At 45.1% G+C, this 70,412-nt stretch overlaps 5 protein-coding genes across 6 annotated transcripts in view; 2 read left to right on the top strand and 3 right to left on the bottom strand.

The window, feature by feature from the left end:
- The window catches only part of LOC137893889 (zinc finger homeobox protein 3-like), an 11,250-nt gene extending 10,533 nt beyond the window's left edge, over positions 1-717 (top strand). The window contains exons 9-10 of the mRNA XM_068739342.1: positions 1-513; positions 601-717. The exon at positions 1-513 is cut by the window's left edge and continues 138 nt beyond it. Coding sequence (XP_068595443.1) covers positions 1-513; positions 601-717 — 630 coding nt within the window. The remainder of the gene's footprint in view (positions 514-600) is intronic.
- Positions 718-11,981: 11,264 nt separating this feature from the next.
- On the bottom strand, positions 11,982-13,952 carry LOC137893997 (glycine cleavage system H protein, mitochondrial-like). Its single transcript, XM_068739453.1, has 5 exons — positions 13,802-13,952; positions 13,508-13,590; positions 13,351-13,414; positions 12,644-12,775; positions 11,982-12,468 (listed from the first exon to the last, which is right to left on the bottom strand). The coding sequence occupies exons 1-5, from the start codon at positions 13,950-13,952 to the stop codon at positions 12,371-12,373; spliced, it is 528 nt and encodes a 175-aa protein (XP_068595554.1). The 3' UTR covers positions 11,982-12,370.
- Positions 13,953-14,530: 578 nt separating this feature from the next.
- Positions 14,531-29,684, bottom strand: fam107b (family with sequence similarity 107 member B). Of its 2 annotated transcripts, none has more exons than XM_068738972.1 (4): positions 29,611-29,684; positions 17,408-17,546; positions 15,956-16,112; positions 14,531-15,806 (listed from the first exon to the last, which is right to left on the bottom strand). In XM_068738972.1, exons 2-4 carry the CDS (start codon positions 17,533-17,535, stop codon positions 15,687-15,689), a joined length of 405 nt encoding a protein of 134 aa, XP_068595073.1. In that variant the 5' UTR covers positions 17,536-17,546; positions 29,611-29,684; the 3' UTR covers positions 14,531-15,686. The 2 variants fall into 2 exon arrangements, with proteins under 2 accessions (XP_068595073.1, XP_068595071.1); XM_068738970.1 differs by lacking the exon at positions 29,611-29,684 and adding an exon at positions 27,658-27,796.
- An 8,109-nt stretch (positions 29,685-37,793) lies between these two features.
- On the top strand, positions 37,794-45,195 carry elapor2a (endosome-lysosome associated apoptosis and autophagy regulator family member 2a). Its single transcript, XM_068738969.1, has 22 exons — positions 37,794-37,880; positions 38,571-38,691; positions 39,235-39,424; positions 39,505-39,652; positions 40,050-40,139; positions 40,240-40,345; positions 40,432-40,584; positions 41,538-41,626; positions 41,711-41,891; positions 41,971-42,099; positions 42,225-42,315; positions 42,388-42,490; positions 42,571-42,708; positions 42,865-43,128; positions 43,218-43,391; positions 43,471-43,657; positions 43,814-43,910; positions 44,001-44,102; positions 44,188-44,314; positions 44,379-44,557; positions 44,868-45,036; positions 45,127-45,195. The coding sequence occupies exons 1-22, from the start codon at positions 37,794-37,796 to the stop codon at positions 45,193-45,195; spliced, it is 2,994 nt and encodes a 997-aa protein (XP_068595070.1).
- A 5,372-nt stretch (positions 45,196-50,567) lies between these two features.
- Positions 50,568-66,090, bottom strand: grm3 (glutamate receptor, metabotropic 3). The gene is made up of 11 exons (XM_068739831.1): positions 65,773-66,090; positions 65,282-65,425; positions 61,966-62,235; positions 60,957-61,563; positions 54,769-55,011; positions 54,483-54,672; positions 53,549-53,858; positions 53,263-53,456; positions 52,924-53,056; positions 51,536-51,713; positions 50,568-50,644 (listed from the first exon to the last, which is right to left on the bottom strand). Exons 1-11 carry the CDS (start codon positions 66,088-66,090, stop codon positions 50,568-50,570), a joined length of 2,664 nt encoding a protein of 887 aa, XP_068595932.1.
- Between the last annotated feature and the right edge of the window lie 4,322 nt (positions 66,091-70,412).

The following is a 70,412-nucleotide window of genomic DNA, read 5'->3' as shown; positions in this document are numbered from 1 at the left end:
GATACCCATATGAGGTCACGGCATTGGGCAGAGGCTGAAAGAACAGGCTACAGCTTGTCCAGTGGACAGATTGGCATTGCGATGTCTTGTGCCAGTCACCATCCAGGCCCATCGATCTCCTCCAATGATATTCCAACCCATGGCTCTGTCAACAGATCCAAAGAGTTAAATGCGAAGTCATCTGTGACTTTGTCTTCAACCAGTGACGTGAACAACCCTGAGGAGGATGATGACTATGATGTAGATGATGAAGACTACACATGTGACGAAGGTCCCAATATGGCTGACCAAGCTTCTCCTAGTCCTGAAGGATCGGGAGGTCCAAGCTCAGATTGGGGTGAGACACAAACGCTGCAGCAGCAACACCAGCAGCAGCAGCAGCGGCAAAGGACACAGATGAGTCACTTCCAGGTTCTCCAGCTCAGAGACTTCTACAGAAGCCACCGTACCCCAAACCGTCACGAGTGTGAGGCGCTGGGCCAGGAGTTGGGACTGCCTCACCGTGTGGTGCAGGTACGCTTTTCAAATAATCACGACTGAGAATGGTGTAAAAAAAAAAAAGTAATAGTTTATACCTATTCCCATGAATCTTGTTTGCAGGTGTGGTTCCAGAATGCCCGAGCTAAGGAGAAGAGGACGAGGAGCCTGAGTTCTGATTCTGCAGAGAGAGAGCAGGCCGAGCTGTCTGCAGGGGCAGGGGAGAGAGATAGAGCATAGAGAGGCAGACTGTGAGCCCTTTTATTCTATTAACTACATTTCCCCCCCAAAAAAACTCTTCCTGCACCTTCTGTCAGCATCAGAACAAACACCATCTCTGCTTTTTCTGCCAAACCTGTAACTTGAACACCCCAAAGATGCAGAGCCACAGTGGCCCAAAGACAAACTCTCTCAACTGAAGGATAGAGAGATCCCAAAACCAAGTCCTCTTTGGTGCACAGCTTTCTCCTTGTCACATCGTGCTGGTCTGAACTTTCTTCTTGGGGGGGAAAAGAGCTCATCTCCCTATTCTGCCAGACAACTTCCTTCAACCAAACACCACCTTGTTAAAACCAACTAGATGCCACAGAGGCCAAAGAGCATTCTCCAAGTTTGTGACCTCACTGCCCAGCTAGACCTGCAGTCTACCTCTAAGTCTGCATGACAGACTCACAGTGGGCCCGCCACCAGACAGTTCTAGATAACCAACTGTGTAGCATGTAGTGCCAGCCTGCAAGAGGCTGGAGAGAAATGGTCAAAGAGATTTTAGTGTAAATAGAGAGTTCCGAAAAACAAAGTGGGTAACAGTGAAAATTATTGAAAAAGAAAAAAAAAAAAATCCTTGAAATAGACGGAGGTATTCGCATAGAGCTTTTGTAAAGACTGACTCAGATTCTAAAGCTCGTAACCAAAATTTTCCATGTCTGTGAATTTAGTTTCAACATTTCTGTTTTCAATAACAAATCGTGTCTGTACAGTGAATGGGTGAGATCTGCAGCTGGCGTAGGAAAAGCAAGTACCAATAGAATGGACTAATCCGGCGCAGTTCACCCCCCCCCCCCACAAGCCAATGATGAGTCTTCTGTTGTACATGTACACCTTCTATGTTCCTTTAATGGATAACGGTCCAAATAGCACAGAACGTAAAGGCCAGTGTCCTATTTTTTTTATAGCGCTCAACCATTATTCTGTATATGAAGACTTTAACCAAACTCAAACTTACATTGTGTGTGTTTAGTAATAGTTTCTTTACACAAATCCTATGAATTGAGATAACGGTCTTGCTTCAATATTATAGTGTCATGATTATGACAGCTTTGATATGTCCAGGCAAGGTGACTCACTGCCTTCCCTTTCTATTTGAATCTACCAATGGCTGACCAATGTTATGTGATTAATGTAAAGCTTTCTATGCTCAGGGCAACAGCTCAATATGCCCCCCCCCTCTTCAAATGTGATCTTAATATTGTGATTTTTCTGTTTTAAAAACAGAAAAGGCATGGTTTAACCTTGGGGTGATATTAAAAGACAATAACAAAAAACAGCTCTGTATTTCAAAGATCTGAGCTTCTCACCTTGGAGTAAAAGTGCTTAATTGTGAGAGGGGTAAATGTACAGTATTTAGCTTTTGTATGGTTGACTCAAAACTTCATTGGATGATTGAGACCTAGCTTCATTTTCCATGTAGAGAAAAGGAGCTACTTCGCAAAGCTGAGAAAAACTTGGGATGTTATTGATGTTATTTTTGTACACTAATTTATTTCCCCTCGTTCTCCCTCCCCACCTACTTTCCTCTTTACCTTTTTATTCCTGTGTTCATTTTCAACCAGTCCTTATTCTGGCTGTACTAATGATGATATAACAATAAATAACGAAACAATAATTAATGCTTTAAGACAAAAATCCAAAGACGTGATAATACTTTAACCATATGACCTACAAAATAAGCGCTACTGTTTACTTGACGATGTATTGCTGTTTGTAAAGAAGGAAGGAGTCCCTGTTTTCTGCCTCTCATAAGCACACTGGAGACTGTAACCAAAACCCCAAAATAGAGCCATGGCAGTCTGTAATATAGCGGTTAAAGAGTTTTACTTCTTCTTTTGAACCATAGTGTTGAACTCCAGTCCTTAAGGATGTCCAGTTTGCTGCTAATGTACTGTAGTTTCTAACGATACTGTAGAAAGATGCATGCTCCGATCGCTTTACCACTAGGCTTTAATGACTCCAAACTGTACTGATACCTGTGATGCTGTTGATTAACTGCTCCTCTCTTATTCTATTAAACCAATGGATATGTGGGGCTCAATTCCATCACATTTGTTTTTCAGTATCCTATTAATTATCCTACTCTGGAGAGAGAAAAAAAAAAAAAAAGGCTTTCGTAATACTATAAATATTTTTTCAAGCTTCCACTTTCACTGAAACCTGCCTGAGGCATTAACTTCTCAGTACTTGTGGAGGTACTGCATAGCATTTTGAAGGAGTTCAGCCCCAAACGTGTCTCTGATGTTGTTAGTCTCAGTGTGTTTCAATGTCTCTCGTCCATTTGTCGAGGTCAAACAACTTTGCTGAACTCAAACCGACATCACAGCCAACTTTCCAAAGGATGCAGACTGACGAACTCTGTCATGCTTTGTCCTTAAACTAACCGATGTTTACGACAATACCAATGAGCTTTCTCCCGTGCAGAAATGTGTATTCCAAATACCACAAAGGCAGTTTTTCTTTTGTACTCTGATTATTTTACATTTCATTTCTCTTGTATTCTCTTGATCTTAGTGACTGTACGATGTACATATTGGGGTCCTTTATGGTGAAGGGCCTCAGTCATATTTGCTGTAGGTAAAATCATTCTTGATTTTTTTTTTTTCTTCTCCTGGATATGTTGTTGCCATAGTGATGACCAAAAAGATACCTGTGATGTGCGCCTGTCCTTATGTCCTGCTCCAGTGGATTAGCGTGTCTCTATACTATCCTTCCCCTGGTCTTCCCCCACTGGTGTGTGTTTCTCTTCCTTTCCCCTCCCATACTCCACTGAGCTAAATAAAGTCTGCTTTGGTGCATGCTCTGGTCTCATCCCTCTGGTCTAACTGAGAGAAGCCATTTTGTGAATGTGGTGGTATGGGAGGGTGTCTTCCTGTTGTGCGTTTCATATTCCAGGGTGTATGTTTGGAGTGTGTGTGGCCAATAGAGCCATGACCTCTGGGGTCACTTCATTAATTACATCTGCGACTTTCAGCCAGATGAGTTTCCTTTGTGACTAAATGATATGATGAATATTAACGACCTCGGATGAATTACGCTGCTGCTGCTTCTGATAATGTGTTTTATGACTGGGAGAGGGAGCGGGGAGGAAAATTGCACACTACAGCACATTACGGACACAAATTTTCACATGCAACCTTTTACAAAGTGGAGATTGTTAAAGCAGATTTTATTTTGGAGGAAAACCTTTGTGTGGTTCGATGAGAAAACTTACCGGTGAGGAGAAGCTACAAGAGAAGAAAGTGATCAAGAGTTGTTCTCCAGAAGCAAGACATTACTTTAGGCATTACAATAAAAGCAGGTGTAAGAGATCTCTGCGAAAGCATTCTGAGGTTGCAGGGAACAGACACATAAGTACATGGGGAGAACAATAGCAACCCCCCCCCCCCCGAAGAATTCTCGAGCTGGCTTCGTAGCTGATAAGACCCATCTCAGAAAGTCATCCTGATAAAGTGATTCCCCACCATTTCTCCTTTTCCTTGTCCTCCCCCTCTTAATCAAATGAGTGCTGTGCAGCTGGTGGGGTTGCAGCAAAAAGGGGTACGAGTGTGTGCAGAGGAGGTAGAGGGGGGGGGGGGGGGGGCTTTGAGGGATAGCGTGAAATTATTGCCTGCTGGTGTATATGTGTCACTGGGGGTAGCAGGGCAGAGTAGGGGGTTGGGTTGGGCTGGGGCTCGGAAGGGGGGGGGGGTAATGTCATTGCCTGCTGGTGTATCAGTAGTGGGGGCTCATTTAGATTTAGATTGGCTATGTGAGGAGGGAGCTGAAAGGCCAGCTCATGTTTATGCATGAATCCCAAAGCATGCTGCTGTGGCAGAGCTCAGAGTTAAAGAGACAGCGGTGAAATACGCTCGTACATTCAGCTCGGCTTCTTCAACCAAGCAGCACCGAGTCATCAGATACATTTCAATCTGTGTGTGTGTGTGTGTGTGTGTGTGTGTGTGTGTGTGTGTGTGGCATTGCGTTCACACCGATAAATTGCATCTCTCACCAAATGAAGATGCTGCTGCTTTTATGTTAAAAAAACTGTGAGATAATTTGAGTTTCTAAAATGTGCCCAGCGGTAGTCGCTGCTTGTTGGTTCCCATGCAGAGCCTCACACGGCACACAGGGGCTTCCCCACACCGCGCTCAGCCACACACCGAGAGTAATGCGCAAATGTCTAAGAAGGAGAGTTTATTCAGCACTTCATCAGGTATAAAGTGGTTTTTATTTGGAAATGTGGTCCCGATCCATCTTATAAATGACTTTTTAATGGTCGTCACACCATCCTAATCAATCATGTGGCAGAGCTACCTTGCAAGCGCAAACACGCGCTATTTATAACTCCTACGATCTGCCGTAAAAGCTGACACTCGGTATGTTCTTAGTGCCGCAAACAAACGGAAAACGGAGTGAAATCCTCTCTGATGTTGCGGAGACGTTAGAAAGACTTCCGGCACGGCGCCTCGGCGGCGCCCTATTCACGGGGCTCTCTGTGAAAACTGTATTTTACATCATCTCTCTTTAAACCTATATAAAACATTTTTTTTTTAAAGTGCTGTTTATTGTCATTTTTTTGGTGTGTCTAAATGCCCGCCCTTTTGTGAGTCATTACCATCCCCCATCCACACCGGCACCCCCTTGTCAGCCCCCCCCCCCCCCCCTTTAATACTTTACACCCATAATAAGATACAAATATGCATCAGCAGGACAGTGTCTACGCCACGCGTCACTGTGTGAATATTACTCACACTTATTAGCTGGATTATGTTAATCCCTACACTCTCTGCTCACAGACAACAGACTCCCCGGGATGTGGCGTTGGTCACGGCGGCATGCGTGCGTCTGTGTGTCGGACTGATTGCCATGTTGTCAAACTGATCTGCATGTGAAAGGGTGGTCTAATTACAACACTTATGGAAATGAGAAACGTGTGCGTGCACCCACGTACACACACACACACACGTACATACACACTGACAGCTTACTAGTGAGGTCAGAAAGACAATGCCAACCGTCCTTTTTCGGGCGTCATCGCCACCTGTCAGGGATGGAGACGGCTTGGCACAAGTTGCAGTGAATGTTTTCAAAAACGCTCCGGACAGAGGAAGATGAGTGAGTGAAGCACTTAGACTGATATTGGAAAATGTCTGACCACATATCAGACTAAAACATTGATAGCGTCCCCGTTGGAGTGATTGATTGCGTCTGACACATTTTAATTACGCTCAAATTAAATGAATCGGCTGGCGGGCTATAAAACATTGCTGTTTAATAACGAGCTCCTCCGTTTGCCTTTCTCTCCCCTCTTCCTTCATTCAATCCCATTTCGGCTGCCCGCACCAAATAACCTCTCTCCCTTTAATGATATGCAAATGAATTTTCATGAACCCCATGATCCCCTGCGATGATTAAACCGGGATGACGTTCGCTGCCATGCTGCTGCCACTGTCACCGTTTCTGTCTGCCTCCTTATCTCGACCATCTTTCTTCATATCGCCAGTTTGCCATTGTCATGGATATCAAAGCGTTCGCCGTCGCAGCTTCCTTATGAGTTTGCTTTTGTTAGTGTTATTGCAGAAGTTTTCCATTGGCAGCAGAGCTAGAGCATTAAAGCATGAACCGGTAGTTCTTCTTCTACTACTTGTAGTAGTACACGGACGACGTACACGGTACAGCAACACACTGTAATTGTAATCCCGTAGACATCAGACAGATCATTTTAGTAACCTTCCACATCGCTTCCCTTTCCACTTCGAGTAGCGTCCCACCGTTCGCTTTCAGTCTGGCGATAACTCCACCTCTGCTGTCGTCTATTGTACTCCATTTGCATAATGAAGCCCAGGCTTAATTAAGATCCCACTGGAGCCAAGGATGAAGGGAAGAAGGACGAGGTGGTTGGGAGGGAGGGGCGATCCAGCGTTCCTTTAGCTTATCCGCACGTGTCCAAATAGGAGGCGCAGTTTGGGGGGGGGGGGGGGGAGAAAAGCGTTGACGAGCGATTAAATCGCTAATTATGATCGGCTGTTAGAATTAGTGTGTGGCTGTTAATTAGCTGCATCGAGATGCCCAGACAGTTCCCCCCCCCCCCCCCCCAATGACTGCAGCACCCTCCCGCTCGACACCCAGAGAGATGATGCCAACACATCCCTCCCTTTGACACGCAGCGGTCCGAGGGTATATCCCTTTAAGAACTTCTCCAGGTGTCCACGTGCAGGAGAGAGGCTCTTCATCTTCATCTCCATCGTCCTCGTCCTCCCACTGTTCTCCGTTAAGCCAAACATTCCCGGTTCAGCTCTTCTCCTACATCCTTTATTCATTTGGCTCGTTATTCCTCTTCTCTTCCTCCCCATAATGGAATGGTACGGTCCCGAGTCTGAGTCCATTGGACTGGGAATGCAGCTTCTTTCCTGTGCAGCGGTTTCAACCAAAGTTTCATTTTGGACTCTGGTTCCAACCGTCTGCTTCGCCAGATTCCACCCTTTAGCATAGCTCCTGGTGGTAGCCTTCAAGTTAGCGTCTGGCATGGTGCCATCTCTGTTTCGCTTCTCTCCCTTGAGGGCGATGCCATCGCCAAGACATTTAAGGCTTCCGAAAGCTTCCGTTCAGGGCATGGAGGTTTCTGTCTGCAGGTTTGCATCCGTTTGGCAGCGTGCCATCTTCACTTCTTCGCCCTTATCGCCCCTGAAGAGTTGCCATCACAGAATTAGAGGCAACCGTTGCCCGGGCAGCTCCTATTAGCTTTGTCCAAGCAAACAAACGGTGATTAGCAGTAAATCCTCGCATGCGAGTCTCCTTGTCGTCGATTAAAGACGCTTCACCGCCGACCGCTTTGTTCGCTTCGGTTCCGCCATGACTGCAGACTGGCACGGTGCCCGCAGGCTGGCACGCGGTGGCTGGCAGGGAAAGAAAGACATTTTGGGAAATGAAGAGAAGTCAAAAGGTTTCCCTCGTCTGGCTAATGTTCATCAAAGAGTCCGACTTTGCGCTTTCCTCCATGTCGCTCTTCTGCCTCCTTCCGTGCTTTCCTTCGTTCCTCGCCGTCCGAGTCATCCCGTGTCTGCTGGCATCGAACTCACGCCGATGCTCCGCTCTCCTGCTATCGTCTCCTTTTCTCTGCCCACGCTCCCGCTGGCGACTCGCCCCGCTGTTCCTGTTCCTGTGCCAAGGTGGCACCATGGTTGTGGTATCAGGTCTGCTTTCCCTCCACCTCCATTCTTATTCTCTTCGCCCGTTCGCCCATGCCCGCGCCCGCCCCCGCTCAAGCCCTGACTGGATGGCACTGTGCCAACCTGCCACCGCCATCGCTCTCATTTGTAGCTCATCCCTCGGTCGCCCTTCCCCCTGTCGCTACATTGTCTTCCTTCTCTCTTCTTCTCATTCCATTCAACCACTTTCTACATCATTTACACTCTGTGTGTATGAATGAGTTTTGTGTAAATACACGTTACTTTTTGTCTACACAGACACACACACACACACATCATCCATCTCTGGTGTCATCGTGGAGACTTTGATGGCACCTGAAGGAATGCCCTGAGTGACTGGCCGCTAGTTAATTACTGCAGCAGTTATTCCACCGAGACGAGAGGAAAAAGAATGAGAGCCCCGAGTTTGGAGAAAGCTTGTTTTGTTTTAATTTAGTTTCAACCCCCCCCCCCCCCATTGTGTGTGTGCTTTGATTCACGCTACTTGTTCACGTAAACGATGAAGACATAAGATTGAGGTACATTTCAGTAGATTCGATTATGACTTTAACCACTTTACTAGGATGAACCTGGTTCCCTTGTTTTTATTCTCTCCATTCTCCTCTTTAAAAACTTGCATGCCACACAAAAGCTGCCAGTAGTGTAGGAGGCATTAAGCAAACACTCATTAGAACGCAAAACATAACGAATATGTAAATGAGGTGTGTAATTTATGCATGTGCTGAGAGGCTTGTTCTCTTTTTAGTCCTCCATTGTATTCACTCTATTTATAAAACTTCACATTTATTTTCCTCTTTTTTTTAGGCCACATCCACTGAATGAATTAAAGGGGGACTTCTTTGGGTCTCCCAATGGCCGCTTTTATTCTGTGCTTTTAACACATTTCTCCCGGCCTTCAGCCGCAGTTTATCGTTTCTAAGCCTCTCAGCATCCCCTCACTTCATTCATCACAGTCTGTTCTCTCCCAAAACAAACCCTGCATTAAACCAACAGCTGGGTGTTTGAACAAGCTCTTTCTTCCAGGAATATAAATAATGGACAACCTTACATCCACACTTGACTATTTCACTTGCTGTGTTGTCCCTTTGTCCCCCCAGTGTCCAAACCGTGTGGTAGATTGAAGCGTGTCCTGATAGACAGAGAACAGCCTCGCTCCTGTCTAGAATAAACACCTATAATACTCCAGCACCCTTGGCAATCACCATAGCAACAAACCACGGTACCCACGTGAGTTGCATAATAAGATGTTCCCCAAGACCATGGATCATAAAGCAGCGACAAACCAGAGTTCCGGACTGTTCCTTTTGCTTTTTGCTTTGATCAACAGGCTTGCGTCACACAAGAGGCACCTTCCCTCTGTCTCTCCGGACTTTAACAGGTGCTGATGAGCCACAGTCAATGACTGTAATGAGCTATCGATCACCGTGGGAAAACGTAGGGACAGAGAGGGGTGAGGCAGGTAGAGGGAAGCAGAGGACACACACACACACACACACAAGCAGCAGCAGAATGTGGACCGCCGGGGGAAAAAAAAGAAAAAACTTCCGATGAACTAAATGGAGACGAGCAAGAAGAGACAGAGTATCAATACTTGCTTTAATCAAGTCCTTATCTCCTATTGTCCTGCTTAAAGTGGGGTTTACGGGGGAGCCGTTTGGGCCAGTGCAGATAGAAGGGAAGCGGCTCCGGACTGGCCGGTCGGCTCCGGATGACCGTGCAGACGTGCTCGTCATGACCGAACCCAGATGAACAGTGAATGGCACCGACGCAGCGGCTCCATGTTCCTCTCTTTTTGTGCTGTGTGCATGAGGCAGACAGCTTTAGGGAAGGGGGAGGTGCATTCTCTGTGTGTGTGTGTGCGTGTGCACGTTGGCTGCCGTTTCAGATAATGAAATGCAGCAGGGAACAAAGAGCTGGGGGCCCCTATTCTCTGTGCTGCAGCTTCATTTTCACTCCCGTCAGTCTATGATTCCTCCACACCCTCTTTCTTGTGTTTATGTTTGTATGAGCGGTTTGTTGTGTGCCCCCCCCCCCCGTTAGTATTCTGCATGGCAGATCCCCCTAATGTAATAACTGTGTCTGCATGTCTAATTTACAGCAGGAGAAAGTAAATAGCCTGTGGTTAATTACAGTGTGTGTGTGTGTGCGTGCATCTGTGCATGTGTCTACATACGCGTGGGTGTGTCAGAATGATTTATGAGTTGCAAATAGCTACACCAGTGGCCCGTTTCTCCTCACTTAGTTTTTAATCTGTCGTTCCATTAATTTTCCTAGAGACGTTACTCTGGTTTTAGAACAGTCAGCACGAGGATGCACGTGTGAGCGCACGTGAGCGCACGTGAGTGCATGTGTGCGTTAATGAGACAGACGCGTGGGCATTCTGGGACACCTGAGCAACACTTTGCTTCTCCTCCTTTCTCTCCGTCTGTCTCTCTTCCTTTTCCCTTTCCTTTTTCAGGTGCTTCCTTCCCTTGCTTTCCTTGAGAAGCGCATTGAACACAGATCTTTATTGACAATACACGGCAGAACATGGAAGCAGCAGGTCAATCCATTTAGCCCAAGGGCCGATACACCAATTCACCAATTTGTCAGCGTTAGTTTGAGAGAGAAAAGCAGCTAATCTCTCCGCTCTGCTCTCTATTGATCACACACTTAGACTCCACTTCTCTGTCTAAACACTATTGATTCTCTCCTCTCTCTCTCTCAATCGCTGTCTCTCGCTCCCTCTTTCTGTATTGCTCTCGCCACATACCACAGCTCTTAACACATCTTCCCTCCATACTGACGAGCACTCCGATAAAAGACAGTTTAATTGAGCCTGAGTGGAGCCTCAAGTTGCATTTTGGATGAATTCTTAGAATGGACTTACAATTCGTTTAAACAACACACTATTACGCATGGAGATTATCAGATTGTAGAGTTTGATCCACATGTTTCACAAACCATTGTTCCCTGCAGGATACATTGGAATGCATATGCACGGCCCCAAAAACAATCCCCACAAAATGCACTGTTTTCTAGTTTTGTCTCGCATCAAAGCGTGCACTGGAAACGTGCATCACGTATGCCACGTAAAAACCTTAAAGAGAGATGAATATAGAGAGCAAGAACTGGTCACATCAGTTCAATTTGAAAGAATGAGCTCTTTGGATTTACTTTTTGAAGTACATGATGTCGTTTTTTATATGCACGTTGGCAGAGGAAAAGTAAAATAAATTACAACAGAAATTATATAAATATTTTTCAACCTTAATTGTAATCTAAACAGATTATTCCGATTGTTACTCGTGCTGTGACGGGAAGACCGCCCCCCCCCCCGCGCAGATTTCACAAACTTCCCCCGTCTTTATTAGGCAGGCAGCGCCCCCTAGTGGTGATACTAGGCCATTACAAACGTGCTCGCTGAAACACATGGCTTGAATAGCCCGCCACTGCAGATTAACATGTTGCAGCGCTTCACCGGTGGTAATTACATATATGTATACTGTAATACAAAAAACCCAGGCGGAATATTTAGAATAAAATACATGAACAAGATACAATTACATTTCAATGCTAATGCTAATGCTAGTTATTGAACACGAGTGTTGAAAATGACTCAGAACTTTGTTTTTTATATATATATAATTAAATATTGGTGGTTTGTTATGGCGACTTACCCTTTTAAGATGCGTATATTGATGTTTTTTTCTTTTGTCATTAATGCAAAGTATTAGCACTCACAAAATACTAAAAACTGTCAGGAACAAACTTGACAGTCAATAATAGTTTTTGCACCCCAGCCTTATAGTTTTGTCTTTGGCAAAACAGCATGTTCTCATGCTTTTTATGCTCTTTTGAACATTATCTACCCCAAAATCAGTTATTTTTACAGCAATAAAACTTAAGATTGTTTGTCCTGATCAAATATGAAACAGAAGATGATGAACTGCAGCTTGCATTGTCTATTTCTCAACTCAAAATGAAAGCTACAGCAGCCAATTACCAGCCAAGAATATCCGCTGCAGCAAAACATTGTCTTTATAATTTAAAAATCAGGGCAAAATATTGTTTCAGGAAATGTTTATTTTCTCATTTACAGGTCCCATGCCTACAGTGTTGCTGACAAACACGCAGTGTAGACCAAAGTGCTTCTTTAATACTAACAATGTTCTTGAAAAAGAACAAATTTCAACTGAAAAATCTCTATTGACCCTCTTTGTCTCTTCAGTTTGAAGATTTGAGGCTCAAACAACTCATAATTGGAAGCTAAAGATGTGCAGACTGGTCCCCCTACAGGAGATAAAGAAAATTGTTCTCAACGCTCCGACCCTGACAGGCCTGGAATCTGGACCTCCTGAAAATCCTTGTGGATTCTAAGTGTAGCGGCGTAACTGACACAGGCACAACTCGTGGATCTCCCTGCCAGTGGTGTTCGGAGAGGAGATGACGTCGGGTCAGTCCTCAATGGCGTGAATGTATCTCTCATAGGCCGCTTCATCCATCAGGGCATCCAGTTCTGCAGGGTTGGCAATGGTCATCTTCATCAACCAACCTATAAAAAAAAAAAGCCAGATATAAGATATAAACAGATATTATAATATACCGGTCGGCCATGGGAAATATTTTTATGAGTTTTGCCAGGAAGAATTGGCTCAGGCATATAAAATCATTTGGAGGGGTTAAAAAGTGAACATGGCTCACTTTTAAGCTACGAGAGGAGAGCTTACCGTCTTTGTAGCAGGACTTATTGACCAGGCCAGGCTTATCTTCCAGAAGTGCATTGACCTCTACAACTTCTCCAGTCAATGGAGAATAGAGCTCACTGGCTGCTTTGACACTTTCCAGCGCTCCAAACTCATCTGACGGTAAGAAAAGTGCGTTTACTCCGAGATCATTTCATTTGCAGCAACTACAGAGAAAGACAGAATAGCTACGATGCATCTCATTTTTATGTCGATTGAACTACTGTACATTAAAAGCTGTCGTCTTATTGGTATAGTCACATTGGTGGTTTCTTATGAAGTCAGGTTTATTGATCAAGCAAGTACAGGCATCATTGTGATTACCGCTCCTGCTGTATTTGACCCGATCCAATAGATGAATCTAATAGTGAAAAATCCTCAACACTAAACTCAATGTTCAAACAGCTTCCACGTCAGCAGGAATCTGATACATATCTGATTTTAGACCACATATGAAAGTGGATAAAATTAGATTTACAAAGAACAGATTCAAAGTCATTTGCGTCGTTCACACTGTCATGGAAAGACCTGTTGTGTCACAAGTAGGAAAAAAAAGAGCTTGTACTAGTATCAGTTAAAATGAAATAAATTAAACATTTGACACATGAAACATCCCTTTCCTGCTGTGGCAAAAACTAATCAGGCCATTACACTGTCTATTCCTGTGTGCTGTAACAGACTGAACTTCGTACCTTGTTGAGCCAGCTGCGTCCCCACTTCCGGCAGTCCACAGTAAACTACGTCTCCCAGAGCCTCCTGCGAGTTGCCAAAAAAAAAAAAAAATGTATAAAAGGTACAGGAGTAGCAAAAGAGGGACTGTTGTGTAAGATGTTAAGACGAAGGCTTTACTTGCGCGAAGTTGCTAATCCCGACAGTCCCAATGCCGCCATCTTCTACTCGAATCCATTCATGCTTATCTGTATATTTAAGTTCTGTAAAGTAACATAACATACTCAGAATATAAAAACCTCCAACTACAAGAACTTAAATAGTTTTAAATCCCGAACAATATGAAGACGAAGAGATGACAGCCAAGTTCGCACTACGCAGCCATTTGCCCTTTCCTCGAGCTTTCATTACCTCACAGCTAAGAAAGTTAGCTAATATGCTAAAATAAAATAAAAAACATTCACACAGGAATACCTGCAGTTGTTCGACTAGAGGAGGCTAGTGTTCTTCCAAAATAAGGGTTAGATGCTAGCCGCAACGGAGAAAGTGTTGCGGAGCGAGAAAGTAAAGGCAAAACTGTGAAAAAGTTGGAAGACAGGGAACGGAATATCCCACAGGCGGCCATGTTTGTCGCGTAGTGATGAGATCATAAGCAGCGCTTCTCCTTCGTGGGCAATAGAGAAGGTATCAGTGCTTTACCGCCCCCCACCGGACCAAAAGAAAACTACCGACATCACTTTTTACCACCAGATGGATAATGTAAATCCAAATAATGTAAACAAAAAAAATAATGAAAGAGTATGAGGTAGTTTTGATGTTTTCTAGCTTTAGCTTTATCCTACATCCCACCCCTTGCCTTTATTTGTGGCGGGGATAATTCTAGGCTACTACTGGGTTATTAGTGCCGCTTGTCAAGGCATTATCGTATCCAGATGGAAAATGTTCTGCGACTGCCAAAAGCTGCAATAAAAATGTTACAGTATGTGCATTGTTTTCTGGATATCTCATGTCTGCTTCCTAATTTGTGCTTAGTTTTTTAAACCATCTGCTTCTTCTTAAAATACTGCTCTACACATTTAAATGTTGGTGGATCACATCAGTGAAGACCTGTACAATACATGTGATGGGTGCACTGCATTCAAAAGATTCACCTATAATTCACCTATAATTAGATTAAAAAGAAAATCTATGGAATATGTTAAATTCATGTTTATTAAAAAAGAAAGAATTCTGGAGAACACAGGGTTATTTCTTATGAATCATATTCTTCCTAAGAGAATAATAGAGATTATCCCCTGGAGATCTACAAACCTGAATTTTTGACCCACAATAACTAGTGAGCTCTAAATAATTACACAAGTGCACTTTAACATCCAGAGCTGCTACTTTCTCACAATACGCATTTTTGAATTTGTGAGTCGTAATGGATACATACAGCCGACTGTTTAATTTAATTTATCCATCTTAACATCTACTGTATATCTCCATTGTAACCAAAGAAAGAATACTTAATAAAGATCCAGGATGCTTTTCTTATAGCATAAGAACTACCAATCAGTTCAGTCTTTTGCTATGCTGACCAACAACACTCGAAATTATTTGTAACACTTTTATTCATACAAAACAAATTAATAAAAAGGCCAAATTCATGCCAGGGACTATTACTCAACATTGCATTAGATGAAATAATGTCCCATTTAGAATTTAAGGGAAGATAAAGAAAAAACACGAGTGTTTCACGTGACCCTACACTCCCTTTGTCCCGTTCGGGTATCATAAACTATGCTGAGAAAGAAACTAAAATACAGAACAACTAAAAGTGTCCTCTCAAATACCTGGGCTAAAAGCTACAAACATAAATAACAAGAGCACATTGGTTTGGCTTTCAACATTACACAGCTTCAAGAGTGCATCCAGTGTTCACTTTTCCTTACTGATTCTGAAGATAAAACAACGAAAACAAAAACAAAACAACTTGAACAACATCAATAACAGTAAAGGGAACAGCGTTGCCGCGGAGAGAGAGCAGAGGAACGAGCAACCCTGTGCATCGGTTTGTTCACAGAGCTCATTGGGAGCTTGTTCGCCCACGTTAAAAGGCGCGTGACAAGTCTGCGTTGCGTCCCTTCTTCGGGGGGGCGGGGGCGGGGCATCTGGATGGGTGGGAGGAGCAGAGGGGAGAGCTGGCAGTCTGTGATAGGCAGGCAGAGGGCTGGTCTTTAGTCCATTTAGTGTCTCTCCTCACTACAGGAAGGACCGGCCGGGTCGGTTCATCTTGGATCACGCTCCACCCTGATTCACCTCCAGCCGCCTCTGCGCCCACATGAACAATCAGCCAAACGCACGTGCCGGCTGGCCTCTAGGTGGCTCGCTCCTCGCCGTCGGCCTCCTGCTTCGTCCTGCGCAGGTTGCTTTTCATCTTCACAAACTCTGGGGTGTTCTCTTGTTCCTCTTCGTTCTTCTGTTGCTCCAGCTCCAGCTGCAGGAAGAGACGTGGGTGAAAACCACGGCAACAGTTTCAAAGTGAAGCTCGAAAGGGCTGCGGCCACACCGACATCTTTATCTGCAGACAAACAGAGTAACAAAGTGCATTCTTCTCCACGCTGAAGTTCACACATCAGCATTTACCTGCTCGAGTTTCTGCTGTCGCTTCATTAGCTCGATCTCCAGGTCGCTCCTCTTCTTGTGGGCCTCCTGCTCCTCCTTCTGAGCCTTGAGAACCTGCTCTCTCTTTCTCTTCTCCAGAACCTTCTGCAGCTCCGGTTTGTTCTGCGGAGCTAGACCCCTGTGTGCAGAGCCCGGCGAGGCGGCATGTTACTGAAGTAAAGCCTGATGAACGACGAACACGGCGAGCCCCACTCAGAGACGAGAGCCGTACGTAGCCGATAAGGACCCTGACCTCATTCTGGGTCGACATGCATGTCTGTACTAGATGTTCCGGATTAAACATGTCTCTGTTTCAGGAAGATTTTGAATTTGAGCCAATCAGAGATTGTGCCACATTTACTTTTCTGTTTATGACGGCTGCCAGTGTGTCACGAAATGAACAACAAAAATGTTATGCATGGGGGGGGGGTTAGGGTTCATCACTCAGTAGGGGATGAAGACGGGCTGCAGTTAGCTCAGAAATGTTCCGGACCAGGAAAATAAAACAAGCTAATCCCCCGCCCCCCCCCCCCCCTCGCCCGAAGTCACTGCTGCAGTCAAAACGCTCGTTTGTTCCGACACCGAGCGCTTTACTGCCTGATGCACAGCAAAGGGGACACAATCCAGGGCCCCCCGCACAGAGAACCGAGGGGGGGGGGCGATGTCCCTGAAGCACCAGAACAGGCTATAAAGGTGTTTTATGCCAATCTACGGTTACCGTGCCTCCTTCTCGTTGGGGGCGTGTCCTCGGAAGAACGCCAGATCCAAATCCCCCGTTTCGAGCCCTGGCGGCTGAACTTCTAAAACCCACCCAGTGGGGGGGGGGGGGGGGGGCACCACAGCAGAGCGAGGCCCTCGGCTTGAGGCTGTTTTGTAATCCTGATTACATAACTTTTTTTTTTCCCATCATGCATCCACCCCCCCCCCCCTCTCTTCCTGCAGTGTGACTAATCCTTCTATACTCTCTCCTGCAAACCTACAGATTCATCCGACAGACTTCAAATCGAGGAACAGAAACAATGTTTTCAGTTTCAGTTCACGCACGACCACCACCTCCTCCACGTGTTAACGCCCTGCCTCCCATCGCTACGGAAACGCCTCCCGATTAACACCGAGCATCTCTGCTGTGATGTAACAGTACGCGTTTACGCGGCTATTTTTAGTTCAGGCAGAAAAGGCTACAAGCAGAAAATCCACCGAGCATCACAAATGTGATGGAGAGCCCCGGAATGCACCACCGATGCGGGGGGGGGCTCGTGCACGCCGCCTGAAAGCCTGTTTTATGACCCAATTATGGGAAGAATACTCCATCCAGCCATTTGCTGCGTGGTTCGAGCCCTACTCTTTATGAAACAGGAAAGCGTTGGGTCTCAACCTGCAGACGAGCAACGACCACACATGCGTCGCCTGAAGGGGAGGATGCCGGGGGCTGACCTCTTCTGGTTCATGAGCAGCTCTCGGTGCAGGTCCTGGTGGTTTCGGGAGCTCTTGACTGGGTTGATCAGCTTCTTGGGTTTGATGAGCTCATCGCAGTCTCCCTCCAGATAGTCGGGCTCCGCCATGACACTCCTCCCTGGTGACAAACGAGAGTCAAATGAAAAGGACTTCTACGTGATGCAGCCATCGCTTGTCTCACAACTTGATGTTGAGCATGTTTGCTCCTCCGGCATGAACTCGGTTGTTGTTGTTGTTGTGAAATGCTACCCACAGCGATAAAGGGACTGGGGCTACATAATTGCTCCACATGAAGTGGAAAGGAAAAGTAAACCACACGGAGATGAATGAAGATTCCTGGTAGGAACGTTCCACCGTCCCTGATCCCGCTTTACTCAAACAACACCCATTTCAACTTCTAATATAATCACCTGAAATGAAAGCAACGGAACGCGAGTAGAACGATACGAAAGCAACAGAACGCGAGTAGAACGATACGAAAGCAACAGAACGCGAGTAGAACAATACGAAAGCAACAACGGAACGCGAGTAGAACGATTCGTCTTTCCCAACGATTAAACTGCATCTTTAACTAAAAACATATCCGTGAAGTCGATCTCGACCCGACTCACCCTGCAGATGAGGAAAGACGGGGAATCTGAACATTGTCGTCATCTCGGTTATCTGGTGGAGAGATCGTATTTTCCGGGGTTTATCGATATACGACAGACAGTAGCGGCGGCTTGGTCAACACAGCTGTCTGCTTCTGAGCTGCTTGGACTGGAAGTCTGTTTTATACTCTCTCTCTCTCTCTCTCCCACCCACGCACACACAGACTCTCTCTCTCTCTCTCTCAGCTCCCTCCCTCACCCCTTCTGACTTACCTTCAATGTACATCTCTTGGTGAGAACATTCACATTTGTTACCTAATGGAACTTTATGGAAGATTTATGTTGTCATGGAGAAATATATTTTTTTTTTGTCTTAACACCAAAAAATGCTGTTTTTTTAAACAAAGTCATTAGAGTCACGCGTTTCTTCCCCTGCAGCTTGAGGAATGACTCGGATTCAACGGCCCCTCCCTGTGAGTCCATCTTGTCTGGGACGGACATAGAGACAGACAACACAGCGTAGTGTCTTAAGATGGACAATCACATTAATTATTTATTTAAAAAGGGGCACGAAGCATCTGCTCCACGCAAATGAGTGTAGCCTCACAAGCAAAACAAGCAGGTGCAATGAGTTAAACACGCCACAAGAGGGTGACAGTCCCGCATCCAGGCAACTCATCCGCTCCAATTACGTAGCAAAGAAGTCCGAGAGACACTTTGATTTGTGGCTGCGGAATAATCAGAAGAAACCTGCCTGCTGGAAACTCGGCTTCTTCTAACCGGATACGATCGACAGCCATTTCCTGGGATTACTAAACATTAAACGTTGAGATTAATGTAATCCAGCGTTTAATGGATTTATAATGTCGCGTCTAAAGCAACAGTTCAGAGTCCAGACTGGAAATGAACACGATCGTGAATCCGTCCCTGAAAACCCCAGACTGCAGTCGTTGTGTATTTGGTGACCCAACGGGAACGTGATGACATTGTGTGTGTGTGTGTGTGTGTGTGCACGTGATATGGCGGCAGCTTGAATCTGCTGCGTGTGAGGACGTGCCTGCTGCGGACATCAAAGCCGTTTCCGTTAAAGCCAGCGATGGGGGGGGGGGTTACAGACTGGCAGTGTTGTTGAAGTGGCCGTTAGCTTAACACATCTGCTTCTACTTCCTTTCTGCCCTGGGGGGGGGGGGGGGGGGGGAGGGAGGGGAAGTGACATAGGGAGTTCAAAAAGAAGCACAAATTAGAGCTCGGATTAGAGCTGCGTCACTCTTTTTACATTTTTGTATTGAAGCGACCTTTTATTTTCACGTTTCAGTGTCACGGATAAACACGTCCGTGTACTTACTCTACTCCCAAATCACGCTCACCGATAAATACGGAAATGAGCAGAGCCTTCATTCAGAGCTCTGATTTCATGTGTGAACGCATTCTGAAAGCTCACACTGACGGAGGCATCGTAGCCGAAGAGAGACGAGACAAAACGCCATTTTTGTTGTTCCCTGCGGTCCTGTGAAGGAGTCAGAGCCAGCATAAAGAGCACACGGAAATATGTCGGTGGAGATAGATGGATCATTTGAAACAAACCTCCTATTGGTGTTTACAACTGGAACAAAGAGCCCCTCCCGACATATCGCAGGACGAAAGCAACCCTCCCGTCTGTCAGTGTGCAGATCATGGTTTACTACGGGTCGGAAGAACACGTCCTGCTGATCCAGGAATTCCAGTAAAACTCTTTATTGGTTTGGGAAACTAACCCTTATATCAAAAGCTGAAGGCAAAACATAAACACAGGCAGGCAGTGAAGACGTAACTCAGCTCAAAAGGGACGTAAATCTCCAAAATGTCAAAGAGAATTGGTGAAGCGTTCAGAAAGTCCGAGCATTCAGGGGCAGGAGGAGGAGAGAGTCGGTTAAAATGAGGCGAAAAAACTGGGTCAGAGCCGATTCTAGGAAAGGAAAGACGGGAAAGACGGGCTGGAGACGGGCTGGAGACGGCCTGGAGACGGCCTGGAGACGGCCTCCTCCTGCTGGAGTCACTCCCTCCGGTCATCCTCATGATGACCTGTGTGGGACTGACGTCATGCACATATTCAACCAGCTACAGGAACAGTCTGATAAGTCACGCCCGGAAGGAATAGTCAGGAATCAAGTTAATTTGGGACCACACACACACACACACACACACACGCGTTGGGCATTTAGCAGCGGTTCTGTTTTTAAAACAGGAAGTGAAGCGCACCTCACCGGAGCAGTTTGCGTTAGAGCCGAGAAACGGTCTCCTCGAGGATAGAGAGCTCTTTCTGTGTCACGTGATTGCATCATCACAGGATGCTGCTACGTGAGCGAACACACAAAGACTTACATTCATAGTGCCATTCACAAATCGGGGGGGGGGGGGTGATGATCGCTGACGCTGGTCGCCCCAGGCCGATGATGTGCCGTCATTTCTTTCAGCTCACTGTTTCTGTTTTTTGTTCCCGATTTGTTTTCGTCTTGATAAAACGACTGAACTTTAGTCGTCGTGGCAACATTTCCCTCTATGATATACAAAAAGGCGAAGACAGAGCAGATAAGACAACACAAAATGAGTTTAGCGCTCATCGGTCAAAGGTTCCCTCCCTGAGAGTCAATAAGGGGGGGGGGGGCAGCTGGCCCGCCATCTGACCCCACCGTCCTGCTCCAGGGGACAAACACGGAACCATCCAGAGCGTCGCACTGGGAGGGGTCGGACTGTCAACTGTCATGAATACATGGCTGACCACGCCCACATGCTCAATACAAAACCATAATTGGTGTGTGTGTGTGTGAGGCGGGGGTGGGGGTGGTGGGGGGGGGACTAAACAGGACTGATCAGCATCCAGTCTGCAACACGCTGATCACGGACGGAGACATGAATGAATACGAGAGCGACCCGGGATTTGGGCCTCGATGTAACTTGATATTAGTAAGTTAAGTTTACACCGTTATACATTATACTGAATTAACTACTCGATGTAACTTGATATTAGTAAGTTAAGTTTACACATTTATACATTATACTGAATTAACTACTCGATGTAACTTGATACGAGTAAGTTTATACCTTTATACATTATACCGAGTTAACGACCCGTCTCTAGTCGTTCCTCTCGTCGCTCGCTCTCAGGCTGGGTCTCGTCTGTTCAACTCGCATATGGGACGTCCAGCCCTCAGGGGAAATGGCATCATCAGTAACCCCTAAAGCCACCCCCACATCTCTCTCACACACGCACACACACACACACTCACGCACACGCACACACACACACACACGCCGCTCTGCGTTACGAGCCGGACAGTAACAAATGAACGTCTCTTCGTCTCTCTGTCACGAAGCAGCCATTCAGCCATAAATACGGCCGGCCCTAATTAAAACACAGATATGGATGAGCTCTTAACTAGCAGCTGTAGGGGTGGGGGAGGGACAGCGGGAGTGAGGGGGGGAGGGGGGGGGGGTGACAGAGAAAGTGAGGGGGACGCAGAGAGCTGGTCGTGAGCTCATTTCCCGGATGGGCCGGTTGTACGTACACACTCGCAAGCATCGCCCCCGACAACACGTAAATCAGGGGATGGGTGTGTGTGTGTGTGTGTGTGTGGGGGGGGGGGGGGGCATGACGCACAAGTGTGCATATTTATGAGTTTTCTCTGTCACTAGAGCGTGGAAACGCATTCAGACGTTTAAATCCCGCCTCTCCTTTGAGTCCTTTATTATTTGCTTTAGTTCTTCAGACCAAGTAAACAAGTACGTAAACAAGTACGTAAACAAGTAAACCGCTAACAGACCCAAACCTTCAGGAAGTTCTAGCAAACGTTGACAGATGAAATATGCTTGGGTGTGTGTGGGGGGGTCGTTTCGTGTTTCCTGCCTTTTTGTGGGGTCCTGAAAGAGAAGCTGGGGAATTCTGGGGCCTCATCGTGTCCCGACCTTGGAAAGCGTCCACGATGCTCCCACAATGCAGTGCTGTCACTGAGGGAGATGCAGAGGTGTGGGAATTTACAGCGAGGATTTTGGGGTCCATAAAGTGCAGATGTGCTCCAACAATGTACCCATGATGCACCGCGCGAGCGGCGAGGCGTTAGCTAGGCCCCGCTGTGTGACCCTGATGTCATTAAGGGAATACGGGCGGCTCGCTCGACCGTCACGATGAAACGTGAACGCCCAAACTTGCTGCTATTCCCAAAGGTCAGGAGAAATCCTTCACGCAGCGTCTCTCTGGCTGCACAGAGCTTAACGTAAAACAAGATTAACAACAGAATCTCTTTTGTATTGATAACTCATTCACTACGGTTTAATAAGCGCTAAAGGAACGTTCCACACCTTGATGCTGCCCAAAGTGCTTTACAATGCCTCACATTCACCCATTCATGCAGGGCGAGCCACGCAGGGTGCTGCCGAGGCCCGCTGGGGGGGGGGGGGGGGGGGGGGGATTTAGGTTTTTTTTTGGATGTCATTGTAAGAAAAGGGGAAGGTTTCAAATAAGCATTTGCTTCAATCTGACCCCCTTTCAGTTCATCAGGGTTACAACGCCTTTGAAATACAATCTAACCCTACACTGTAAGAAATGTGTAACTCTGATGATGACGTTAGATGCAGTAATAAGGCATTTCCTGATTTGGCATGAAGCAGGTCTGACTAAAGCGGAGGCGTCCCGGAGGCGTCCCGGCGACATCACCGGCGTCGATCGACGCCGTCGATCGTTCCTTGACGAGTGAAAGAATCAGGATATTAATCAGCAATGGAAGTTAAGGAAGACTAAACAGCGTAATCAAAGACCTTTTATTAGAAAGTCGGGGGATCTTTGGAATGCTGCTTCTCGTATCTATTATTCAGCAGACGCAGGTTCCATGCATCTAAAAACAAAGCAGCACATTCAACACTTGCGCCATCACATGTAGGCGACAACAGCGAGGAGATTCTAGGTCTCTGGGATTACCACAGCGGCTCCGTTTGGTCACGTCAGACCGTAAAACCCGATCGACCGCTTTAAGACTCGGCTTTTCAGAGTCAATTGCAACACAAATCCGGATTTCCACGCGGATTTCCTTCCGTTAATGCGATGAAGCGCCAACCGCTCATCGTGAAACCGCGATCTCTCTCTTTGAATTCAAAGGAGAGGGAACTTTTGCGTCGAGTGCCGTCTGAAGTTATTTCCTGTGGTAACTCGTCAACGGGGCGAGGCGGCTCACAGAATGAATGGGGTGGATGGAAGCGGCACAGACGCCCCTTTGAGCGAGACTGTAGGAATGTGATGAAGCTGCAAAGTGACGGACGCAAACCGGCGCATGTACAGACACGTGCACGCACCCACATGGCGTGCTACGACAGTACTTGAGCAGCAGAAACACTTGTGCGTGCACTTTTCTTCAAAAAAAAAAAAAAGGTTCAAATCAAAGTGCTGACTGAACACGTTTCCTGAATAATTAGTGAAGGGGTCCAACTTCGGGTCGCACCTGTCCATCAAATACAAAAGGCTGGTTTATACCCCCCCCCCCCCCCCCCCCGCAGCTGGCACGGACACATGGTCACGTATGTGTATGTATAGACCCGATAAAAACAGGTGGGCTCAGACAGACGAGCAACAAATGCACAGGATCCGCGCAAATCTTTCCATATTAGACAAACACATGCACATGCATGCTCCATGAGGCTCCTCCTCCCTCAGATGTAAACATGCGCTCTCTCACACACACACACACACACACAAACACCATTTTAAATGTAACCCCAGTGGCCATCTCTTAAGCAGTGCAAAGCCATGCACGTTAAAACGCCGCAGCCGTTTTTTGTGGCTCAGCAGCGTCTTTGTTAAGGCTCGCCCGTCTGCTCCACTTTCAAAGCTTTGGGCTTTTACTGCTGGAGCCACGCCCCTCCTCACTGGCTACTGGCTGAGCACAACTGGGAAATCCATTCTCATTGGCCGGAGGGGGGGGGGGGGGGGGGGGAACACCAGGGAGGATTTGGGAGGTTCTCCTTTGTTTACATGCAAGTCGAGAAAAACACAATAACAACTGTTACATACAAGGCAGTCTACAATCAACCAGACACACACACACACACACACACACACACACAGACACACACACAAGTGATGTCCAAAAACAAAAGGAGAGTCTTTGTTCTCTGTGGGTGTGTGTGTGTAGCACATACATTGTTCTGGAGGGACACGATGCAATCATGCGGTTTCATCGTCTGATGCAACTTCCTGAACGCCGTGTAATCGTACGTTCAGAAAGTCCTGCTGGTCTACGGCTGTAACGGAAGGGAAGTGGCGTCGCTCATCTCCGTACAGAATTACAAGAAGCTTAATCAAATTCCTGCAGCATAGACTCTACAATCTCTCTGGACTTCAACTTAACAAGCTGCAAGGTGGACGGCGTTTGGATTCTCCCGGAGTGCGCGTGTCATTCTCTCCTGAACTCTCCACAAAGTGGTCAGTCAGTGCAGTAATGGGGCTTTAGCGTGATTGAAGCTCCGGCATTACAGCCGGAAAATCAATGAGATTCTCTGAGAAGCTGGGTCTTGGTAGGTATGCAGGCCGTGCACTTGTCTCCGTGTCAGTCTTTGCTCCAACATGCATGTCTTTATCTGTCTTTATGACTATGTCAACATTCCCGAGGCCGCTCAGACAAAGTAAAATCGAGTCAGCCGTCTATCTATGATCGTGACATTATAATCTCTAAAACCATGGCAACAATGCAAAAAGCTCTTTGTTCCGGGATAGCATTAGCAATGGTGCTTCTGTCATCTTCACCCTTCCCCATAAAGGTTGACATTTGTTTTATCAAGGTGAACTTATGACATTAAAAGAGCTGCAACGAAACACATAACGTTTCACATAATGTCAATGTGAACCAAAGTGTGAAATCCAGTTTGGTCGTTGCTCAACCAGACAACTCATCCCCATGGCTGCTATTTCCGAGTGGGGGCATTGGTTCTGTTGCCACGCTGAAAAACAAACTGTCAAAAACACTGCACAGACCACAGTCACCTTTTACACAGCCTGCTCAAGGCGGATCTGGTGCGCCTTCATTCTGCGGAAACAACTACGAAACTGCGTCTGACTCACAACTGCAGGATGCAAATCATGCCTGGTAACAGTTAGCTAATGCAAAGAAAATCAGCCCAGGAGACAGCGCTATGTCCGGGAAGTCCTTCCCCTCAGAAGAGCACGGGATCATTCATCACGTGACGGGGAAGGTAGGAAACATCACGAGACACCGACGCGTTTGCACGCCAGCTTTGTTTGCAGAAAGTCAGCTCAGTCTTGAATGCAGTGGCATTGTTCCTCCGCAGGTTTAATCAGTGTAAAAAAAAAAAAAAAGGTGGCACAGAGAGGGGTCTTTGTTTTCAGGGCACTTATGCAATATCTGCATGAAAATAAACTAAAGTCTCCATGAACGCACAGCAGATGTGACTCCACTTATCGCTGAAACTTTATTCTTTGTTTCCAGGCTCATTAGACGGGAACAGACTTAAACATTTGGCGCGAACCAGGGAACAAGTCTGAACAACCAGCAACAGAGCACGAAACGCTCAAAGTAACGCTGCGTCTTCATGAAGGATCTTAGAGTTCTGCTGAGTAATGAAGATGTTTGTGCCCACAGACTGACCAGCGGGACTGTGAAAGAAAACATTATGGCTGCCTGGACACGCCCACATTCCTGACTCAAATACCTCGACTTTCTTGAGGCAGGTAGAATCCTTAAGATTCTACACAAATGCAAAAAACCAGCAGAAACATTGTGTACCGTCCGAGCACGGAAACCTGTTTCAATCGAGACACAGACGGTGACATCATCGGTCTTTACCGGAAATGGAAGACGGCAAGAGAGACTTGATTAAGAGAAAGAGACACGGGGAAGGCGAGGGCTTCAAAGACCAGAGTACAGATGTAGATTGTCTAGCAGACTGAACGCAAAATGACTAACACGTGTGCGAGAAACTTTCTCTTCCTCGCGCAGACACACGCTCCAGAAAGCACTGCACCGAGGCCGCGTAACGTTCAGTCGTAGCACCGAGGCCGCGTAACGTCCAGTCGTAGCACCGAGGCCGCGTAACGTTCAGTCGTAGCACCGAGGCCGCGTAACGTTCAGTCGTAGCACCGAGGCCGCATAACGTTCAGTCGCAGCACCGAGGCCGCGTAACGTTCAGTCGTAGCACCGAGGCCGCGTAACGTCCAGTCATAGCACCGAGGCCGCGTAACGTCCAGTCGTAGCACCGAGGCCGCGTAACGTTCAGTCGTAGCACCGAGGCCGCGTAACGTCCAGTCGTAGCACCGAGGCCGCGTAACGTCCAGTCATAGCACCGAGGTCGCGTAAAGTTCAGTCGTAGCACCGAGGCCGCGTAACGTTCAGTCGTAGCACCGAGGCCGCGTAACGTCCAGTCGTAGCACCGAGGCCGCGTAACGTTCAGTCGTAGCACCGAGGCCGCGTAACGTCCAGTCGTAGCACCGAGGCCGCATAACGTTCAGTCGTAGCACCGAGGCCGCGTAACGTTCAGTCGTAGCACCGAGGCCGCGTAACGTCCAGTCGTAGCACCGAGGCCGCGTAACGTTCAGTCGTAGCACCGAGGCCGCGTAACGTCCAGTCGTAGCACCGAGGCCGCGTAACGTCCAGTCGTAGCACCGAGGCCGCGTAACGTCCAGTCGTAGCACCGAGGCCGCGTAACGTCCAGTCGTAGCACCGAGGCCGCGTAACGTTGAGTCGTAGCACCGAGGCCGCGTAACGTTCAGTCGTAGCACCGAGGCCGCGTAACGTTGAGTCGTAGCACCAACGCTCTGACGAGAACTCATCTGATGAAGTTACACGAACTTTAACACGCCGTCTGCCAGGCTGCTACTCCACTTCCACTGAGCAAACACACACACACACAAATACACACACACAGAGCTCAACCCACAGGCTGGAGTTTGTTTAACTTTCTGTTAAAGTTTGGCAGGAAGTTCCAAGATGTGTTAACTAAAATATAATCCGCTTTGAAAAAAGAAATGTCAAAGGTTTGAGACAGCTGCCCGACGAATAAACGACACACACACACACACACACACACACACACACCTCTTCACATGACAGTTGGTCCATCCGCCCGATGACAGGCCGGGACAGTGTGTCAGCTAAATGTGAAAAAAAATGAAGCAAAAAATTCAATAAGTAAAAAAAATAGGGCAAGCCTTACAAATCGATCACAGAATTAGTGTTGAAATTTTGTCTGGAATTAAAATACTCTATATTTTAAAATAATTGTGTAGACACGTTGCCAACCGTAATATTTTACGTGCGTGGCACACACACACACACACACACGTGGAATAATAGACACATTTCTGTGCTACACTTGAATCAGCATCAGTGCCGTTTGATCTTCACCGTCCCGTCGGCTACAGTCACGCGCCGCAAGCAACAAAAGAAGACAATGAAACAAGAGTTTCTCTCTCTCTCTCTCTCTCGCTCCCTCCGGGCTCGCTCTCTCTTTGTTTTTTTAGTACTTTCCTGCTTTTGAACAGAAACCTGCTACTTTTCGCCGACGCGAGCAGCACTGCTAAAACGTCCCGCTTTTGTTAGAGCGCTCGTGCATCAATCTCACGCAAAACGCACGCGCCCCAGACACACGCGCACGGCCTACCTGAAAGTCGACCGTGGCGCGAGTTCTCCAGCGGAAGTTGCTCGATCTTCACCTTGACAGTGACATCGGGCGCAGCTTCGTCTCACTTCATCCGGTTGAGGTGTGTCCGCGCGACTCCTCTTCTGTGAACTGCTCCGGTACACACGCGCGCGCACATGCACCCACAGAAATGTAAATGTAACTGGTTGGGAGGGGCTGCGTGACGTCACTCCCGGGCTCCTCCTCCTATGTTTTCTTTGAAGTGATGGGGGGGGACTCCTCGCGCTCAGGGCGGGGCGTGGATGGAGCGCGTGCCCATCCACAAAATCACGCACGCGGAGGAGCCCAGATAATATTATCTTTCTCGCACATGATAAGTGACGTGATGCGTATGTCATTTAACAAGGGCCTCGTTGTGTGTTTGTCGTTTTCCAAATACTGTTATACTTTATTATTTTCCATCCTCGATTAGTATAAAATAAATTATTTTTGATTTACAATATTTGCAATACCACATATTGTTTTTCTACATCATAACAACATACTCTGTCTTGATCGCCTCGCTTTGCTGGAGCTCATCACAGCTAGCGACGGGCGAGAGGCGGGGTACTCCCCGAATGCGTCGCCAGCGCATCACGCGGGGGGGGGGCCAAATGACACCCAGAACGCCTTTATAATGTTTGTGATTCTGCTTTCTGATGGAGGGTCCGTTTATCCACCGCCCTTCTGTTCAGTCGGCTCAACAAAACCACCAGTTTCACGGTGATCCGTCTGGTTACGACTCCCTGCTTATTTAAAGGAGCTACACTCTTCCAATCCAACTTTAAAACAACACAGCGGTGAAATTAAAATCAGTTAATCAAAAAACAATCAAATAAATGCTAAAAACAATACAGAAACATTCAAAAGGTTAGCTTCTCCTGCTGTGTTAAACGCGAATGAGAAGATGTGGACTGGAGTGATATGCTCTCGCTTTTTCTTGCCTGTTAAAAGCCGAGCAGCCGCAACCTGCATTCAACCTGCATTCAACCTGCATTCAACCTGCATTCAACCTGAATTCAACCTGAATTCAACCTGCATTCAACCTGCATTCAACCTGCATTCAACCTGAATTTAACCTGAATTCAACCTGAATTTAACCTGCATTCAACCTGCATTCAACCTGCATTCAACCTGCATTCAACCTGAATTTAACCTGCATTCAACCTGAATTCAACCTGAATTCAACCTGAATTCAACCTGCATTCAACCTGAATTTAACCTGAATTCAACCTGCACAGTTCAGGGCAGGCTTACTGGAAATGACAAAAAGCTCAGGAACCAGCTCGATATTAGAAATCTAAACACAAGGATTCCTAAAGACCTTCTCATACTTTCAGAGAGGGGTGACTAAGAGTGTTGATCTGAACAGTAGGATGAGTCATGTGAAGGGTCGCTTCTGACGGGGAGGTCGCTCCCTCCAGAGGCCACCGTGGGCAGGGCCCCCACCATACAGGAAACAGATGTGCACACAGCAAAAACGGTTGCCTAAGTTCAACTCAAACAATTTGAGGACACCCATTGCTTTAACCCTCAAGTATTTATATATAAATCATAAAAGGCAACAGGTTTGAGATGGACTGATTCACCAGGTTTTACAGTGTTTACTATAGAGTAGAAACTACAAGAAACCGAAAAACAGGGCAACAGATATGTGATCCTCATTATGGTATTTCCCCTAAAGCGATAATAATGCATAAGTCAATGCAGCATTTTGACAATTCTGGACATCTGCTTATTCATTTTCTTGTCAAGAGTCACGCCACTCTCAGCCGGTATGACTCTTATCTATAGGACTAGAAACACGGAGAAACAACCAGTCTGGTTCTGGCCGAAGATAACGAAAGCGTCTGCCATGTCGAGTCTGCCTAATGTGTCCAGTTCACTGGAGACACCTGGAAGTTACTGTCTAGTAAAGAAATATTTGCTGCGTACCTGCGTGTGGTGTCGGTGTCCTCGTGCAGCTCGTGGTCTGATGCTGTTTGTCTTAAACTTTACTGAAGCTTTATTGACAGGAAATACTAAATCTATTTCTTACAACTTCCACCGCTATTTAAAATCAAGTCAGGTCAGATTTAAAACTTCACTGCAGGAGGAGAGTTCGTCTTCCTTGCCGTATCGACAGGTCTGAGAACATGATGCAACTTGTCTCATGATCGACTTAGATTCAGCATCTGTTAGCGGTTTCCGTTTCAGCTGCTTTCTGGGAAGTTTCATTCGTCTTCTTTAACACAACTGGGTGGAAGAGACAAGCTCTTTATCTCACTGTGCTGGTATCTGAAGCCTTATTTCTGGGACAGATGTTTCTCTTATCATCTCAGGGTTTCCCCTCAGTTTTTTTTTCCACTTGTATTTGCATGTTTGTCTGCGGGGCCCTCTGTTTTGTTTTCCAAGTCAGGCCTCCAAGGGCCTCCACTTTAAACAGGATATGGCAGTTATCTGAAAACCATGGTGACAGAAAGGTCTTCCTGTAAGAGAGGGCAGGTCTTGGAAATGATAAGAGCTATAATCTCTTTTGGGACAAGTTTGTGGAATATTCTTTTCAGGGCAAGAAGCAAGTATTTGTATGTAGTCTGGCACCCATCACCTTTATTACTTGATGGTAAAGTGCACTGAAAAAAATACACAACACACATTTGGATTCCGCACAATTTAAAGCCATGCATAACACCACACCAGCACAGGAAAGGAACCGACGGCAAATAATTACATGTAATTGTAGAGTACATAAACACAACCCCCCACTTCACTGACCTATTTCTGAGTAACTGGGGGTTTCACCAGCAGTGCACCATATGCTGAAACAGTGTGAGCCGTTGGCTGAAGCTGAGACACTGTTTGAAATCTGTTCCCCCTTTCTCTTTCTCACTTGTCCCAATATAGACGTAATGCATTCTTTCCACAGTGTTTCCTCCCTCGTGTCTGACCCATGCAGGAACATTTTAGGGCATAAACCCTCACTGCAGTAGGAAAGAACCCACAACACATATCACTGGACTGAAGCGATATTCCACTTTTGTCTGAAATGTCTGTGTGATTTCCTGAGCTTGCGTGCACGTGTGCACATTACAAAGGGTGCGTGCGTGGAAGCTGTTTACTGGAATATAAGGCTGGATGACTCTTTTTTTTTTTATTGGAATCTAGGCTAACTCTGTCTGCCTCTGAGACGTGCTCGTCAGTTCTTGGGGTAACGTAATGCGTTTTTTCCTTTCCCCACTTTCCCCTGTGACTGTTCGTTCAAAGTTCAATTCAATCACTGGTGGATGACTCAGGATGCAGCGTCCCTCTCTGCACAGATGCAAAGATGGACTCACACAAGCTGGCATGGAAACCTGCACACACACACACACACACACACACACACTTGAACATCCAAACACATGCACCACGTTGCCTGGCTGGACGGGGTTTATGACATCACTGCTGCGTCAGCCTCTCAGCACCCCGACGAGGCGATCTGTTGTTCCCCAGCTTCATCAGTCACTCAAGAGATCCCTGCCTTTGTTTTTGTTGTCTGATGACGCAATGTCGTACTTTGTCTAGTCATTCACTATTTTCTTGTCTGCAATCCCCAATCGAGGTGTCTCCTGCAACGTTTCCCGTGTCATAAAACACAGTTTGGAGCAGAGATAATAAATCTCACTGGTTCAGGCCTGCCTAATTATATTAAAATGGAGAAAAACACGCACCCCGTGTGAGCTCAAGATGCAGTCATTTGATTGCAGTTCTTGCATGTTGTCGCTGAGGCTGTTATTATTGGTCGAGGCTCTCAGATTTATTGAGCTTTACTGTACAGAGCATTTCCACTTAGCCTAATGACTGCCAACAGGAACGAGAGCAGATGGCTCTGTTACAATATAGTGTGGGAGAAATATGCCTGCCTAAAATGTCTATTTTATGACGTAACATATTGATGTGTGTGTCTTTCTTCCCTGTCTAAATACAGACGTTAAAACACACAGTTAAAAACTCGGGTCACGTCAGGTTATGCGAGTCTTTGAATGACGTTTATGTCAATGACGTGAATTAGGAGTTGGGGTGGCCTCGGCCGATGCATGCATCCTTCCTCCCTCTGTCCATCCACCATTGTGCATTTCTGTGTGTTTGGATATGCCGAATTAGCACAATTTCCAACCTAACGAGCGGGAACACGCTCTCACGATGACCACAGGAAATCAAGGTCAGTGTGAGAATTGTGTGCATGTGTGTGTGCCTCGTAATCGTGTGCTTGTATTGTTTTGAGTGATCTCTCTCTGGAAAATACCTCATTTTGGAACAACTCACGGAGAATCACACGTGTTGTGCCAGATGTTGCCTTATTTTCTTTTTCTGCATGTGTGTGGCACAGAGGCACAGTTAAAGACGTTAATTCATTAAAAGCTTTTGAAAAACTGTCAAGTATTATTATCACGCGGTGTCTCTGGTGTTGCACCCTTCCTACACGAGAGGCTCACCTCCCTTCGCCAGGGACAGTTTCACCCAGAGAAAAGTAACGTGGTTCAATATTAAATCAGTCATTCATTCATCTTCTTAACTGCTTTTTCCATTTAAACAGACAGACAATCATTCACACGCACACACACACACGCAGACTATTTAGCGTAAACAATTCACCTAATTTTGCCTGGTTTTGAAGGGGGAGGAAGCCGGAGAACTCGAAGAGAACACACGCAAACTCCTCTCAAAAAGGTCCCAAGCCAGACTTGAACCTGTGACCTTCTTGCTGCGAGGCAACAGCGCTAATCACTGTGCCACCGTGCTGCCAATGTTCTAACATGTAAAAAAGTTTTGCTAGAACCTTGATATTATCATATGAACCCAAAAATAGGTATGATGTGTAAAAAGGAAACACATGATTTACACCTCAGAAAAACATGGGCCGTTAAATATAATGTGTATGAGATATAATCAAATCATCCAAGTCTTTCTAATTCATTTTAGGCTGCATAGTTTATGGTGTTTCTGCTCATGGTCAGCATCATTTCGTTAAACGCTTTCTCCCAGCCCCCAACCTCAAAACCCAAAGACAGGAAGACCGCGTGCCAAGGTTTTGTTACACACCTTCTTCGGTAAATCTACTAAAAGACACTTACATTTATTGTCGACACACAATGCACACACTAAATCACATTATTAATCAGGCACTCAGCGCCATCCTGCTACCCATTTGCAGCCTTCCACCCCTCTTAGGGCTTTTACCCCAAGACTCCAAGGTAATTGCCCACACCCAGCTCATTGCCAGACATGCTGGCAAGGTGAGTGAACACACACACACACACACACACACACACACACACACGCACACACACACCCCAAATGACATTTTTTCCCATTAGTATTCACAACAGACAGACATACTTCCCCTGATCAGAGTATATGCTTCAAGCGTCTCTTCGTGACTTACAGTTTGGCGGCAAAGTTGTGTGAACCAGATGATCAGTTCTTTTTTACAAGTAGTGTGAAAACAGTGTTCCTCTCCACATAAACATCTAAGCCCATTTTCCATTTTGAAATCAGTGCCCAACAGCCCCAAAGAGGAAGACGAAGGCAGGACACAGCGAGAGAGGAGAGGAAGAAGGTTGTGTTGTTTTCCATACCTGATAACCCTCCATCCTCTGTCTCCCTATCATCTGACCCGTTGGATGCTGTTTCCTGGAATTCTGATTCCTGGGGGGGGGGCACAAAGGGAAAGTGTCAGTCACTGTGACTGGAAGGTCACCACTGAATAACAAACACATTAATCCAACGGATACAACCGGCCAAACATCGATGGACGCACTAAAAAGGTGAAAGTCTAACACCAGAAAACAATTACACAATTTAATGACAGAGTTCAGTCATCTTTTACTTCACTGTGGGGCTCTGTCCCTGTCTTTGACTGTGTGTGTGTGTGTGTGTCTGTTTGTAAATATCAGATATTGATACTGAAGATTTTTTACCGTTTGTTTATGATTGAACTTTGTTTTCTGAATTATGTAATCATTGTATCAATCAAGTATTTCAAGTTACTCACATACGACAGCAGTTTCCACTCTCATTAATGTGTTACTTTAACACACACACACACACGCACACACAGGAGATCAATAGGAGTTTTACAGTTCTGTTTGTCATTAATGACCAGCGACACTGAGTCCCTCCCGCTCTCTCAGACGGAAGGGGCATTGACTTGCCCCCCCTGAGGGAAGGAATCACGGAGGCTTCCCGTTGTGATTCGGGAGCGGGCGGCTGATAAGGAGGTGGACATGCTCAGATCATTCCTGCTCTCAAGCGGACCAATCAGCCTTTAGTTCAATAAGGACACGACTCTGGATGTTGCACACGATTTCATATTTGCCTTGCTCGAGTAAACATTGTGAAATCTCTTTCCTCTTTTAGACCAGTGGTTCTGAAAGAGTGGTTAAAAACACTTTTACAAAGCTTCCTAACGCCACAAGCCTTATAAACCAACTGCAGACATGCGGCGCGCCGTGGCAGGCGTTCCTGTTTTACTGGGAGGTGCATACAAAGCAGTTAAAGAACCTTTTGCTTTTTGCAAACATTATTGTGTTCGCTCAGTCAATGAATTTAAGATTCTTATACCGAGTTTGTGTCTGACTGTCACAAAAGTCCTTTGGCCTTAATCAATCAAACCCTGCAGATGTTTCAACATCTGCTGGGATGTCTCCCTTTGGGTGAAGTAATCAGCAGTGCAAATACCAGGATTTTAATGAAAACCTTCCCTCCCCCTCTCATTCCTCAATAGCCACCACTGCTGATCAGCATTATTGATCCCAGCTTGAGGTGATGGCTGACAATGGACCATCCTCCTCTTAGAATAAAATAATCTCATGCAGGAAGGCATGAAGGTCTGTTTTTGGCTAATTTATTCTGAACTAAATAGCAGGAAATATGCATGAATAAGAACATGCATGCAGAAATAGTCACACAATTTGTTTGGGAGATCAGAAGATCCTGACATTGATAACAGGAGCTCAGGAAACATTTCACTGACATCCTATCTGCAGTCACTGAGCACTCTAACCACAGTGTGTGTGTGTGTGCGTGTGAATGCATTGAGTTTCAGGCCTTTACTTCTCACTGGTGACTATTTTGTTGCAGTCCGAGAACAAAGTGACACAAGGAGACAAACCACAGGCACCTTTTCTCAGCCCATACTCAGGGTATGAAGGACTAAATTTGTATCTTGCCTCCCCTTGTGGTGATATAATGTATTACAATGTAAATAATAATTCACTGACGACATTAGTCTAAACAGAATTTTACTCATCAGTTAATTATTTCTGAATGTTTTGTAGTGTATCAGTTGAAAATCAGTGTTAAAGTAGCAGTAAACATTCCGAAGCAGAAAATACAAAAGTACTTAGAGCAGAATAATCCTGCTGATCAGTTTTATAATGATGTATTAATACATTTACATTACTTTTATTACATTACATTACATTACTAATTGTATTTAATAATTGCGGTCTAGGGAAGTTTCGCTTGAAATTAACATTATATGTTAGAAAAGTAGTGGTGATGAATGTGAGAATGTATTTACAAACTATCAACACATAGAAATGTAAAAAGTAGAGATTTGACAAGTCTGTATTCCTGTATTTGCAGTACTGTGAGGTAATTGTACTCAGTTACTCTCCACATACTCAACCCAACCATCTTACCTTAGGCTCTTTGATAATTATAGATGGTCTGGGGATCTGAGGATATTTCAGAACACAGTTCATCTCCAGTTCATCGTCTTCTGAGCTGTGGGAGGGGCTTGGTGAAGGTGACTCAGAACAAAGGTCATCGCCTGGATCCTGCAGGTAGCCGATCGTGTCTGTATTGGTATCATATATTTTTCCCTTTCTGGTGGAGATGGTGGAGATGCAGCTGATGGCCCTCTGAGGCTGATCGTGCTCCTGCTGCTGCTCCTGCAGGTTGCCTGCTGGGGCTTCTGGCTGGGACGTGACGGGGTCTGCTTCCAGGAGCTCATGGGTATTTTTGATTTTCATTGAGTTTTGTGAGTTTGGCTCCTGATCAGGCGCTGGATCGGTATTAACATCAGATGGATTGCCAAAGCAATGGCCCATAGAGGAGCAAGGAAACCCGTGCATGCTGGGGGATTCAGATGTAAAAAGAGATGTGCAGCAAATTGTAATTACACTGACATTAGATGGATCTAGAGTTTCCTGGCGAGTGGAGTAACATCTGGCAGCCAATCTGGTGTAGCTTCTAGTGTATCATCAAAAACCATTCATTGCAACCAGTAACCACCGAAGAATTAAATTGTACGTAATTTCCTTTAAATGGAATACAAATAAGTTTGACCAATACATGTCCTCCATGTTAGCTTTTTTCCTTAACCGGTAATTGTCCACTGGTCCAGAGGGAGCTGCAGCAAAGGATCCTCAGTTGTTACCAGACTGAAGCCCACAGACGGGCCGCGTCGTCCATCGCTGTGTCAGAGTCGATCCGTCAGCCTTCAGAAAGTAGATTCCAGACAAGTTGGTTCCAAACAACCGCTCTTTAAAAGACGAGGGTCCCAAGTTCTTCAGCCCCTCATCATCCCTTGTTGGCCTTCCTGACTGTCTCAGGTTTTTTTCTTTTCTTTTGTGTGTGTGTGTGTGTGTGTGTGAACGACGCAGTGTCTAATTACCAGGTAGTTCCTGGTCTGTTGTGATGCAGGGGTCGGGCCATTTGGAGTCCGGTTACTAGCTGATTCAGGGTCAGTTACTAATACACTTGCCCCACACTTCACCACCATTAATTAATGAACTCATCTGATCTCAGAGCAGTGGCCCAGCATGTAAAGGTTATTGGAGGGTTACAGGTGGCTCAATATGAGAGCTCAAGTTACAGGCAAAAGCCGACGAGTGATAAGTCTGATGAGAAAGTACTCGGCAGCACTACTTAAATATTCATACTAACTGGTCTGACTGGTGAATATTTACTTCTCATAACACTATATCAATAATATCAGCACCATGTTGTTTGTTATTTAACCAGGTCTCAACAGGTAGGACCTGATATTTACAAGACGCACTGTATTTTATAATGACATGGCCTTATATGGTCTCGTATCACCGTACATCCTATTGATTCTATGTTATTGTAAATCACTTCATAGTTTCCGTTAAGACAATCATTTTTATGGACATCATTCAACCGGAAATGTAAAATCCAATCTGAACATCTTCAACAGATAAATGATCCAGACAGCCCTGTGGATTATGTCATGGTATATCAATGCAGAGCCGGGGGCGCCCCCTGGGGGCCTGTGGGCGACAACGCTCGGATTTTAGAAAAGCTATTCGCTCTGTTCAATTATCCTAAACATCGCAATAATAACTTCGAAGAGAATTTAACTTTTACAGTGAAAGCCCCATTTACGGATTCAAAAATCTGTTACAAATACACATCAAGTCTTATTCGCGTTTATACGTTTCATGGATACCAAGAACAATTTAGAACCTTTTGGTGCTGATCCAGATCACCTGAAAGATGTTAATCCAATTAGGAGGGGGATGAGCTGCTCGGCGGAGGTCTGCGCCTTCCGAGCGTTTTTCTAGTTGTTGTTTTGTCACGATAATCACAAGACATATTTTTTCCCCTGAGTGACGTCACAGGAGCGTCAGAGCCGGTCGCTGAAGGCACATTCACACATAGTCGGGTCAAGTCAGCAGAAGCGCCAGATACAGTCATAGTCAGATTCAGATCAATAGATAAAATTAATAGTTTAAAAAAAATATGTCGCACAAAATAAATGACAGCGTGCATATGAACGGAATAATAATCCTTTCACCAGTAGTGGGGAAACGACTAAACCAGTGGCGGCCGATCCCGTCCTCGTTGGCGCGTCTGGAGTTTTACTTTGAAAAGCGGCGCAGGAAGTCATCCTTACCGTCGCGCACCTTGACCGTGATGAGACGAACCCGGAGCGCACAGTCCGAGGATCGCCGCAGGTGGGACCGGTTACAATCTGCGGACCGGCCGGGCCACGAGCAGGTGGAGCTTCGTCCTAAATCCGCCTCCGGGGTTCCGTCCAGTTCCTCCCGGGTCCAGATCCAGATCCAGATTATTATTATTATTATTATTATTATTATTATTATTGTTTTCCCTGCCGATGATCGACGATGCAGCCCTCGGCTTGTTCCGTCGCCCTGATCCTCTGCGCGCTCCAGCTGATTGACGCCGCCGAAGAGCAGCAGCAGTGTCGTGAGGTGAGTCCGTATGTATGGATTACTGGCCCGGGGGGGGGGTCTCTGCCCCGGGGGGGTCTCTGCGTGCTGAACTTCAGCACCGAGATGCTGCTCAGGCTCTTATCAGCTTCCTGCACGCTCCGGCCTTTCCTTCCCGCTGGTCTGGCTCAGCTCAACACCTCCTCAGTCACGGACACGGTTCCGTGATAAAGGAGCCACATTCCTCCATGTCATTGTTCCAATCTCGGTTTCCACGCTGGCAAAGAGATGAAGGACGCTCGAAGCCTCCGGTGATGATGCTGATGACGTCATGACGACCATATGACAGCTAATAATCCTGCTCATTCCCCTCGTGATTGGATTTACACCGTCCACACGGTGATCGAGATCATCATCAAAGGGTTCTAAAGGGTTCTTGGTATCTGCACAAGCCATGAAAAGCTAAAGTGAATCAGAGTTCATCTGCATTTTTTAGCTGATTTTTAAATCTGTTAATGAAGTTTCCAACGTTAAAATGTAATATTTTTTTTCTCCTGACCTCATTCTGGAGCACATTTCTGCTTTATTTATCGGCAGCTCACACCTGCCGCCGCCCCGGTTCCCATCGCCATGGAGATGGGGCTCAGACTTGTGTGGAGACCCCTTTGATGTGTGATGTTTCCTGACCCGACCCACATTCGCTGATGTTTTATGTGTGCTTCTAACTGGCAGACGGACTACTACTTTGAATACACAGAGTGTGACAGCACGGGATCCCGGTGGAGAGTGGCCATCCCGCACAGAGCTGGCTCCTGCGCTGGACTACCGGAACCAGTGCGCGGCACAGAGTGCAGTAAGTGTGTGCATGATTGTGTATTTGCTGCATGCATCATCTTCGGAGTTTTGTTTAGTCCTAGGCAGCATAATAAATAACCCTAACTCTTGTCATTGCTCTAATTGATCTGCTTGCTGGTGAATGCCTGTTGTCTGTGTGCAGCCTCATGTTGCACCTCAGCAGAGATAAAACTATTTTGTTACTTTGAAGTTTTTCTGCTTCCTCCTTCCTGATTTGGCTAAAAAAAAAAAACAATCACAAAAATAACACTATATTCATAGCAACTTGACAAATGAAATGATAAAGGATATGATGGTGCTGCATAATTTCATTAGGGCATTCAATAAAGTGCATACTGTGGTGTACACGAACATTTACCTTCAGATAGCCACACACTGGTGTTTTGCATTGGTTGTTTGACCTGATCATCACTGGGGTTACGTTTTACATGATGCAATCCTGATTTGCATCATATACCATATACATACCAGTCTATGTTGAAGCAGAGCAGAGAGGAGCTTGGGAAATCTCATATTCTCATTTGTGTCCCTTTTCCTCCAGCCTTCTCGTGCAAGGCTGGGGAGTTTCTGGAGATGTCCGCTCAGGAGTGCACGCAGTGTGCAGCGGGAAGCTACTCCCTCGGCAGCGGCATCCGCTTTGACCAGTGGGATTCCATGCCTGCCGGATTCAGTAGCCTGGCAACCTTGTTGGAGAACCGTCCCCACGGAGATGACGGACTCACCTGCAACAGGTTAGTGGGTAGGATGGGAGGCGCACTGAAAGCAAAGCATTGAAAGTGGGATATATCATTTAGCATCTTTGCTCTTGCAGTTCTTCCTGGGTGTCTCAGGGGAACTATTTGGAGTCCAATCGAGATGAATGCACAGTCTCTCTCATCTATGCTGTCCATCTGAAGAAGCAAGGCTCTGTCAGTTTTGACTATCAGTATCCAGACAACAACCGGCTGTTTGAGTTTTTTGTAAGTACGGTAATAATTCATTAGTAATAACAAATCTTTTTGTTCCTTCTGATTGTTGATCTGTCTGAGTGGATGCTGACCACAGCGACTTTCCTTGTTAAGTCTGAAGCCTTTAACCATAATCCCCTTAAAAGACACAGACACAATGCTAATGCTAATGGGTCATGACAAAAAGTTATCTCGCGGCACTTTGCAGGTAGATCAGGCAAAGACGTGCTCTTATTGAACCCAGCTTGTCTCACGCAAGGCGATTGCCTGTTAAAATAAAGAACTTGGGACATAAGAATAGGACAGAGAGTCATTAACAATTGAGCCAAACGCAGTGTCAATAGATTTAATAGATATATATTATAATGATATATTATAATTATAATATATTATTTCTGTCTGTCTTTAGATCCAGAATGATCAATGTCAAGAGATGGATCAGTCTTCTGATACAAAATGGCTCAAGCTTACGAGTCACGGTGAATGGGCCACACACACGGTGAGTTTCTGGCTGCTCGATGAACGGCCGCTACAGACGACCCCCCCCCCCCCCCCCGTTCATGAAACAGCTAACCAAAATAAAATCATGTGCATTTTAGGTGAGCCTGAAATCTGGCACTAACATCCTGTACTGGAGGACAGGTGGCGTCCTGATGGGCACCAAAGTGGTGAAGCCTGTTTTGCTAAAGAATATTCAGATAGAAGGTCAGTCACAACTTTAACATTTTGTTTCTCACTGCAATTAGTGAAACCTATTAAATATTGAATTTGCTTTTAATTCTCTGCCACAGGGGTCGCCTACACATCCGAGTGTTTCCCATGTAAACCCGGGGCTTTCAGCCCCACCCCAGGCTCGTCCACGTGCACCATCTGTCCACGGGACACCTACTCTGGCCATGGTGCCAGCTCCTGCACCCCCTGCAACACCACCTCTCAGTATGCAGGTACAGGAACACTGTCTGACACATAAAGAAAGAGACATGATCTTATTTCCAGCCAGTTAGTAGATATCTGTCATTTCAGTGTTGTGGGTTTGTGCGATCGCTGATTTGGGAATATAAAGTCGAGAGGGTGCTGTTGTATTTTTCTTAACGCGACTATAATACTTGCAGCTTTAATCGATGGGTTATTTCTGAGGGTAAATCTGCTCCTTGGTAGGTTTTAGGTTATTTCTCAACAGGGGACATATGTTTTAACATGAAATGCTATCAATGTATTAGATCCCGTTTAGGAGTTGAGGCCAGCTGATCAATACCAAGGTAGTAAAAGATATAGGTTAATCATAACGGAAACATATCTAAATGATAATGAAGTTTTAGAGAAATTAAATTATTTTCTTCCTGGCAATGTGAATGCATGTTCTGTTTAGTAAAGTCAGAGACCTGACAGTGGGACGGCTTGAGTGTTCAGAAGTTATTGCATATTTAATGCAGCACACATCTTTATGCATATTTCATAACCCTGTAGTTGTTTCCTGCTAAAACAGCCATAAAGATAACACCCATATCTCAGTGGTCACACTTTCAATGGAATGGTTCTATATTTCATTTGGATTCTTCACTTTTAATAATTTAGCTCCATGTCTTTTGTGTGCGGTGCTTTGAAAGGTCATTTTCAACATAGAGACTTAATTCAAATGAGAAAATACTCATCTCTCAAATCTTTATACCTTTCATACTGTCCTATTAAAATGAATGGACCGCTTTTTCAGAAATAATTGTCCCAGTTTTCAATTCTTAGTTTTGATAAAGTTCCATAAAGTTTTGTTGAGTGGCAGCAAAAAAAAATAATAAAACATTGTTGAAAAAGAAAAGTATTTTGCAGCTGCTCCTTTCCATGATCTTTGGGTTTCATTTACTTTTATTTAACTTTAACATATTTTTTGTTCGTTTCCTAGCTGAGGGATCAGGTCTGTGTAAGGACAGACCGCTATGCTCCAAAAAGGACTATTTCCAGGTCCATACAGCTTGTGACCATGAAGGCATGGTGAGAATCAAGAGGGCACTTGGAGAAGACCCATCCTATGCATTTCTGTTCTATTCATTCACCATCTGGTTCTTTTAATTTCAGACACAAGTCATGCATAAGTGGATCGAACCCAAGATCTGCTTGGAGGGAGTGGCTGGAGCTGAGCTGTTGCCTCCAAGTGAAGAGCGGCAGCCGTGCCCTCCCTGTAACCCGGGCTTCTACAACCACGACACACCCACCTGCTCCCCGTGCCCCCCCGGAAGCTTTTCTACCGGGTTGACACGTACTGAGAAACTCTTCATTTACATTGCATCCCGCTCTGTCGACCTTTTAAACATTTTCTCCCGCTGCTCTTTCCACAGCATGCAAGCAGTGTCCAGCAGGCACGGAACCCATTTTGGGTTATGAATATAAATGGTGGAATATTCTTCCTTCAACCATGAAGACTTCGTGTTTCAATGTGGGCAACACAAAATGTGATGGCATGAATGGTGGGTGTTCGCATTTATTTCTTGACTAGATGGAATTGATCGCATGTGATCGGGTGACCCTAACAACGTCAAACATCCTCCTTGTGTTAGTGAAGTTGGTAATCCAGAGTTGTGCTGCCTTTTAGGCTGGGAGGTAGCAGGTGGATATATCCAGAGTGGAGCAGGAAGCTCGGACAACGACTACCTCATCCTGAACATCCATGTTCCTGGCTTCAAGTAAGGACAGCTAAGGGGTGTTCCTCTGTCTCACGACTTCTTCCACTCTGTCCCGTTTGTTTTCGCCATCAGGCTCCCCACGTCTTTGTCAAGCCAATCCGGGACGGAGTTTGGCCGCATCACATTTGAATTTGAAGCTTTGTGCTCGGCTGACTGTGAGCTTTATTTCATGATGGTGAGGAGAAAGCCCTGACGAATGCTTATGCGTTCTTTGTTGTGCGGGTGAGATGAATAAGGTCGGCTTGTTTCTTTTAGGATGTTAACAGGAAGAGCACCACAGTGGTGGAGTCATGGGAGAAAACCAAACCAAGGCAATCCTACACGCACATCATGACAAAGAACGCCTCCGTTTCCTATACCTGGGCTTTCCAGAGGACTAACCAGCCTTCAGATGTAAGTATGGCTCAGCTTCTTCCAAATGGAACGTTCCGGATCCTCATCATCACCACACTTTATGTCCAAGAACAAGAGCTGACTGGTTTAGAACTCACCAGCTGAATCAGTCTTTAGTTTTGTATCACTTCTGAGCGGAGTTGTTCTGCTTCTCAGGTGCGCAGGAGGCTCAACGACGTGGCACGAATCTACTCCATCTCAGTGAGTAATGCCGTCGATGGCTTGTCCTCTGGGTGCCGTCCCTGCGCCCTCGGCGCCCGACCCTCCGGCTCGGCCTGCGTGCCCTGCCCAGCTGGACATTACATAGACGCGCGCACCAGCAAGTGCACCGAGTGTCCACGCGACACGTACCTCGCCTCTCACGTCACGCAGGGTGCGGAGGCTTGCAAGCCGTGTGGGCCGGCCAGCAAGAGCGACGAGGTGCGCCGTAACTGTTCAAGCGCTTCCCTTCCTTTGTTCGTGTGAATCCTCAAGCCACCACATCCCTGCGTTTGTTGTTTTCTCTACAGGATCACAGGTTATGCTACAGTGACTGTCACTTCAGCCACACGGAGGGGAATGCCACGCTGACTTTTGACTTCAGCCTCCTTGGCTTTGTGGGATCGCTGATGAAGGGGCCAAGCTTTACTTCAAAAGGAACCAAATACTTCCACCAGGTCAACGTCAGCCTGTGCGGAGGGCGGGTACGGGCGCGCACGTTCTCGAACCTTTTTACGTACGGACACAAAGCCCTTCGCTGATGGCGCCTCTCCTTTGTTTCAGGGTCAGCTGGCCGTCTGCACGGATAATGTAACGGACCTATCCACCAGCGACTCCCAGAAGGAGAGCGGTGAAGGAGCCAATGCTGTCAAGGCCTTCATCTGTCAGTCTACAATCATCCCAGCAGGAGGACGAGGCTTCCACACAGCCCTGTCCTCGCAGTCCATTAACCTGGCTGACACGTTCCTGGGTGGGTGAATGCATGATGGATAACGGCAGCGGCCTCCCGGGTTGATGTTTGTTTCTAGTGAATATGCATACTCTGGCATTAAAGGTCCCGTTTGCATTTTTCATGTTACTGAAGACAGAACATTAAGCCGAGCCCTTTTCTGCGTGTATTTAACAGGCGTGACGGTAGATAGCACGCTCGGTGGAATAAAGGCAAGGCCCGAGCACTTCCCCCAGACCGCCGGGAAAGTCCCCGATGTCAACTTCTACTACAGGTGCCTCCCATTGGTCCAAAAAATGTTTCAATCAAAATCCAAAAGGGCAGCGCCCTAAAGCTCTGTGTCGTCTTCTGTGTCTTTTGTCAGGTCCTTGGAGCCGACCTCGTCTTGTGAGTCCGGTCGGAGTGCGGTGGTCACGCTTCGCTGTGATCCGGCGAGGAGCACGAAAGGAGATCTCTCGGTCCCCAGGTACGGCTAACCTTTTCTGATTGCTTGGCTAATACCCCCTCTGACTGATGGCGTGGAAACGACAGCGTGCTCTTGTCTGTTGCAGTCAGTGTCCTGAAGGAACGTGTGACGGCTGCACATTTCATTTCTTATGGGAGAGCTCAGGAGCGTGTCCCACGTGCACGGAGAGGGACTATCATCAGATAGAAGGAGCCTGCAAGGGAGGGCATCAGGTGAGTGCAGCAGCACTTGAGCGGCTAAAGTCAAGCTAACACAAACGAACTCTGTCGTCGGCAGGATCTGCTGTACGTGTGGACTGAGCCCAAGCTCTGTGTCGGAGGCGCGGCCTTGCCTGAGAAGAGAACGCTGCCGTGTGAGGGGATGGAGTTCTGGGTCCGGATCGGTGCCGGGCTGGGATCTTTCACTGCTGTACTGCTCGTCTCTCTAACCTGCTACTTCTGGAAGAAGAACAAAAGGTACCAGTCGCTGATTTTTCTCCTTTGGTCTTTCCCCTTTACTTCATCCTTCTTTCCTCTTTTGACCTTGTGTTCCTTCTTATTCCACTTTTCTTCCTTTTCTTCCTCCCGATTTGTCCATTATTTCCGTCTTCCTCCCTCCGTTCATGCGTACTGTGAGTGTTTCTCCTTTCTGTAGTTTGATCCCGTATCTCCTGTCCTTTTTTGTTGTTGTTGTCACATCATAGTTTTTGTCAATAGTCACATGCACTACTACAGTCCTTTTCTTTTGGTCCTGCGGTATTGATTCGCACACTTGTCTGCTTGCTAGGTTGGAGTACAAGTACTCTCGCCTGGTGGTGTCTGCCAATAGGGAGTGTGAGATGCCAGGAGCCGACAGCTGTGCTGTGATGGAGGGAGAGAATGAGGGCGACATGGAAGATGAAGTTGTGTACACAAAACCTTCTCTACTTGGCAAGCTCAAAGCCATAGCATCCAAGGTGAGAGTTGTGACGGTTTTACTTTTGGAGTAGAAAATCTCACAGTGGTAACATTCTGTTGCAAGATGAGTGTTTGTTTTGTGATTTCAGGGAAACCGTGAGAGCTTTGAACACGTGCAGCTGAACTCGCCACACTCGAAAGCCTTGGTGTGGAGCTAGAAAGGTGGAGAGAGCGCAGGGTGGGGTGGGTGGGGGGTCGATTGGACCCTTGGAAGACTTTCCACAGAAGAACCCCTTTAACAAGCCCCCTCCTTGGTACCCGGAATACCTACTGTGTGTACATACACACACATACATGCACATTCATGCTATTAGAGCCAGGTTCAGAGAAGTCCCACTAACATGGTGGCCTTCGACCTCCAGCTCGAAGCGTTGTACTGTGCACGTGCGTGTGGCGAGACACGTCCTGGTACGTAATGTGATTCACGCTGATGCCACACAAGGCGATCAGGAGAGCTCAGGGTAAGACGAGGACCTGTTTAGTGTTTGGTTCTGTCAATATTAATTTCAGGCTGCGTTGTGTCTCAGAATTCTTCAGACGTGGCGAGTGTGTGTCCGTCTCCGTAGACGTCGACACACACCGGTGTATCCTGGCCTCGCGAAGCCTTTACCGTCTCGTCTTTTTCTTTTGTTATGTCAATTGTTGAAATCATTATAAAGAGAATGTTAGTTTGAGCAAATGAAGAATTCCGATGAGATGGGGTTGTGGTGATGTCGAATAAATCATGTGCATTTATGGAAAAGTGGTCCTGCTTTTATTCGTGTCCTTGGAGTCTGTAGTGAAATCCATTGGGGATGATTTAGTTGGCATTAAATATCAAGTACTGTAACGTGTGTTTTTTTTTTTTTAATGATCTAATAACACCCGATAAGGCCTTCCCTCCCTCCCCCTGCTCCCACCATCTTTTCGCTCTTGGCAATGATTAAGCTTTAAAATAAAACTGAATTATATTCTTCAGAGCTCCTGACTTTTCATTTGGTTGATCAAATAAAGTGACTCAACGCTTGATGTAGAGTTTCCGGTTTCGGACTGTGGGAGCAGGTCTCAGTTGCGAGGGTGGAATAAACACTGCACTGGGCGAGTTTCATTTTCCGTGTTGACATTTATGTGTCTAAAGATTTGTGTTTCGTGCGACCGTGTTTCTAAACCCTCTGTCACTTTGCTGACACAGCCGCTTAATCAGAGTGTAGAGCGCCGCCTTTTGTGGAACGGCTGTGATATATGATATCTTACAAGTTTGGGCGGGAGCAGTTCAGTCGCATTTTGACATGATCAATTGGTTTTGAAATGATTATAACACAAGTCACATCACAGCTCTGAGTCAGAGTTGGCCTTCCCATATATAGATTGAGACTGTATGACCTCACAATAAATGCTTATGGTTAACAGATCATTGATCTGCAAGTATCATTACACCCCAAACACAGAGTTTGTATTATTGATAAACAGAAGAAAATCTCAACAGTACATATAACCAGAAAAGGAAAAAAAAAGAGTCTTAATATAATGAAGGTAATTTGATTTGATATAAAAGTCAGTGAAAAACCTCAATCTAGCCAGGTCTAGACCTTGTCACTACCTTGATTCAGCTTATCAATAAAATATCTGAGTGTCTTTTCACCTCGACTGGCTACAGGGAAGCTGTCTTCTGTAATGTCCTGATCCTACCACCAGAGGGCAATCATTGTCAGGATTATGAGTCGTTATGAATCTCTTCAAAAATAGGAGCTGTAGGCAAAAAAGCTACAACTAGAGATATGAGACAGGAGCAGGCACCTGAAATAGCTGCGACGTTTCCTGAACGGATTCGACAACCTGACATAAGAGTTTCCATTTTCGACAAAAATAAACGGACACATTACGTCAAGCATATTTCTAAGACTACTGAAAGATTCCCTGATAGATTTTTCTTACTCCATGTTAAGTTCTACCTATATATATATTTAGACATTTACTTTTTTCCATCCACTCAGTCCTGTTTTGGTGGGTAAGTGAGCTTACACACTGGAGTACATTGTCTTAAAGCGCGGAGCACTCCAGTAGATGCTTTAATTGGAGTGCCATTATTTCAGCAGCAGATTAGACAGGAGTGTTGGAGACATCTTTCACCATTTGCCAACACACAATAGACACAATAGAGCTCATGTGTGTGTGAAAGACATGCTTGCATTTAACAGTTAGATGTTAACCGAGAGTCTACACACTGACGTTCTTTTTCCTGGATGGATGGATGAGACACAGAAGGACAAGCATAATACTGTTTGCTTTTTGTTATTTATTGTGATGTCATCACAGCCTTGTTATTGCCTGTACAGTATCACAAACATGGAACTATTGCTCTTTTTTCTTTTTGCAACTGACCAGTTCCAGAGTTCAGATTGACCTCATCTTTATTTTCTGCAGTCCTGTTTCAAAGCCTGGACAACAAGGACACAGTTTGTTGTATAGTGAACACTGCAGCACAGAGACCTTTGTACTACACATGACAGTTGGCAGAGGCCGAACAGAGAAGCAACGTCCATACTGGATGGTTTGCTGTTTCAAAGGAATACTTATGTATAAAGCCAATTAGGGAAGCCGCATAGAGAGTTAGTGCGTTCATCATTTCAAAGTACCGGTAGTTCATTTCTTTGCATGTGCATCCCATTTCATTTTCCCATCTGCTCTCCAACTCCTTTATCTACTTTTCCCCTCATCCCTTCTCCAAACTCCTCACGGCTGCCTCTTTGGCATGCGCTTGCAGCGGGCACCCGGATCTGAGCGCTTCAGTCTAAGTGCCGGCTACCAATCTGTTGTTACGGCTTTAGGTGGTCCTGGCTGAGACCCAACCAGCAGCAAGTTTCACACATCGAGCTGCGAAAAGGTGGACATTGGTGGCAGGGGAAAAGGTCAGATGGGTGAGGAGGATTAAGAGAGAGGGGGTCACAGAGAGACTGTGAGACTGCAGTCAGAGACTAGTTCCTGAACTAAATGAGAGGAGAATGAGGGTTAAGTGTTCTGTCTGTGTGGCCATTAAAAACTGGGAGTAAAGAGCTGAGCCAAATCCCATCAGTCAATGCCAATTTGAATCACAACCAGCACCCCGTGTTTCCTAAATCTATTCCTCTTTTTTTTCCTTTCACCCTCCTCAAATCTCCCACCCTCCTCTTCATGCAGACAAATAGACATTCTGCAATGGGATTTGGAGGTTGTTGTCCATAGCAACCTGCCATGCAGGGTGTATCTTGTGGGAGCAGGACCACTGAGTGGATTGCAAAGCCTTCTGTTAACAAAGGCTGTGAATCTCTGAAATACTTTGGGTTTCCATAGAAGCGCTGTGACTTCTGGGCTGTGGGAGTGCTTTACATAATCCAACAGCAGCAGCGCCCCTCTGCTTTGCCACGTCTCTCTCTCTCTCTCCTGCTGCTCTCTGCACCGAACTACCAACCCAACCCCGCCAATGTAGGTCGGCTATCTTTGTGGAGTCTCTGAAATTACAGTCTACCTCTATAATCAGAGGGTATTGTTGAAAGGCCTGCTGTGTAATGGTGTAATGTAATGGTGTACACCGCAAGCACATCATTGTTCAACACGTTGTCTGCACCTACTTCATTTATATTAACATGAAATTGAGTTCAAAAGGTTGTCTAGGGACAAACGGGACAATCTGATTACACATCTTGTCAGAAATATCAAGTAGTCAAAATTTATTTCAGACAGCATTTTATAGCATGGGACCATTACAAACCAGTTAATTAGTGATTTACTCTGACGCTAAAGCAAATAAATGATCTCAACAGGCTACTCTTTCAAATAAAATACACTGCAACATAAATCTAATAATTAACTTTAACTTTATGCAGGATATTTCCTTTTAAAACTTTATAAATCTGGGATTATTACTTCCTAAACTGTCACCCATGAGAGAAGTTGTAATCTTTCCCACCACAAAAACATGGGTGTTTCTAAATACTGTGTGTGTGTGCGTGTGTTATGCATATAAATTCTAATCTTAAAATCTCTTTGTTAGATGAGATTGGCCAGCAGCTGACATCGTGTGCTCCGCTCCCACTCGTGGGTCTCTGTGGGACTGCCGATTCCAGCTGCTCCACTCTCCCTCCCAACGTCAGCGCGTTTAACACAGACGTGTAAACCGCACACTTCACTAAGTTGACAAGTCATTGACTCTGTCTTAATGGCGTCGGAGCGTTTCCTGCCCGTCGTTCTTTCATTGGAACGGCTAATCTGTAAACGGTGTAAAGCGAAATCAATGCTATGGATCTGTCAGAAATATCCATTTCACATTTCTTTTATAATCTCAAACTGGAGAAAGATAAAGTGGAGCAGGAAACTGATTTAACAGTCTGGTTAACAATCAATGGCAGAAGACTAAAACATAGTGTTGCACTGACACATCTATGTTGGGAAAACTATTACTTAAACCAGTCAAGGAATTGCACAAAAAGCGATCTTTTACAACCTCTACCTGGAGCACTATCAAACATACATTAAGGCACATAGCCATATTCAATACATCACCGCATATTGCTTCTATGGGGCACGAAACCATAAGCTACCATTCCACTGGAGTTAGAAAAACTCAATATGTGTTCAGCAAAGCAGACAGTCTCTCGGCACCAAGTAAGAGGCCAATCTTTATTTTGTTCATCAATCCATTTGAGCAATTCTCTAAAGAATCAGCCATTCCTGAGTGGAAGTGGCCGTCACTTTGGTGAACACACGTCTGGAACTATGACCATTTATATAAAGGGATTTAATGATTAGAAATAAAATACAATAACATTTATATCAAAGGCAAAACAGATTTGTCCTCTACAAAAACAACCACAGTGTTTTTATTTGATTTTTTCTATATATATGAAGTTGGGATTCAATGCAAGTCTATCAAATCTACATTCAAGGAGATTGATGGATATTTGTGTGCGTCCGGACGATGTCTCGTATAACTCGGGTTGTCCTTTTGCCCACATTCGTTCCTGCATTACAAGACTGTCAACATTTGTGCTGTTTGAACCTTCAGTAGTATAATATACAAATGTACAGATACACAATAGGAATCAGTTATTACAATGCAAAAAAGAAAAGAAAAAAGGGAATAAAATGTATGTGTGATATTGCAGGTGAGGCAAGCAGAGCCACAAATGTGCACCCAGAGTGCGGAACACACCCTCCTACCATGATTATTAAGCACATGTTTATTTACACAGCATCATAACAAAGCTATCAAAAACAAAGGCTCCAAAAATGTCTCCTAAAAACGTTTTTTTGTTCTTTTGTTTCTCTACTTACAACAATGTTGATTCCATGTATGTACATCCCTAGAAAATAATTTAATCATAGTTACACACTTTCTACATTTGTGAAACAATGAAGTTCTAGTCCACAAGGAAGGTCTGTGTGTTTGTTTGTGTCAGCATGTATTTGGGTGTATACATGTGTACTGTAAATGCTGTGTGCATGAGGGGGGGGCATAATGTTCATGGATGGGGTAACAGTCATTGGGGGCAGATTTAGACATGACTGGTTGTGGTCACAGGGAGGAAGTTGTGGAGTCCACAATTTCTCTCCCGTTGCACACAGTCGGGACTTGGTGGGCACTGACAGAAGCTAGAGAGAGAGAGAATGAAAGAGAAGGAAGGAAAATATAAATACACAGAAAAGTAATTTTCTGTGTATTCTCTTAGTTAATGATTATTACTGCCAAAAGTATTAAAAAAAGGGAGCAAAAATCTACCGTATAACCTGAAAAGTGATGCAGTTCTAGCTGCAAGTATCGAGTGAGACAAATGATGCCGTTTAGCCATGGTGCTCACCTGTTGTCATGGTTACAGGTTTAGTTTTTTGCTCCCTCATGTAACGTGTAAAGAGAAAGATTCTGAGATGCTTATTTGACACGTTTCATAAATTCATGGTAATTTAAGTTCATGTTGGAAATAGAGAATGATTAAATATACGATGTAAAAAAATTGCATATTGATAGGAAACTCCATATTTTATGTGGAAAAAGCAAAACTTTTGAAATCATTTAGACTTTTGTTTTGGACTGCTTTACATTCAATGATACATTTATTTTTTGTCCTTTACGTACCTGTACATCTATGCCTGCAAGTGTTTGCCTTTCACTATCCAAAATTCTAAGTAAGCAGCACGATAGTGATTTTTTAAATATGAATGCTGGTGCAAGTGCAAACCAGACATAACGGCAGCAAAATATAGAATCACTGCAACATCTTCCAAAGCCATTTTATGAAACATGAAATCCAGTGGCTCCTTGGCTGAGGATGCAGCATCACCAGACTTTTCAAAAAAACTGTCCTGTAGTTGTTCTCATGAACAAAAAAACTAAGAAAATAAACTCTATTTAGCTAAAAAAATTAAATAATGTCCACAGCATTCTGTATGTTAAGCTCTAAATTGAATGCTGGAAATAAGCATATAAAGGGGGCTGTGCTCTTTGGGTCTGTCGCTTTAAAAATAAGAAAACCGCATGTAACCTACCATGAGATGCGTATGATGCGGCAGCCCCACTGACACTGAAGCGATTGAGATTAAGCCGATGGCTGGTCACATTCTTCTGGGGCTGGAACATAATGATGTGGACCTTGGGTGCAAACATACAGCCCAGGACGACAAAGCCGCTGAGGCTGACTGAAATACACATGGTGGTAGTCTGAACCTGCAGAGGAGAGAGGAGGGGACAGGAATTTAGTAGCCTGACTCTCCTGGAATAATCCTAAAGTGACGTGGGAATTGTTGTAATCATCTGTAATAATGATCATATATACAAGGCATTTTTCAATAATTAAAAGCTGTGTTAAGAGATAATCAAAGTAAGTTGAGTAACGCAAGACAAAAATAGCAAAAGATATTTAACCAATCAGTGTATGTACACAGACCAAGGCGGCCTGTGAAATGAGCGTATAACTCTTAATTGGCAGACTTTGCTACAGGAACAGTCCTGAGGGTAAGAATTACACAAAGGATCAATAAAAGACTTCATCAACTGACACCACAGAGGCCAAACGTTGCAGTATCTCAGCTTTAACTTCATTACAGGCCATTTATTGTGCGAAATCAATGCAACTCACAATTTTAAGTACATTTGGAAAGTTGTGTTTCCCTCTCAGGTTGCTATATCACCGCTGTGTTCGATTTAGTTTGGTATCTGAGTTACGGGGTTGAATAACATCAACTTGCATTAAAGTAAGTATAAGTACTGCATAGAGAAGCACATTATGAACCGACACTTCAACATCTCGGTGTTTTTATATACCATGCATGGTAAACAGTATGTTATGTGTGTTTTGCGGGTAGTTGTACATGCTGGTCAGTTTTTTTTTTTTACAGGAATCAAATGGGCAGGCATCAGCATTCCTCTCTTCCTCGCTTCTGATAGAATAAGCTGTGCGCGTTTGTGGAAGGCTGGGCTTAATGTTTGTGTGTGGGTGCTTAAGATTTGTATGGATCAGGTGAACACTTGCTCCCCTTTGCTGTTAAATCTGGACATGTGTCAGCAGTTTCCCCATCCCAAGACTTTACAGCTGGGACAGTCGCTCGAAGGATTAGACAGTATTTAAGTTGCTGCTACATCTGTGTAGGCAATGTTTTTAAGCAAAAAAAAAGGGGATAAAATCTAATTCAAACTATTTTTGGCTTAAAGAATAATTTGACTTTTTACGAGATATACTTCCTAGCCAAGAGCCAGATGAAAAGGTTGATACCGGTGTCAATATTCTTATCTTATCTACAAGAATACGAGCCAACCTGAAATGCATTTTAACCTTTGTGTGTGTGTGTTTGCTGTGCAGCTGTTGTGGTTAGGATTTTTGTTTTGTTTTGTATGTGTGTGTATGCGTGCATGTGTGTGTGTGTGTTCAAGAAGATACCCTGTAGTCACTGGATGTAACGTAGAAAATGGGAAGAAATGCTAGCCAAATTATACAGGTGGTGTACATGGTGAATCCGATAAACTTGGCCTCATTGAAGTTCTCAGGACACTTCCTGGTCTTGAAGGCGTACCTAGAGGATGAGATTCAGATGTCTAAATTATAACATTGCGACATAGAAATGACTGATACGTACTCTGGTGAGGTATCGTTGCTATAAATACTAAACTTAAATAATAAGTTGTTTTTTATGTAAAATCTATCTTAGAGCTTTGACGCAAATATTGAACAAACCTTCACATAAGAGTGACGGCATATTGAACCGATTCTGAAACTTACACAGTACACAGGATGACCAGGAGTACGTCATATCCCAGTGACAGCAGCATGCTGGAGTCACGTACGTTACACTTGAGGATGACAGTCTGTCGTCGCTCTGGCAACGTGAAGCGCCGTGTCCCGGGAACCTCCAGCAGCAACCACACTGACACCATCACCAACTGGACAGAGATTAAACTTAAACAGATGAACACCTAGGAAAAGAAGGGAGTAGAAGTAGGTGAGGTCATCAGGATGCCTCCTTGTCTGTCTGCAGGTGGATGGATGTGAGGGTTCGGTCGCTCACCTGAGAAAATGGGCTGATGAACCGTGGCCTCGCTGCGCCAGTTCCATCGTTCACGCCACTGAAGATCCTGGCAATTCTGTTGGTTTTGGTAAGAAGAGCAGAGTAGCAGACAGCAAAGGACGTGCCCAGGCCGAGACGCCGCAGGGCACAGATGGCGGGAGAAGGTTTTGCTAAGAAGAGGAAAGTCATGGCGTAGGACATGAAGACTCCAGACAGGAGGATGTAACAAAGTTCTCTGCCTGACGCTTTCACCAGAGGTGTGTGATTGTGTCTGATAAACACCCAGAACACCAGCCCAGTGCACATGAACCTGTGGACAGGAGGAGGTGAGTTAAGTAGTTAAAAAGGCCAACGGAGTCACAAGGTCACAGTTTAAGATGTGTGCTCATATGCTGTTGGTTTAAAACATAAGAAGAGACCATGTCCTATTACAAGTTTACCTGTAGGTATGGACCCTAACCCGAACCCCCCTTGTGTCTGGTATTGAACCTATCACTTTGGACCAACCCCTTCTGTCAGGTTTACCTTGACTCTCACAGTTTCCTTCCTTGCATGGCAGACATTAAATTTATTAGTGGTAGATTTTCCACTTCAGCTTCTTAATTATATTTTAAACAATGACGTGGTAAAAGCAGACTTCTCAATTCCAGCCAACAACTGTTGATTATGCTCCAATAACAGTTACTGGCAGATCTTTATCATCTGCAGGTCGCTAGTTATTGGCTCATTTGTGAAAAAGGCATCTTATGGAGCACTTGTCACAAATTCAATGACAATCAGGATGCATTGGTAACCTTGTTATGATAAACTCGAAAGTTGTCTGCAACTGGTTTCTACATATTGGAGGAATGCTAAACGATGCTAACACACAAACAAGCCTTTGTCTCTGAGGACCAGCCCAATAATGACAAGCTGGCGGGCCTTTATCACTCACCCTACGCAGGCAATGGTAATTGGGCCAATGGCCCAGGCATCTTCCCACATAATATAGTCCTCAGGAAGGTCATAGCAGGATGTCAGGTCATCAGTGGGCCACTGGCCAGGAGCACAGGGTACGCAGGTGAACTCATCAACCAGGTATTCATGAGGCTCACAGGCTGTACAGATCCAGCAGCAGTACTCACCTTGGAGACAATACGGACGGCAGAGTTGATTGTTCAAAAGGCATTGCTGCTGTCTATGGTATGTTGCTATGACAGACCAGGAACATTTCCCCCTACCTGCCTGCATTTTCTTCATCTCATTCCGTTCACAGGGGTCACTGCATTGTGAGGTGGGCACCACTTTTTTGGGCCAGTGAATCAGATCATTGCTCAGATTCAGATTCTCTGCCCAATCACCTACTGGCATGTAACCGTAGCGATCGCCCGAGCGCTGGTAGCTGAAGATGTTATACCGGGCCATGCCGTCTCCCTGGGAATCAAACTTGACGACTGTCTCACTGCCCGGAGGAGCGAAAGGGGCTGAAAATGTCGAAAAGAGTGAAAAAGAAACAAGTTGAGTGAAAAAAGAAGAAAGTTGAGTGAAAAAAGAAGATTTAAACTTATTATTGATTCCTCCCAAAAGCAGAAGTGAGGACAGAAACAACACAGCATGGTCAGTTAAGCATGAGGAACAAAACAGATAGCGAAGGACATTACAATAGCGTTTTCATTACTGAGGACCAGCCCGTTACCAAAGTCTTTGCCGAGAGGCTATAAATGCCTGTTATGCTTGGTGACGTCTGCATGTATCAATGACCTGCAATCCTTCCCTAAGGTCACATAAGGACAAAAGATGCTGCTCTAAACTCTGATCCGACAAAGAGTATTACCAAATGCATCATTAACAAATTCCCCATGAAGTCATATAGGCGTGGAGGCAGAGGACTGAATCTCTGGGCTGTGCTACATCTACCCACACACGGAGAGAACTAGCCTCTGGGTCTCTCCTGTGATGGAGGCACACTGCTGAAATGGCCAAATGGGTTTGTATACAAGTTGTTATGAAAGGATTATCATCTACCCTGAGGATGTGGGAACAGAAGACATTGTTAGTATGCGGAACCATTAAAAACAACCCGACCCTGTCATGGGCAGGGGGGAAAAGGACAACTCCTTTCAGGCAGTGTTGGCACTTGATTGTTTTGATTCAGACAAATGGTATGTCACTGCTTTAACGCCATTCCTGTCAAAAGATGGAGCAGCCTTGCGGGTCACGGGTGTTGCTGGAGCCTATCCCAACTGACTGCGGGCGAGAGGCGGGGTAGGCCACACAGAGACAGACAACCATTCACGCACACACTCACACCTACAAACTATTTGAAGTGTTCAATTCACCTAAAACACATGTTTATTGGAGGCGGGAGGAAACCGGAGACCCTGGAGAAAACCTGTGCAATTAATTAAGCTGTGCTGCCTTGCTCATTTCTCTGTTTCATTGGCTAAAGGCAGAAGTTACAGGTCAAACTATGTCTGCAAACACGGGAGATACAGGCTTGGGATCAGTGGAACCAAAACGCAGTGAACGTGGGCTGTTCACTGTGTGCGTGTGCACGTGTGTCTGCGTGCATATGTGTGTGTTAGGTATCGCTTTACGGTGTGATGGTTTAGGTATTCCTCCGAGGCTGTGCTGACAAAACCAAAGCTCTGACCGTGCTGCTAGCGGTGCGTGTGGGTTTGAACATGTGTCGAGGTTTGTAGGCGTGTCTGTGTGTATGCGAGTGTGTATTTGTATATGTGCTTGGGACATTGACAGCGGCTCAAGTTTTTCTATAGTTGTGAAAGCGCATGCGTTCAGAGGAGAGCGGCTTGTCAGATGGAAGCGGGAAGGGGGGGGGGGGGGGGGGTACGGTTTATGAAATCCATAAATCAAAAAGACAGCACAACCCTCTATCGGTTATCTTTTCTCTCTGTCACAGGAAATTTTATGTGTCAAGCCTCCTTTGAATAGAATGGATGAATATTAAGGTTACAGCTAAATGAAAATGATTTTAATAACAAGGTGCTGATAGTAACTCCAGATGAATAATAGTTATGAATCCATTATGCTTAAAGTCGACAGATAATAAAGTGTACTAATAAAAGTGAGTGATAAGACAAGCGTGCCCCCCCCGACCCCCCCTCAGACACCAACACACATGCACAGGAACACTTTTCTACAAGCTAATTATCCTAACTGCAGCCTAGTAGGATCTTAGATGTGTTCTGAAGCCTAATTAGCTGTATGGGGTAATTATATGTAATGCAGACTAAAGAGACAACAGTATCAGCCAACAAAGACATTTGAGAGTGCTCCATTGTCCTTGACTTGCCTCTAACAGATCCCATTTAGAGAGCAGTAGGCTCTGAGGACTAGCGATTCATCCCTACACCCAACATCAGCGACCTTGCTGACATGACAAAGCAGCTTATCAGAAAAGTGTGTGAGGGTGCAAGTTAGAGCTGGGGGAGGCCACTAAGACTCCTCTGGTGTCTGGTGAGTGCAGAGAGCTGAGACAAGCATCCCGCCTCCTGGATGCTGCTCTTGCCCTCAGCGCTGTTCTTAAACTTTACAGGTCTGGTGAGCTGAATTCTAGAGGCTAATATTGGTTCCGACCCTCTTTATTCCTCATCTGCATCCTAATTTCTTATTTATTTTTTTCTTTGTTTTTCAGCATAGTGCTTTTTGCACTCTAACAAACTACTATTATTTTTTTTAATAATTGCTTTGTCATGAGCCAAAGTATATTTGCAAACTGGACATGTAAATTGATGACTGATGATTAAGAAGCAATTGTGATCTACTTATCTTGATCCTTTTTTCCCCTTGAGTTACAATGAAAGATTAAAGACTTGGCCAATGCTCTAATAAATCCTTTTTGTTTTTTGTTTAAATCTCTGTTGGTGCCACTGATTGAGACAATTCATCCAAATTACATTTCAAGATGCTGAGTGGACAACAGAATACATTTCTGTTTAATCTGAGATGAGAAATTTGTTCTTCATTTTTTACAAATGTGCCAAAGTGCTGGCTCCTGGGAACAAATGACAATACTGAAAATGTACACAAAGTTAAGCGAGGTAAACTTTTATTTATAAAGAAGCCAAAGACACTTTACCCTTTGAGCTAACTTGAAAAACACCTTATTATGCTACCTTAATTAGACACAGGGTGGAAACAGGCTTTTGATTCAAAAGCTGTGAAATTAATTATGTTCTCAGCCATGTCAAGCAACAGCAAAGCCCAAGGCGGATTGTGGGTATTACAGGCGCCTACAGAAAGAGTGGAGGCGACGGGGCTCAGAAAGTGAAAGAATGAATAAGAAACATAGAAAGAAAAGAAAAGCGAGCGATAGAGGCTTTTCTTTGTGTGACTGAATAAAATGCTGGCCGTTGATTAGCATGAATTCCCCTGAATCACTGATTAAATTGCATATTTGATAAAGTAAACACTGCTTATAGGTCCACGCACAGGCAGGAGCACATCTGCTAACGGTAAAAGAAAGACCTACAAATGACACTGGATGCTAATGGAGGGAAATCCATTTTTATCCTGCGTTTTCTTGCTTCAGAAGGAGGTTGATGACCTCATACATCTGTGTCTCCCCCCCCCCCCCCACACACACACACAGATCACATCAGCTATATTTGTTCTCCCAGTAGATTCTGTCCCCAGGGATGGAGGCGCTGCCTGGGCTATGAAGCAACAGGCCACGGGGGAATGAGGGAGAGACAGGGTGAATAGAAGGAAGAGGGAGGAATGAGAGGGAGAAATGCATAGGAGGCCCGGTGTAGCAGCAGAGAGCTGATAGAAAGAAAGGTAGAGCGATAGGGGGCACAAAAGAGAGAAAGGGCAGGCAAAAAGCAGGACTTGCTCAAATGGAGGAAGAGCCGAGAGGCAAGATAAGGCCAAAGAAAGGAGGGAAGAGACAAGTTTGAAAAGGGAGAAGAATACGAGAAAAAAGAGAGGAGGCGGCCAAAGAGAAAAGCTAGAAACCAATGTGACAGCAGCAGAGCTATAAGTGGATGCAGGGAGGTCTTGAGACAAAGAAACGGATAGAGATGGATGTAGGGATGAGCCAAGTGAAGGAAGGAGTGGAGGAACAGACCGGCGCAGAGAGATGGTGGAGGCAGGAGAGCAACCTTGTGAAGTCTGAGTGGGCTGGGTTGTTTTTGAATGCTGTCTCTTTGTGCGGCTTCTTTCTCACCCGAAGAGTAGAGCACTCTTTATTTGAGACAGAGAGATGAGGAGTGAGAATGAGAGGGACAGGGAGAAAGAGAAAGAGGATGAGTGTGAAGAGGAAGTGAGGGAAAGAAGGAGTTAAGTTTGTTCTCTTGCATCTAAACGTTGCAGTAAGCGCTCTGCTCAATATGGCCCTGAAGGCACGCCGCCTCTGCTCACACACACACACTCAAAAGTGCAGAAATAGGGGAATATCACATCTATCAACACTATTTGAACAGAGGACTGTGTGCATGTGTGTGTGTACATCTTGATATGCTTGCTGCACATCGGGGAGGAGGGTGGGTGGGAGTTCAATGACGGCTTTGAGAAGTGTGGGGGTTTGTGTCTGCAATTTCATGCCGATAAGAAATACAAGCATATCAAGCAGCCTCGTGTGGCAGGTAGCAGTGCCCGCGATCCACTCGATCACTCCAACAACTGGCAAACGGCATTGGCTTCATTGCCATAGCAACTATAGTGAGATGGGACGAGATGAAGCGCGTGGCATCTGAAAACACACTCCGAAACACACAACTGCACCTCAGCGGACAGAAATCCGCCCTATCGCAGTTAAAGACAGTTTGTTGTGTTATGAATGTAAAGTTAAAGGCAGGGGCAATACATCAGCACATTGGGGGGGGGGGGTATGTCAGGTCAAACATTGGCGCACTCTAATGAGTGTGTAATGAGCGCTCATGTGCATGTAAGAGAGGGAGATGAGAGAGAGAGAGAGAGGAAGTGGGCGAGCACCAAACAGTGCTGGTTTCCCGTCTGCTACGGTTCAGACTGAGCACTGCGGATGGTGATGCTGCAGTATTTATACCCCACATTCAACCTCAACTCACCTCAACTCCTTCCTTACATGCTGTCGATGGAATATGTATATGTGGAGCAGTGTGGGTGGAGGACGCGATGCTCACCAAGAACTAAAAAACAGAAGCTGCGGCAGTTCCCGCTTCGCCTGCGCTGCTTTCCTCGTTATCGTCCGATCGACATTCGTTGATTCGTTGCATTTTTTTTTGAGCCACAGCTGTTTGCCACGCCGTCACCATTGCCGCTGACAGAGAGCTGTGAAGAACTCAAGGTCCTTGAACATGCTGCTACTTTTGCTGCAGCCTCATGGACATACATACGTTGTGAAAAGTAGGGAGGAAGAACAGGAGAGGAGAATATAGGGGAGAAAGTCCTCTCCTCTCCTGTCTCCGCCTTCCCTCCCTCTTTGCATGCGTCCTATAAGGAGTTGGTTATCATCTCTCCCAACCCGTCGTTAACTTGAGACTGAAATCACCTTGACAGTTTCCTCTCCCTCCCTCTCTATCCGACTCACATTCGTCCTTTTTCTATCCCCTTACTCTCATCCTTTGATTTGTAGCAGGAACGAAGATGAGGAATTTCAAAGCCTTGCCTTGCCTTGCGCTGTCCCACCCCAGCATTGCCTCAGTGCTGCCTTGTTCCTTCCCTCCCCATCTATTTCGCTGTCTTTTACAGTCTTACTCCCTTTTTACCTTACCCCAAACTCTCTTTTCATATTTATGTCTGCGCTGTCAGTCTTATCTTTAAGCCCCCCCCCCCCCCCCCCACCCTCTCCAGGTGATGCCATTCTTTGGTTCTCCATGCATCCCTGCTGCCGTCTCCCCAGCGTCTCGTGGCAAAGCTGCCGTGTTAGTCCTGCTTGTCTGGCTGTTTTGATGTTTGCTCCTGGTCACGGTTGAGGGGAGGAATAAGCGACTCTAAACCTGTGCCAGTCCCCGAGACAGCGGTTTATTTATAACGCTGCCTTTGTATGCCATCTGCCAGTCAAGCCAATCCTCTGTCTCCGCTCTCCCAGCCCTACAGAGACTGACAGACAGACATGCAACCCGCTATAGGAGCTATCATAATGCACACAATGCCATTAGTGCGAGAAAGAAGAATATGGCTGGCGGATTAACTGCAGCTTATCAATTACGCATGGGTAATAGGTGTCAATGGCAGCCTGGCTGAGAAGATACATAGCAATTAAGCGGATTTGTCTCAGTACTTTAGTGTTGACTGATTTGGCTGTTTTGACTGGGGGGGGGGGGGCGTCCCTGTGTTTTGAGAGGACCGTTAACTCGGCACAGCACTCGCAACCCTCTATATATTTTGCTATCTCTCTGCTTTCCTCCCCAACATTGACTTCTTCCCAGTTTTCATCCACCTTGAACAACTTATCGAGGACGTTTCGCTCTCTCCACGCTTTTACCTGTGAAGCTGACGTTAAGGATGTAATCCCTGTAGAGTCGGCGCCCATCCAGCGCTTTCATGCTGTCACACAGCTTGGTGGTGTTGAAGCACAGGCTCTGTTGCATGCCATGGAGGGCAATGGCCATGGCATACACGGCGTTGACCACAAACATAATCTTCGACTCTGGTTCAAAGTTACTCTTGTCCTTTGCCAAGTCCCTGTCACATGGTGGGAAAGGTGTCCCTCCCAATCCAGCATCTGCTCCTCCACCATCTAAGGAGCACTGGAACCGCTGCTCCCAGAATTCCCTGTACCAAGGATTACGGTGGTTTTTCCCAGGGTTCAGACTTAGGAAGTATTGATTGAATTCTGGCAGAGGATTGGCTGCCAGCTCAAGTGTGATGGCTCCTTCAGCAGTGATCTCATTCCCCTTGACAATGCTTTCCTGTGCACCCCAGCCGTCGCTGGCGACCCAGATGAAGGAGGCGTTTAGCCTGGCAGCAGCTCCCAGCAGCTCCCTGGCATCGTCACTGCGCAGGAAGAGGACGGCCACGCGGGCGTTAGGCTTCTGGAGGAGCTGACGGATCACAGCTTCATAGGACTTCTTAGCATTAGAACGTCCCACCTGGACAAAGAGACATAATGAATCTGATGGCAGATCAATTGTAAATGAATAGAGGTCACTGCATCACCTAATATCCCCATCATTCAAAGAAAGACACAAGCAATGATGACTTCCTTCTCACTCCGCCGTGCCTTTCTGTAGCAAATGAGGAGGAAAATGTGACCGCGGAAGTATCCAGTATAGTTCTGAGAGATAAGATTTCATTTTCTGTTTCACAGCTGATAGCGCCAGTGTAATAATAATATAAGCCACATTTGTGTCTAAGTCCAGATAGAACATGGAGACAAACTTTTAGGATCTCACATTTAGAGCCCACTGTTACTGTTCTTTTCTGATATTAATCCCTGTTGCTCAAGTGGAAATAATTTCATACACTGTTTTATATTCTTTTCCACACCTTACCTTCTCTGACGTGGCGATACAAATGTTCCTCATGCGTGCCTCCAGCTCAAAAGCCTCGATGCCAGTTTCCCCATAATCTCCCTCCGACGCCACAGTGGACACGTATGTCCAGTTGAAGAATCGGAGGATCTCGGCCATCGCTTTGGCCTGATAGAAGTCAGGGGGCACTGTGCGGGCGAAGTAATCGTAACGGGTCTTATCGCTGAGCTTGGCACTGGTTGACGCATAGCTTATCTGAGGAATCTGAAAGAGCCTGAGAAGATTGGCAACCTGAGGGGGAGAAATGCAGACGTAAATAAAGCATTTAGAAACATAATCACATAATCACTTAGTGCAACATTGATTGTTGCACTAACATTATTTTAAACATGGATTTTGTTGCTCGAGGAATATAAACGTGATACAACTATTTAGCTAATAATTACTTTAAGGACGAACTCCTGAATTCATGTAGCTTAATTCAGAGTTTAATTTCATCATGATCTTTTTTAGTCTGATCCTGTGTCTCTGTCTGTGACTGACAGATCAGTCTGTGTTTTCTCTGCACTTATATGCCTGTTTTTCAAGGCCCTCTGGTGATTGTGGTGATTCACAAGTTTAGAAAAGTATGTTTTATTGAAGAGCCACAAGCGATCAACAGCTTGTCTTCACTCAGGACAACATATGCCACAATAGTGTGTATATATATTTTCATAGCTGGTGTTTTGTATTCAGCATATTGTCTCCTTACATTCTGTGCAGACAGCCTGTCCTTCATCCCTGATCTGCGTACACGATTCCAGTTTGGTACGCAGTGGGGATCAAATTTGATGCATTTGAATCTCTTTGTACTCTCGTAATCTTCTCTGTAATGTGTTGGCCACTAGTTACAGATATAAAATGAAAGCCCATTGCATCAGCCAGGCCTGTAGCATTAAACTGCTTTAAGCTTCAGGAAGAATTAGAGTCAAGTAGCTCCTTGTAATGCAAATATTTTGTGAGGTGGCAGCATTAGAACCAGTTACTTTATAATTAATTAAATGGGGCACTTTGAAAGAAGTATGCAAGTAGACACCGAGGGAAGGAAACTGGAGATACAGAGAAGAAGTAGTGCTATATATAAAAACAACAACAACCAAACAAATATTTTTTATATGTGTGACATGGGAAAAGAAAAGATTTACTGGTAACCCCACGAAAATAAACATTAAATAAAAATTAACCTTTTATCTTGTGTCCAACATTTAATGAGTCAAAGCGAGTCAAAGCGAGTAGAGAAAGCCGTCCAAAAACCAAAATGACTAACTCCCCCCCCCCCCCCCCCCCACACACACACACACAGTCAGCAGTGTAGTATCAGTATATTGACTGTCTGTACAGGAAAGCAGCGTGTCAAACTATTCTGTTAAAGTATTAGAATTTACATCAAACATTTGATTTGTTAATTTGCTAGTTTCCTCTATATCTGAGTTTCAAAGCAAACAGTCTTCCTGGGATTCACATGATGGCACATTTTCAAAAACTAACAACTGGAAAAAACAGAAAACAAAAAGGAAAATTAAATGAAACCAAAGAAAATACTTCTCGTACTGATCCCCTTTAAATATTTCTATTTTTATTTCATCAGAAAAGATATCAGAAGATAATTAAGAGGGCTACTGCTGGAATGCCTTCATGCATAATGTGATTATTTAAATACAGCATCTAAATATGAACATAGAACAACACAAAAATTAGAGGACATGGGAGTGCTCACACACACACATACAAACACAGTTCAATAAACCATTGATTCATGCATAAGTGATATACATCATCTGGGATATACTGACATCCATTTAATATTCCCTTTTACTTGTGATTGGAGTTTGGACATGTTCTCTTCGTTACAGTTTTTAAATCAGAAAACATCTTTACATATTTGCACATGCACGAAAGGCTTCTAAACACGGCCAATAAAACATATATACTCTGACAAATAAGCAGAAACGTGCACATTTTGACAATATATCACAATCTCATTAGACAAAAAAAGAAAAAACAAACAACCTATGCAAATGTGGACAAGGACAGGTCAACATGTGTTGCCTGTTCACTCACGGTACACACACACGCACGCACACACACACACACACACACAAGGATGGCACAGACGTCTGGTAGTTTTTAAAGTGTAAAGATGGCAGTTGACTTAAATGGCACTGAAGGTCACTCTGCAAAATGTAGCTGCATTGCTCCATCGCCACTGAACAATCTCCAGCAGGCTAAGAGGCCTGTCTGTAGGAACACTGACAGTTTACTCTGTTCATGAAAGCTCCATGTGAGAGAGAGGGAAGGGAAATAGACTGAAGGAATGGCATGAATATGAGAGATGAAAAGAAAAAAAAGGAGGAAGGAGGAAAAAATTGGTGCAGTGGAGGGCTGCTGTGTGTTATCTGCTTGGAATGCAAGTCACACACACATACACGCGGGTATGGAGACACACACACACATACACATGCTAATGATGAGGCGGAAAGATGCCTGCAATATCAATGCATTTCAAAAATTGGAGTTTAGTTATGCACGGTTAAACACAAACATAATTCCCATTCATCATTTAGAAGAATAGACAGGCGAAATAGAGCTGCTTGAAGGACTAGCAGGATTAGCTTCACTGGCAGGAGATCAGAAAGCAGAGCGGTAGTCAGGTCTCGTAAACAGTGCAGGTAAAAACAACAGGCATAAAAATGGGTGCAAGAAAACAAAGGATAATGATGTATGATGAAAGACAAGAGACATAGCAGATGTGTTAACAATGGCTGCACCGGGAAGGAGAAGGAGGAGAAGAAGGGCGCTGAGGTCAGTTTACACTGAGCGCTCCCCAAATAGCTGCAAGGAGTACCTCTGAATGCACAAAAAGAAGGAGAAGTGACAGAAGTAGACGGATGAGAGAAAAGAAAGCAAAAATGTAACAGAGAAATGCACAAGACAGGAGCTAAAGAAAAAGATGACAGAAAGGCATTTGCTGAAAATTCAGGACGTAAGGGCTGATAGGGGGATGCTTTTGTGCAGACACAGAGGAGTATGGGAGGAGGTTTTATATGTTAAACTATGCAAATAATCCTGCTCAGTGACAAGAGCTGCAGGGATGCACAAAAACACCGATGGAACTCAATTCTAAGAAATAAGTACACACACAAACACACATGCGCACAATGAGGTCACACCTATGTCAGCTTTTGTTCAATTGGTCATGGTGCATTTTTTTATATTTATATGCCACCATGGATGTTAATTTCTGTGTCAAAAAATGAGTGTGCATGAATACTTGTTTACCTGCGTGATTATGCAATACCTGTATAGAGACGCTGCTGAACGATCCGCCGATGACTCCAGCGATTGCAAGTGGGCTTTCGTCCTGCAGAGCATAAGAGCCGTCTGGGCAGATGAACTCTGCGTCGTCTACCTTGGTGAGGGAAGCTCTCACAAACTCCAGAGCCTAGGAAACACACCAGCAACATTTAGACTCAATTCAATATAAAATAATGCAAAAAACAAAGTTTTGTGTGAAATTTTTCATTATTACTTATTTTAATTACGGTTGATATATTCTGATGTGGACTGGCCGTTCACATTTTAAGTAATCCCATTTAAGATTGACAGTAAACAATGCAAATTAATAATAAAATGTGATTTTTGAATAACATGCAATATCATCTGTCATAATTATATATAGTGCCTTAAAATGAAATGAAAAAAAAAACATTAGTGAAACGTGTATTTAAATGATTGCATCCACCACAGAGCACCAAACAGAGCTAACGTACAGCGACCATGCTCACACACCTGCTCCAGTGCATAGGTATCTCTTGAACAGGTATCCAGGATGTGGACCCCGAGGGAGACCCCAGGCAGCAAATACTGATCCCTATTGATTGTGTCAATGGCAAATAGCATGGCCTCTAGCCTTTGGATCCCTCTGTCCTCATTCACACGCCCACACTCCTCCACCCCAGATCCTTTCTCATGTACTGGGAAGAGACCCCCGAGCACCAGATCTCCTTCAATACGGATTTCTCTGCGGGATTGAGGTGGGTCTCCAATGAAGACCAAGACACCGCGACACAGCATGACCAAAATGAGAGCAGGAACTCGAACCACCATGATGGATTCAGGAAAGGCTGGGATTGTCAAAATGTGCGGAGATTCTTGGCAGAGAGAGTGGGAGAGGGAGGTGGGGGCCTGAGGGTGAAGGTTAGGGGCGGGGGGTTAGGGGACAGGTGCTGCGAGGCGTGTGGAAGCTTTGATAGGTTTGTGGCCCATGAAGCAGTTAGGGAGAGCTGAACTGGAGTACACATGGAGAGGGACACCATCTGGACATCAGTCCTGTTGGGAGAGGAGAGAGGAGAACTGAAGTCAGGACAAATGACAAAGTTGTGCGGCGCTGCATGATGAAACACTTTTGTAAGTGCTGCTATCGAGTGTAAAGACGGCAGCGGAGACGTTTTGTACAGCTAGAGAGCAAAAGAGTATTTTCCGCTTGCCAGGCCATGACGACCGAAGAATATAGCATTGGTTTGAGAATGGTACCCCGCTGTTCCCCACCCAGTTCTCCCAGTAAACATTCTTCTTGTCAATCTGTCTGTGTGTGTGTGTGTGCGTGCGTGTTTGCCCCTGGTTATATCACGATAAACCAGCTTAGATGGCTGATACATGAGCTCAGCCGTGTCAAGCCACAGAATCAGAAAAGCTTCCCTAATCTCATTGCTGGTTCAACAATTCTGCGCTGCCTCTTTAGGACATTCTTCCTATTTTAACTTATCCCTTCAGTGATTGTCATTTTATCTGTTTTATTGTTCTTTGTGAAGCACTTTGTGGCTTCTCTTGTCTGTGAAAGGTGCTATATAAATAAACCTCACTTACTTACTTACTGTCTCTTCCATGAGTTTATAACTCTGTGTGTGTTTTTGTGTGTTTATCACCAGATTCATTTTTTTATTTTTACGGTTACTCTTCCTCCCTGCATAGACTGGACATTTTACCATGAAAGAACCAAACTGAACAGCGAACGATAATCCAACAATTACAGGTATCGCTTCTGATGGAGAAGACCTCAACTATTATAGACAGACAGTACAAAGTATTTCATTTCAAACAAGGTCAAACAGTACTAAAAGTATATACGGCATATATTTTATGAATGACATTTTCTGCCTACCCATCCATCTACAAGGTCCATCAATGTACAAACACCATTTACTACACGTGGCGTTAGCTTTCAGAGTGTAGCTGCATATCTGGATAATGACCTTTGCCTTTACAGCTGGCATTAGTCAGTGATCCGTGTTGTTGTGATCAATCTCAAAATATAAATGAAGAGGAAAGAGGAGCTGCTAAATACAGGGGGTCATTGACGTCTTAAGACCACGTATGGTTACGACGGTTTTGTCGGAAGCCGGCTTGATTGTAAGTCGGCCCTTGTTAAATTACCGTAAGTATATTATGCTGCGTCATGATATTGTAAATGAGGAGTAGAAAGACAATTTTACACTTGAATGGCAAACATTGTCCTTATTAAAGAAGATATCCACATATAGCATATCTCAGATGATGCTGACCTTCTTTTATTTCAAATTCAGTAACTTATCTTTCTTCTCTCTGCCCTTCAGTCGCTCCAGTCCTCAGGAGAGATAAGACAGGAGCAGGGGGTTGACGTCTTGACAATGAAAGTCAATCTAGGCCAAGGAGCAATCTTGCAGGGAAATTTCAGTTGATTGCTGGCGTAATCCCTGGTGTGTGTGTGCTTGTGTTTGTGTGTGTAAGTGTGTGTGCGCGCTACAGTGGCAGTGTATGGATGCTCTCCTTGGTGGGCATGCAGGTAGGAGAATGAAAGCTTCTTTTATATGCAGGGGGCTCAGATTGTATCACTCTGCTCTGTAATATCACACACATACAGTCAAACACACAAGCTCAGACAAACACCCACCCACACGCACACACTCACACACACACAAACACGAACACACACCTCTGTTTCTCTGAGGGGTTGACCTAAAATAAGACTATTTCTATGTCTTAGGTCTCTCTCAACCGACAGAGATCTGACTCGGTGTCTCCAGGAATCAGAGAAAAGTCAGTCGAGTCCCCAACAAGTGTGTTTGATGCATATATAATAATCATTTTTGGGACTATGGCTGTAAAAGGTCGATATCACTCTCCAAGCTCTCACATATGCTAAAATTGTGTATGCGTGATCTCAGTAAGTGTGTTTAAACGCATTGGGGAATACAATATTCCAACTGCTTTGAAGAATTTCTAGTATTCCACAAAAGAATTGTTGGAGTTCCCGGAAATAAGCTCCTAAAACAAACTTGCATTGATCATTATTGGAGGCCACTTTGAAACTAACACAGAAGGGAACTTTGTAATGAGCTCAGTTTTCATGACAAGGCTGCACCAAGGCTGCAGCAGCAGCAGCTGTGTGCTTGTTTTTAACGTTTGCATGCATTTGTGCACGAGTGCTTACACATCTGTGCATTGTTGGATATGAAATTGTATATTCATGGGGCTGAAACAGCAACAACAGTCTCACTCAATGCGCCACATTAATGGCACGCTCTTATATAATCGGCAGATCTTGAAGTCAGCTGAAATTGAATGTTTGCTTCATTATAACCTCCTGGAAAGAGCCCAAATCCAGCTTCCTGTCTCAAGAGCTTCCATGCAAGCTGAACACACTGCAACAATTTTACTCTTTGTCCTTCCTTCCTTTATTACTGAATATATTGCCAAACAGGCTAAAGCACAAGAGAGTGTACTGGACTTATTAACACACAAAATGTATATTAAAGATTATAGCAGCCAATTTCTCGCACATTTCCTTTTGTTTTGGAAGATAAGATAAAATAAGATTGAATTTTATTAATCCCAAAGGAAATTCTGGTTCCAGGTTACTCCAAAGAATTACAGATTTTTTGTTGTTGTTGTTGAAATATTCAAATAAACTGCACTTCATTCTATTCAAATATTACATAAATATTCAAAATACGTGCTGTGACTATAACAAAGCATGTAACCACAAACATCAGGTCGAATCAATGTTTCTCCCTCTCTCAGGCATTCATTAGTTATCCGTCATGTCAGTTCATGTAGTGGTCAAATCAACTGGCTCAGACTTGACAGCCTGTTTAAACTACACAAATACACTAAATTGAATATATGTTCTTGTCAAATCAAAATCATTGCCTGGGAATTAAGGATTGTTTTTAAATGTTCAAATAAACCCCACAAGCTCATGTAATCAGAAAGAAAGAAAGAACTCACACAGCTCAAACCTCCGCCAAGCATAATTGGATTTACACCGTCCACATGGTGATCTGGATCATCATCAAAAGGTTCTAGATTGTTCTTGGTGTCTTTATACACCAACCATGAAAAGCAAAAGTGAATCCAAGTTAATCTGTATTTTTAACAGATTTTTGAATCCGTAAATGGTAAAACTTTATATTTGTAAATATCTTTTCCTGACCTCATTCTGGATCAAATCACAACACCAGAATATAACTCCATGTAAAACCAAAGGGTCCTTTCAGCAGACACAAGATACGTGTTTCCTCCTTCCTGCCTGTGTGCCATTTTATTTTCTGAATCTACTATTAAATGCAATAATCAAGACCATATCTGCATATTGTTTACTTAATATATACACACAACTGACAGGAAGTCAATGTCTTACCTGCAATTAAGAGGATGTGAGCAGATGGCAGCTGGTACATGGCAACATCACCACAGATACCTAATAAAGAAAGATGGGGGGACACACATAAGGAGAGTAAACAAACGCCACAAACTGGACTGTCGACGAGGGCGGATCAGATGAAGGACCAGGCTGGATGCTGACCCTTCTCCCTGGGAGCTGAAGCAGAGTAACACCTGACAGACAACCCCATTTCACCCCCGACCCCTTTGATTCTGAAGTCGGCGAGTAGGCCGCATACAGACCAGCACACGCTCCTCTTTTGAATCTCCTGTTTCATTCCCCGTTTCCTCCATGACATCACCCTTCCTTTTTTGCCAAACTTTTTGTTTCTCTCCCGCTCCCATTCGTTTCTCACTGGTGCTCCACTCTCCCCATTTATTTCCACCTCCCTTGCCCCCTCCACCGTCCTCGCTCTCCTCCTAACAGGCAGGGCTGCTGTGGACGACACGTATCCAGCTGAGAGCAGTCATGCAGGGTCGATGGGACTGCAGCACAATGAGAGGAGCACTCTGAGTTTGTGTGTGTGTGTGTGTGTGTTATAAGCATGTGAGGGCTTGTTCATCTGTGTACATCAGAAGCTGTACAGCTGCATCGACAAGGATAATACAGTATGGGGCGTGTGTGTGTGTGTTTTAACAGAAGGATAAATGGAAGTGTGTTATCGGTATCTTATTACTGTTATTACAGAACAACGTACACTCTATTACACCTCCATGCTTTCAAGCTT

Source organism: Brachionichthys hirsutus, chromosome 5, assembly GCF_040956055.1.
Source record: "Brachionichthys hirsutus isolate HB-005 chromosome 5, CSIRO-AGI_Bhir_v1, whole genome shotgun sequence".
NCBI lineage: Eukaryota > Metazoa > Chordata > Actinopteri > Lophiiformes > Brachionichthyidae > Brachionichthys > Brachionichthys hirsutus.
Note: the sequence above shows the minus strand (reverse complement) of the source record. Positions and strands in the feature narration are given on the sequence as shown.

Excerpts from the sequence above, each read along its gene's own strand:
- fam107b (XM_068738972.1), bottom strand. The coding sequence starts at position 17,535 with ATGGCGGAGCCCGACTATCTGGAGGGAGACTGCGATGAGCTCATCAAA. Across the intron at positions 16,113-17,407 it reads CTGCTCATGAACCAGAAGAG|GGGTCTAGCTCCGCAGAACA; the intron begins GTCAGCCCCCGG and ends CTCTGCACACAG. Across the intron at positions 15,807-15,955 it reads GACAGCAGAAACTCGAGCAG|CTGGAGCTGGAGCAACAGAA; the intron begins GTAAATGCTGAT and ends CTCTTCCTGCAG.
- LOC137893997 (XM_068739453.1), bottom strand. The coding sequence starts at position 13,952 with ATGGCCGCCTGTGGGATATTCCGTTCCCTGTCTTCCAACTTTTTCACA. Across the intron at positions 13,415-13,507 it reads GGATTAGCAACTTCGCGCAA|GAGGCTCTGGGAGACGTAGT; the intron begins GTAAAGCCTTCG and ends GGCAACTCGCAG. Across the intron at positions 12,469-12,643 it reads TAAGTCCTGCTACAAAGACG|GTTGGTTGATGAAGATGACC; the intron begins GTAAGCTCTCCT and ends TTTTTTTTATAG.
- grm3 (XM_068739831.1), bottom strand. The coding sequence starts at position 66,090 with ATGGTGGTTCGAGTTCCTGCTCTCATTTTGGTCATGCTGTGTCGCGGT. Across the intron at positions 65,426-65,772 it reads ATACCTATGCACTGGAGCAG|GCTCTGGAGTTTGTGAGAGC; the intron begins GTGTGTGAGCAT and ends TGTGTTTCCTAG. Across the intron at positions 55,012-60,956 it reads CCTTAACGTCAGCTTCACAG|CCCCTTTCGCTCCTCCGGGC; the intron begins GTAAAAGCGTGG and ends CGACATTTTCAG.
- elapor2a (XM_068738969.1), top strand. The coding sequence starts at position 37,794 with ATGCAGCCCTCGGCTTGTTCCGTCGCCCTGATCCTCTGCGCGCTCCAG. Across the intron at positions 38,692-39,234 it reads AGTGCGCGGCACAGAGTGCA|CCTTCTCGTGCAAGGCTGGG; the intron begins GTAAGTGTGTGC and ends CTTTTCCTCCAG. Across the intron at positions 43,129-43,217 it reads CGGCCAGCAAGAGCGACGAG|GATCACAGGTTATGCTACAG; the intron begins GTGCGCCGTAAC and ends TTTTCTCTACAG.